Source organism: Nicotiana tabacum, chromosome 16, assembly GCF_000715075.1.
Source record: "Nicotiana tabacum cultivar K326 chromosome 16, ASM71507v2, whole genome shotgun sequence".
Taxonomy (NCBI): domain Eukaryota; kingdom Viridiplantae; phylum Streptophyta; class Magnoliopsida; order Solanales; family Solanaceae; genus Nicotiana; species Nicotiana tabacum.
The window spans coordinates 27,830,979-27,903,067 of NC_134095.1; the positions used below are offsets into that span (position 1 = coordinate 27,830,979).

Consider the following 72,089-nt stretch of genomic DNA (forward strand, 5'->3'; position numbering starts at 1 on the left):
CTTGGTCATGCTAGTCTAAATCAGCTCAACATATTAGTCTCCAAGGATTTGGTAACAGGGCTACCTAACATCAAGTTCAAGGAAGACAAAGTTTGTGAGGCCTGTGCAAGGGGGAAGCAGGTAAGATCATCCTTCAAAAGCAAGAAAATGGTAAGAACAACCAAGACGTTGGAACTGGTCCATATGGATCTCTGTGGTCCAATGAGAACCTTGAGCAGAGGTGGAAAGAAATATGTGATGGTACTTGTTGATGATTTTTCTAGATTTACCTGGGTACTATTTTTAACATCTAAAGATGAAATATTTGACATGTTTACTGCTTTTGTTAGAAAAACTCAGAAACAATTAAGTAATCAACTTGCATCTATTAGGTCTGATCATGGAACTGAATTTGAAAATGCTAAGTTAGCTGAATTTTGTGATGAGCATGGTATAGATCATAACTTCTCTGCCCCTAGGACTCCTCAAAAAATGGAGTAGTTGAAAGAAAGAACAAGACTCTTGAGGACATGGCTAGGACTATGCTTCTTTCTAGTAAACTGCCCCACATCTTCTGGACAGAGGCTGTAAACACTGCATGTTATATAGGGGTGTTAAACGGGCCGGGTCAACCCGGTTCCGGACCGGCCCAGCCTGGTTAAAATCGGAACCGGCCCGGACCGGTTAAAGGTGGCTGGGTTGGGCTGGGTTAGGGGGAATAGGCGGGTTGGTCCGTTTACCATTAAAATACCGGTTACCCGGACCGGTCCAACCCGTTAGGTGAACAGTACCCGTAAATCGGTTAACTGGCCCGGACCGGTTTAACGGTAAAAAAAAAATAATTTTTTTTTAATTTGGGCTAGATCTGACCGTTGGCAACGGTCCATTTCAGAAAATGGCCGTTGCCCAATGGGTGAATTGCACAAATAACCCAATTTTGGTTTTTTTTTTTAAAAAAATTAACCCCCTTTTCAAAATCTATAAATACCCCCCCCCTCTTCCTCATTTTTCACTCATCTCTCAATTCTCAATCTCAATTCTCATATTCTCTCATTCTTCAATCTTCATTCTTCACCTATTAAAGTGCAATCAACTAGTTGCCTATTTTTTTTTGGAATTTAATTTATCGTAGTACTTATTTTTTGAAGTTTGAAAAATTGAACTTCAAAATTGGAAGAATTGACGTTTCTTCGTGGTAACATTTGAGTTGCGGAATCATCAAGTGCTCAATTTATTGCCGAATTCGGTGCACTCCCTCCAACTCTTTCTCTTATTTACTATTTTACTTGCATATTTATTTGTTTTGTTGCTAGTAGTTAAATTTTTACAATATGTTTAATGCTGAAAAAAGAGTTTGTAACAAGGTTACTAATCGGGGAAATAAAAAAAGAGGTAGTACTTCAGGTTCAGCATCTGGTAGTAATTTAAATACATTTCCAAATATTCCTGAAACATTACCTGATAATAATATAGACTATGAACAATTGCAGGAAGATTTTGGTATAGATGATAATGAATTAGAAATGGAAGATGAGATACCACTTACACCTAGTAGTGTTGGAGCTGCTAGCAGGGGTGGTGGTCGTGTTGCTAGTAGTAGACCACCTGTGGCCCCGACTAGTAATCGTAGAAAAAGAAGTAAGGTTTGGAAATTCTTTGAGGAAATAGAAGGTACTGATAGAGTTAAATGTAAACTTTGTAATGATACTTTTAAACATAAGACTGGGGGTCAATTAGGGGGGACTGAGACACTTAGTAGACATATGAGAATTGAGCATCCTATAGAATGGGGATCTGATGGAGATGGAAATCAATCAACTCTAAACCCTACTACTGGTGGTCTTGTGAAATATGATAAAATGAAGGATCGTGAGGAGTTAGCAAAAATGATTGCTTTGGGTTGTCTACCTTTTTCTTTTACTTCTTCATCATATCTTATTATGTATATTCAAAGGATTTACAATCCTTTATTTAAAGGTATCCCTAGAAGTACTTGTAGAGCTGATATCTTTAGACTTCATGGACAATATCAAACAAACATACGTTATTTGTTTAGCCACCTTCCTTGTAGAGTTTCTCTAACTTCTGATATTGGCCATGCTGTTAATGGAAATGATTATTTGACAATTACATGTCATTGGATAGATGATAGTACTTGTATGCAAAAATGTATTATCGCTTTTAGATATGATGAAGATCAGAGTCATACTGCTACGTTTATAAGTAGTACTATTTGTGAAGTTGTTGAATTTTATAATCTCAAGCAAAAAGTATTGTGTATGTCTTTTGATAATGCTTCTAACAATAATGCCTCAATTTCAATATTAAAACTGCATTTGCAACCACCTCTTGATGAAATTTTTCATGTTAGGTGTGCATGTCATGTTTATAATTTAATTGTTAAAAGTGGCCTTGATTTATTTTCAACTGAGATTACTCACGTTAGAAGAGCAATTGGTGTTATTCAAGGAAATAATAGACAATCTAGAATAAATGAATTTAAGAATAAGTGTGTCCAGTATAACTTTAAACCCAGATTCACGCAAGACGAAATTGTTACTAGATGGAATTATACATATATATTTTTAAAATGTTGCTACAAATATAGATTCCCAATAACTGAAGTTGCTAATGCGCATTGTACTGATCCAAACCGTATGTTAATAACTACTACTTGGGAGGTCATTAATGATGTTGTTAAATTTTTACATAAATTTTATACAGCTACTGTTGAGTTTTCTGGAGCATATTACCCTATTGTTACTATGGCTTTAGTACATATAGCTGAAATTTCTTTTCTACTCTTTGAATTTAAGAAGAAAGAAAAATATAGGGATGTTGTTGAAAAAATGCAAGCAAAATTCAAAAAATATTTCTTTCCAATTCCTCTGATTTACTTAATTGGTGCCGTTTTAAATCCTTCTATTAAGATGTCTGATTGTCACCAATTAATGAATGCTTTATATACTTATATAGAGATTGGACCAACTGAAACCCCTGATTTATATACTTGTATGAACAAGCTAAATGAATATTTACAACAATTATACAATTATTATGCAAATGTAATTGATGATGCTACTCTTAATGTAGGCAATGTTAATCCCACTATGCATTGTACCACTTTTTCTACTGTGGATGATGAAGAAGGCCTTGATAGTTTTAATATTTTTTCTACATTTTCTAACACTCAAACCAGTAGCAGGAACATTGATGAACTTCAATTCTACTTGCAGAAGCAAAAAGAGCCTCGCACAAAGGAATTTTCACCGTTGGGATGGTGGCATGAGAATGGAAAGCAATTTCCTGTTCTTTTTGCTATGGCTCGGAACGTGCTGAATGTGCCAATTTCAACTGTTGCATCAGAGAGTGCATTTAGCCAAGCAAGACAACAACTTAGAGACACCCGTCACTCATTGGGAAACAATGCTTTGGAAGTTTTAGTATATTTCAGAGGGATTAGATCGGAACGAAGAAATCAAGGACGTGAAGATGTTGATAGCCCAGAAGACTAGGAACTTGGAGATATATTAACACATGGTAACTCCATCCGAATTTAACACTCCAGAAGAAGGTCACTCAGTTCATATTGATTATGAAGAACTTACTAAGGCAATGCAAAACCTTTGAATTTATTCTTTTTTGGTTAATTTACTTGTTAAATGTAAACCTTTCAATTTGTAAGTTTGAATTTTGAAATAAATGTAGCACTTGAAATTTATAAGTGCAATTTTTTTCCATCTTACTTGTATTCTTTATATTAATATAACTTACAATAGTTATACAAAATACAAAAAAAAAAATTAAAAAATACACTAAACCCGGCCCGACCCCCTCAACCCGTAACCCGTACGGTTCATTTACGCGGATGAACCCGAACCCGTTAAACCCGTTAAGAATCAACCCGGAATCAGCCCGGATCGTAACCCGCACGGGTCCAAAAAAAAGCGGCCCGACCCGGCCCGTTTAACACCTATAATGTTATATTATCAATAGATGCATGACTAGACCTCTTGTAGAGAAGACTCCCTATGAGTTACTGAAAGGGAGAAAACCAAATATATCCTATCTTAGGGCATTTGGATGCAAGTTCTTTGTGCACAATAATGGAAATGACTCCCTAGGTAAGTTTGATCTCAGAAGTGATGAGGGAGTATTCTTGGGATATTCTTCACATAGCAAAGCATACAAATTGTCCAATAAAAGAACTTTGTGTGTAGAAGAAAGTGTGCATGTAGTGTTTGATGAAACTAACATTCTGGTAAAGGATTTGACTGAAGTCTCAACACAAGTTAAAGTGGCACCAAAAGAAGGAATAGGTGATGGAACAGGTTCTTCCATCCAGGGCAACCTGACATGGGGAACTGATCAAAGAGGAATTGAAACTAATCCCCTAAAAGAACATGTTCATTACCTTGTTCCTCAGCAACAGAATATGGAAGAAACATCTAGCAGAAATCAGTTGGTTGTGAAAACTCACAAGTATCAAAGTTCTCATCCTATTGAGAACATAATCATTGATCCAACATCTGGAGTCAAAACTAGATCACAATTAAAGAATTTGTGTGCTTTTGATGCCTTCTTATCTCTTATTGAACCTAAAAATGTTGTTGAGGCTTTACAGGATGCAGATTGGGTGAATGCAATGAAAGATGAACTCAATCAGTTCGAGAGAAGTCAAGTTTGACATTTAGTTCCAAGATCCAAGGACAGGTCAGTTATTAGCACAAAATGGGTCTTCAGAAACAAACTTGATGAAGATGGAACAGTTACAAGAAACAAGGCAAGACTGGTAGTCCAAGGTTACAACCAAGAGGAGGGTATAGATTATGATGAGACTTTTTCTCCAGTTATAAGACTAGAAGCAATAAGACTCTTCATAGCCTTTGCAGCACACATGGAATTTACTCTCCATCAGATGGATGTCAAAAGTGCCTTCCTGAATGGCTACCTGAAAGAAGAAGTGTTTGTGAAACAACCTCCAGGGTTTGAGAGCAAGGAATGTCCTGAGCATGTGTACAAATTAGACAAGGCTCTCTATGGACTCAAGCAGGCTCCAAGAACATGGTATGAACAACTGTCTAAATTCCTGCTTGAACATGGCTACAAAAGAGGTAAAATTGACAGTACCCTATTCTTAAGGGAAAAAGGTAAGGATCTCCTTGTGGTACAAATATATGTTGATGACATAATCTTTGGGGCCACCACTGATAAACTAAGTAAGGAATCTGTCAAATTAATGGGGAGTGAGTTTGAAATAAGTATGATGGGTGAGCTTAACTTTTTCTTAGGCTTACAGATCAAACAAAGCCAAAATGGAACCATGATCCATCAGCAGAAGTATGCAAAAGAACTTATCAAAAAGTTTAAAATGGATGAATCAAAGGAAATAGACACCCCCATTGCAACTGCCACTAAATTTGACATAGATGAACCTGGTTCATCAGTTGATCAGAAGTTGTATATGGATATGATTGGTTCACTCTTGTATCTTACTACCAGCAGACCTGACATAGTTTTCAGTGTAGGGCTTTGTGCTCGCTTTCAGGATAATCCAAAAGAGTCTCACTTGACTGCTGCCAAGATGATACTAAGATATTTGAAAGGCACCACTGATCTGTGTCTTTGGTATCCTAAAGGTAGTAATTTCAATCTAGTAGGATATGTTGATGCTTATTATGCAGGTTTCCTTGTGGATAGGAAAAGCACCTTAGGTATGACTCACTTTCTTGGTTCATGTCTTATATCATGGGCTACTAAAAAGCAAAATTCAGTGGCCTTATCCATTGCTGAGGCTGAATATGTTGCTGCTGCCTCTTGTTGTGCTCAATTGCTATGGATCAAACAGCAGCTGGTAGATTTTGGCATTGAAGTTGATTGCATTCCTATATTCTTTGATAACTCTAGTGCTATAAGTATGACAAAGAACCATGTTCATCATAAGAGGAATAAGCACATAGATGTTAGACAACACTTCTTAAGAGATAACTATGAGAAAGGATTGATCTCCATAGAATTTTGTGCTACTGATAAACAAATTGTTGACATTTTCACTAAAGCACTGAGTATAGAAAACTTTGAGAGGAACATGTTGGAATTAGGGATGATTAAGATCACCTAATAGGTCCAGCTCAGAATGCACAATGAAAAAAATAAAAATAAAAAAATTGAAAAATGTAAAAAAAAAAGATTTTTGGCTAGGAATTTTGAACTTGTGTAAATATCCAGATTAATTCTTACTCAGCTTCATACTTTAATTAGTATACTCTTGTGACATGTGTTTATATGACTCACTGATCTCTTACAAAATTTTCTCTATTATGGCATTTGAGGTATGTTCAAGAGACTTCTAAATGAAGAACCTGGTTCATCAGTATAGGTCCTTATGATAGCTAAGGTATGTTTTCTATACTCTGCACAATTAAAAAGATTAATATTTAAATCATGAGCAGAAGTCCTATAATTGTTCAATTCCTAGAAAATTCTATCTGTTAGCTTTGAATCAGTTCCGTCTGCCTAGAACACTAAACCGAAAATTTTGCCTAAAATCTAGGGAAGATAAATCGATCATTCAAAATCTGGAATTCAGGTTGATTAGACCTCTAAATGACCATTGCTAAAAGTTGTCGTTACCTATTAAATGTGTATTTCTCTTTAAATACATATCATTTCTCCTGCCATCTTCATAATTCCAAACCGTCAAAAATTCTTCTTCACTTTCACTTGCCCTCTTCTCCAAAACTCTAATTCCTAAATTCTCTCAAGAAACCAACGATCATGACTAACCCATAAGATAATCCTGGAACTCCTCCTCCACCAACTCCCTCAAATTCATCTACACCTCCTCCACCCAGTACATCTCCAAAACCTAGACTGCGAAGGGAGAAAATGCTTGCTCGAAAGACTGTAGCGTCTGGGGCTCTGAGGAAGAAATTAAATGAGAAGTTGAAGGCAAGCCAGGACCAAAACTCCGACTCCAGCTCTGATTCTGAATCATATCAATCCGCTACTGAAGGGTAAGAACCTGGGTCTTCTGACTCTGAAAAGACTCAAGAATCTCAATCTAAGGTAATTTCTTCAGTGTTTAAAAATCTTGAAACTAGGTTTGTTCTGGTTGTGTCTATTAAGGATGTAGAATTTCCAGGGTTACGAAGGAGTGTAGGTAAAAAGAATTATAAAAAAGAAAAAGAGAAAGAGGGTGCATGTGGTGAAGAGAGGGGAAATGGGAAAGGAGTAGTGCCTGCTATCTGTGGGGTTGCACAAGAAAGGGTAGAAGAGAGTGGCATGAAGTCAGGGGGAAGTGGTTCTGGGGAAGCTGCTGAGGGGTTGGTTCATCTGAGCACACAGAGAGATGAACATGTTTCATCTACTGAAGAGACCCTAGCAGGCCTGCTGAAAAAGGTTGGGGAAATCTATGACCCAAAGAAATGCAGGACTCCCACAACAAAAGCCCCAAATGTTCCTAAGCCTTCCAAGAAAAGAAAGGCTTCATCCCCAACACCTACTGCCTCTTCATTTCCAAAGGGTAGAGCCACAAGAAGCAGGGTGAAACAGAGTGAAGCTGATCTACAAAGGGCTTTGGCTGAAAGCAAGAAAAAGAAAATGGATAAAGGAAAGGGAAAAATTGCAAAATCCTCAGAGGCTGTTGAGGAAGAGGAGATGGAACTGGTCCATCAAGAAAGGGGTACATCAGTGGAGGTTCCTACCCCCAGGCCCAAAAAGCCTAAGACTTCCTCCAAGAAGTCTTCCTCCGTGTCTAAGGCTGTTGAACCTACACTAGCTAAGAGGACAAGATCTGCAGTGAAAAACAAACGATCAAAAATTTCTAAAGATGATGACTGGAGTGGAGAAGAAGAAGAAGAAGAAAATGATTCTGAGAAGGAACAGGATAAGCTTGCCATGTTTGGCAAAAGAAATATTTTAAAGGGTAGACTGCTGAAAGACCTGGTGGGACCAGGAATGATGAGATTGGTGGATGCTTTAACTGCTCAGGGATGGAAGGACATGGTCATTCATATGGATGGTAGGCTAACCAGAAATGAGCTAATTGAATTTATGGCAAATGGTGCGGTTAAGGATGGCAATGTTAGTAGCCTGGTGAAAGGAGTTCAAGTGCAGTTTGATGCAAAGAAACTGGGAGAGATCCTGGACATACCCTCTGAAGGGTTTGATGACTATACAAGGCAAATGTGGCCCTGCCTGGACTCCCTCCCTACTGCTCTTGCAATCACCAGGAGGTTTTGTGATTTAGAAGATGTGAATGAAGCCAGGGTTGTGCAGAAAAGTGAAATGAGGCCTAATCACAAGGTCTTGTTTGAATTTGTCAACAAGTGTTTATTGCCCAGACAGGAGAGAAGGCACATTGCAAATTACATGGATCTAGTTCTTCTGGAGTGCCTAGAGAGAGGAAAGCAAATCAACTAGCATGCCTTCATTATCAAGCTGCTAGACAGGGTCATAAATGGCTCCAAGGCTCATGTTACTCCCTATGTCTTTATTCTAACCATAGTTCTGGACAAGCTCAATGTGCCTCTGAAGAAATGGGAAATGGCCTCGAGCAAGGATCACTTTAGCACCAATACTTTTCTTGCTTGTGACTATGCAGTCAATGCCATCCCAAATGAACCTGGTTCATCCCAGAAGGCACCCATCAACAGAAAAGTTAGGACTCTAGTTCAGGAATGTGCAGCCAAGGATGCTGAAATAGCTAGGCTCAAGGCTCGTGTGACTAAAGTGGAATTTGAGAGGGATGGTCTCAGAACTGAGCTTGCCAAAGAAAAGGAGAAGAATGATGGAATTCTTCACAACATGTTAAATCTTCTCCAAACCCAACCCTCTAGTTCCTCCAAGCCTTAGGACTCCTAGGTTTTGTCTCCTGAACTTGTTTAGTGCCTCAGTGAACCAGATTAGAAATTTTTCTATCTTTTGTTTTTGCTCATGGTTTGGATGTTTTTTTTTCTTTTTGTGGATTGTTGGTGGCAACATATCTCTGTCAATGATAACTACTGTTTTGCTCTTGTTCAATGATTAATCTGTCCTTGATAGTTTAAATATGTTTGCTTGATTATTGATGATTACACCATGATTGCACTTGCAGTTGCCCCAGTGGCCATGAGTACTTATTAAAATCTGGGAATCACACTTTGTATGCAACTTTTCGATGATTCCAAAAGGGGGAGGAGACATTGTGCTTTACATATTCTGAAATAAGTGATATTTATAACCTAATTAACCTGGTCCTTGATGATAAATGAATTTTCTAAGTTTAGTATTGATGGTTAAGCTGAGTTCTTATAGGTTCCAAATCAGTAAACAGAGTTTGTCATCATCAAAAAGGGGAAATTTGTTGGCCCAGGAATAGGTGAAGTTTTAAAGATTGAAAAAAGAACTTAGTCATGGACTAGGTCCATCTTGTAAAGCAACAGTCATGATCAACCTATACATGTGAGATGCATGTGAAGGAGATACGTCCTACTGATCAAGTAGCAATATCTTCTGAACTGATCGAAAAAGTTGCATATTGGATAAGGGGAGAAAGTCTCCTTATATGAAGAGAACACAATCTAGGATGAAGATAGTGTTAGAGTTTGAGATCATTATGAACTCTTCAACGATAGAAGAGCAGCAATTGAGTCCCAATCAAACTCTGATTACTAACCTATTAAATGTAAGTGTTATTCTCTTTTACAGGTAATGCACATACGCAGAAGTTAAACTAAATTGAGAGCAAAAGAGCAAGGCGATTTTGCAAGCAATTTATGTGTGATTTGAGTGTGCACTCCTGAAGCTACTTGAACAAGATAGAAGAACCAGTTCAATTATGTTTATCTTTTATTCTAGTTCAATTGTAGTAGGTGGTTTAAAATTGTACCTTTCAGCTTTCATAGAAGCAATTGTATTAGGTACCTAGAGTGTTCAAGTTATAGCTAACTTGAAGTTGTCGTAACAGTTGAGGCTGTGTGCCACAATGGGATTAGAGTTAATACTTAGGTTTACAAAGAGTACTTGTAAATACTGTTTTGGCTCAGTGATTTTAGTGGAAGTTTGGAAAAATCCTACTGAGTAGTAGGTCATGGTTTTTTCACCTTTTGAGCCAGGTGTTTTCCACGTAAAAATCTCTGTGTTCTTTATTTTCTATATTTATTATTCCGCAAACAGTAGTAGTTGGAACACCTAGAAGAACCAGGTTCTTCTATAGTTCAGTTAAGCAAAAATTGGGTACCACACAAATCACCCGCCCTCTTGTGTGGTATTGACGCTTAAAACATCATAATTAAACATTCCCAAGCATGCACTCATCAACCAGATGTCAAAAACTGCTGCGCCTCCATTTAAACAATTGAATAGTCTCTCAATACCTATATATCTTCAGTCTGGATGACACGACGTTGAGACAATGCTTGAGCATCCCTGACTCTTTCATAGTCCGTTTGTAGCATCACGAACCACTGGCACATAGCGGACACTGAGAGCGTAATATCATACACGAGTGGATGTAGAGGAACATAAGTTATATACTTCGAGCTGAATCAATATCGCACGATAAGGAATGAAAGAAGTGAGATTATCCTAATAGTTCTCTAGCCTCTCGAAGACAAGTACAGACGTCTCCGTACCAATCCGCAAGACTCTACTAAACCTGCTTATGACTCGTAGCACCTATGAACCTAGAGTTCTGATACCAACTTGTCACGACCCAAAATCCCTCTGAAAGAGTCGTGATGGCACCTACTCTCTAAACTGGGTAAGCCTAACATTAACTGAGATAACATTTATATTTGCTAACTTTAATTTAAATAACTCTTAACAAATTACAATTCCTAAAACTGGTGGTACAAGTCATAAGCCTTTCTAAGAGTAGTTATACAAAATAAATACATCACTGGTCCGAAAAAAAGGAACAAATGAAAATAAGTACAAGTGAAGGTGACTCTGAGGCCTGTGAACGCTGCAGCAGTTTTACCTTGAGTCTCCACCGCAACGACCCGCACAGCTACTACCGATCAAATACCTGGATCTATACATAAAAATATACAGAAGTGTAGTATGAACACACCACAGCGGTGCCCAGTAAGTATCAAGACTAACCTCGGTGGGGTAGTGACGAGGAATAGTCCAGACACCTACTGGTCGAATAAATTGAATAGGATATGATAATAAACTATCAACCTAAAGATGACAAAGTAATATCAACAACAGGGAAAGAACAAACTACAATAAGTAGAAACAATAAAGGGAAACACGGATGGAAAACGAAAGATAACCAAGTAAATTAACACCAACATAACTGGAACACAGACAAGTAAAAATGTACTCAATTAAGGAAGGGGATGTCAGCTCAATAAATCATATCATTTCTGATGCACAATTCTAGCCATCTCAAACTCGATGCCCCATATCATAACCTCAATTAGCACACCCGACACCTTGTGCCCACACATTTCTATCTCACTTTGCACAACAATGTTCTCATGTTATTCAGTATATAAGGTCCATAACCAAGGCAATTAAAATGTTCAAGGAGTCTCATTTACATAATAAAAGTAGAGTACCGCTTCTAAACCAATTAGGAATTCAACAAGAAAAGATGAAGTTATTTTTAGAAATTATTTGAATAAAGAAAATACCATTTTAAATTAAAAGACAACATCGAATAAATTATTACCTTTAATATAGGATTCAATAATTTAACTTAGTAGAAATTCCATTTTAAGTAAAATACAACCTCAGACAGTTTAATGGAATTTAATTGAGTAACTAATTGAATTGAAAAATGAAACAATTATTGAAATTTGAAGTATTGAAATATATATATAAATACGGCGAAGTATTGAAAATACTATGGGGTTCCATCACAAAGGATCACAACAGTAAAGGAATCTGAACAGTTAAAACACCTGAATTGTTAACAACGAATAAACACAAGGAAACAAAAAGTGCATGACATCACCTTTCGTGCTTTATCACTCTTCCTCACCATATACATAAATAGAAATGTGCATGGCATCACCCTTCTATCATAATATGGTACGGCATCACCCTTGTACATTAACTCTCATAATCATGGCACGACATCACCCTTTGTGCATTAACTCTCATAATCATGGCACGACAAAAAATCAACAAAAGTCATACAAAAAGTCAACCCCCTGGCCCGCACCTCCTGGCCCGCACCTCGGAACCTGACAAAATTTATAAAAATCGAACACCCATTCCGCTATGAGTTCACTCATACAAAAATTATCTAATTCCGATACCATTTGGTCATTCAAATCATCATTTGACATTTTTGAAAAACTTTACAAATTTTTCCCAAATTCCATCCCAAATCACAAATCAAATGATGAATTCAATGATAGATTCATGTATTTTAGCCAAATCCGAGTTAGAATCACTTACCCCGATAAATTTTTGAAAAACCTTCGAAAAATCGCCAAGATCCGAGCTCTCTAGGTAAAAATATAAAATAAAACCCTAAATCTCGTATTTATAGTGCACCTCACGAATTTTCATCACCGTTGACCGCAAAAAATCACCGCTTCAGCGTTCACCCCTCCGCGGTCGCGAAAAAGTAGCGTGGTCCGCGCTTCTGGTGGCTGCACAGAAAGGCCTTAGTATTTTGGCCATAACATTCTCTACAAATGTCTAAATTATGATTTCTTTATATTTATGGAAACTAGACACGAATATCTACAACTTTTGTTTTTGAATCATCCCAAAATTTCTTGTATATCAAAAGATATAGGCTTCCGAAGTCGAACCAACGAACCTGCAGATTCTTCATGACCGCGGCCGCGGACACATTTCCGCTGACTGCAAAAATTCCACTGCTGCAGCGAAATATCACTGCTGACAGCGGTCCTTTTGGCCGCTGGGGCAATGATCTACCATTGTCCGTGGCACCCCACGATCCGGAACAACTTTCGAGGGCCGAAAAGTCCGAACTCGCTCAAAACTCACCCCGAAACTCATCCGAGGCCCCCAGAACCTCAACCAAATGTGCTTTCAAGTCTTAAAATACCATACTAACTCAATCAAACTCTCGAATAACCTCAAACAATAACAAAAACATAAATCGCACATCAATTCAAGCTTAATGGACTTGAAACCCCATACTTCCACAATCGATGCCGAAACCAACCAAACCAAGTCCGATTGACCCCAAATTTTGCACACAGGTCACAAATGATATTTCGAACCTACTCCAACTCCTGAAATTGTATTTCGACTCCGATATCATAAAAGTCAACTCTCGGTTAACCCTCTCCATTTTTTCAAACTTTAACTTTTTCAACTTTCACCAAAATGCCTCAAATTACCCTACGGGCCTCCAAATCCAAATCCGAACCCATGCCCAAGTCCAAAATTACCATAAGAAGCTACTGACATCATCCAAAACTCATTCCGGAGTCGTTTACTCAAAAGTTAAATTTCGATCAAATTCTCTCCACTTAAGCTTCCAAAACTATATTCCTTCTTCCAATTCGACTCTGATTCATCCGGAAACTGAATCCAATCATGCACACAAGTTGATATACATAATGTGAAGCTTCTATTTACCTCAAACGGCCGAACCAGATGTAATTGTTCAAAACGACCACTCGGGTCGTTACAGTATCACAACTTGAAATTTTCTCATACTCTTCTCTACTTATAGCATTATAGAACAAGTTTGTGCCTTAGCATTAACTTGAACAACAACCATTTGCTCGTATGTGCATTCATTTATATCTTCAGGATCAACGGATGGTTGAGCTGCTGTTGGCGGTGGATAGTTCCCCTTTTTATGACACTCCATACTTTGACATCATAGGATTTTGCATAAATTTCCATGCGTACTTTTCAGTGGGAAAAATATTGTCTATTGAAGTATGGTGGCCTTAGTTGCGATGTCCCTTCTTGAAAGAGTGCTCCAATTGTTACTTGGTTTGACATGATCTTTTCTCACTAGCTGTTAAGCAAAAGATAAAAAATGTGAGATCTACTCTGATACCAATTGAAAGTACAAAGGGGGGAGGGGTGAATTGTCAATTTTTCTTTTTGTATTCTAAGTAGTTGACTAGTTTACCAATTAGTCGACTGAAGATAAGAACAGAATAAAAGTAAAATAGAAATAAAGTATAGGAATTAAAAACACCAAGATTTTTATACTGGTTCGGATTCAATGTGAATTATACATCCAGTCCCTTTGGGTTGCAAGAGTGCTCTCTTTCAGTATTTGAAGTTTCTCGATTACAAGAGAGTTGATGTAGCTTTACACCAACAGCTTAGTCACTATGTCACTTCTTTCTTCTTGAGAACTATAATGCTTGTTTGGAGTAGAACAAAAAGAGTGATAGTAGTTCGTTCAAATATATCTGCTTCAAGCCTGGTATAGATGTATATACACTTTGTGAGACCTTCTTGACTCTTGATTGACATGAATCTTGAGAGATTACAGACCCAAGGGAGTTGATCCTTGAAAGGAATTGTAATCTGATTCTTTCCAAGAATAAGGTAAAGTTTCTGTTGATTTTCCTTGACTTGTGGCCATGATAGACTTTTCTTCCGCGAAGCAGATCTTTCTGTTATTTGAGTAATCAAAGTTGGATCCCTTGATTCCGGGCTTTAACGGCTTGCCTTTGATAGAGGAATCTCCAGTGCAGAGCTTCGCAATCTCGTTTCCCTTTAATTTGGAACCTTCCTATAATATCCTCCGTCAATGTGCTATCAAATCATTGATTGATTTTTCTTTCGGATTTCCGCTACTTCTTCTTTTTTCATCTTTAATCATTGATACTTTTCCTTTCCTTTGCTTCTGGAGTTTCCATCATTCTCCTTCCTTAATTGCTTTCATTGACAGATCTTTTTCTTAACTTTTTTTAACTTCTTCCACACTTGAATGATAGAGCTTCTTGAGTCCTTTGTTTTGTCCCTCGTAATCTTGCACTATAGTAATATGTTATTTTTCATCGTTAAAACTTATATTTAACATCTATAATGCAAAGCCAAAAATAGCAATCATCTCCTTCCATTCGACGATTTTCTACGGATCATGCATTTGGAAATTGGAAGGTTAGAATTTGGGAAGTCCAAGAGGTATATGAGGTGAAGGACTCGGTTTTCGGACAAAGCCACCTCAAAGATTCGTTTTCCCTACTTTTTGTTTAGAACTTTTTGTCAAATGTTGTTACACCTTAAAATGATAAATTATTCGAAGTTGATGTGTTTATTTAAGCTTACGTATCCCTCATGCATAATTTTGCTCATTTAAATCCAGTGCTTATCAATTGCGCTTTGGGAGATACTAGACGAACATCCTGGTTAAATGGTTCTAAAATAAACCGAAAACAATTGTACTAATTTTTATAGACGATAACAAGAAGAGGGTCTTGAAGCAACGATAAAATTATTTTTGTTTGATCTATAAGTCACGAGTTCAATCTGTAAAAATAGTCACTAATACTTGCGTTAGAGTAGACTGTCTAAATCACCTCCTTAGGATATAGTTTTTTCCTAAATAGTGAATGAACGCAAAATATCTAACGTACCGCAGGAAGAATAAAAGACGCACGGCAAACGTAAAATTGACCACTAAAAAAGCAGATCATAAAGGCATAGGGGCTAAAAGCATAGCAAAGGGACTCTACACTGCTGCAATGATGAGGCGAAGTGCAAATGGGAATCTAACAGCAATGCCATATTGCAGAACCACCTCTTTGTTGTGTAGCAAAAAGGTGTAAAGGCAACGGCGAATATTGGTTTCAATTCCTACGCCATCGTTGGAGTTTGGACCATAAAGAAAAATGTGGCTGCTACCCTTTTCCTGAGTTACCATTATTAAAATATTTCCCTATTAGTTGTTTGTTAATGAATGATTTAATTAGTTGCCATTTTCGTTAATTAGGTACTGTTGCTATGATTGTGTTAAATTTTCTTTAATTTTGCTTACTTATTCATTTTTATCACAATTTAGTTCCGATCAAAAATTTCATAACTTTCAAATCTTTGACTTCTTTAGGAGATGGCTTTTCATCTTTGTACCTGAACTTCGTCTCAAAGATTTTTCTAAGAGTTTAAGTTTCATGTATTTATAGTTTAAACAATTAGGTTATTTTTTAGAGAAAAACAATTATAATCAATTTTTTTGATAAACATTAATTGGTGATAAAATAATAATAAATCTACTATCACATATTAAAGGTCATTATAGTGCAAAAAAATTTATATTAACGATGAATATAACTTAAATCCTTTTCTAAACATTAAACTAGGGGACAATGTTTAATTTTAAAGGTGGCAGTGACCCAAGTTTTTTTGTGTACGTTTATTACTACTGTCCACAATTTAAATGATATAGTACTACATGTAGTTAAAAAAGGCTTTTACATACACGTGTAAACTAAATTGTATATATTACGGAAAATATCAGTATAATAATGCTTCACACCACTAACTTTGAAAATCAGAATGAAGTGCTAGCTACTAGTAGGTGAATAGACGTTTTATTAAATAATCAATCACTTTGAGCAATGATAGATAAACATAATAATAGAAAGCTTAAAAAGCAAAAATTGTCAATAATGCACAACATTGTTTAATCTTGATTTAGAGTATAAAAAACTACGGGCTAGGCCTAAAGATTCATTCACAACGAGCAAAACCTGTTTGAAAAAATTTAATTCCTTTCATCCTGTTCACCTTCTTCTTTTTTCTCTTCCTTTTTCCGCGAGTAACTTTCATATTTTTTTCCTTTAATAATCACATTAACGGTTTTGGTTTGATTCGTCATCATTTTTAGAACAAGAGTTTGAAATTAACGTGTCACTTGTTTATGCCTAACTTAATGTTAATTGGTGCGCAATTTAGCAAATAAAATATAAAAATTTCGTAACGAGTAAAAATTGGGATAATCTGAGAATAAAATTTATCGAGCCTCTCATTTTAAAAAATTAACCCTATTCTGGTTTACCCCCCCCCCCCCCCCAAAAAAAAAATACCCCTACCCACAACTGTATCGTTATATTATCCAGAAAATTAAATAAATCCACTTAAATTATCCTTAGTTTTAAATTTTTAATGTTGCACGAGGGCATTTCTTTATCCATTTATATACTCTTCCATTTCCAGCCCCATAACTCTCAATTCCCTACATCAGGTGATGTGGTGCAGTGAATGAGGCTGCTCCTCCCTTAATTAGAGGTCTCGAGTTCGAGCCCTGAGTATGGAAAAATCCGTAGGGAGCGCTACCCCTCGAATGGGGCCTTACCCGGCGCGAATCCGGATATAGTCAGGCTCCAATGCAGGTATCGGCAGGGGTACACTTTATATATAAGGCAAATTTGTTTTTTACCTCTATATATTAAGTTTTGAACCCCTTAACATAATCCAAAAGTGTAATTTAGTGGTCAAGAGGGTTCAAAATCTACAAAAGGTCATGAGTTCAATTCTCGCTAGATACAAAATTATTTTTTTGAATCCCCTTCGTGAAGATCCTGCCTCCGCCACTGGGTACCAGACACCGGATGGGAAACCAAAAAAAAAAAATCTCAATTCCCTCTCCCGCTACCTAGCTGGCTAGCCATTATCACACAAATTAAGAAACAATCCTGTAATTTACATCATCGTAAATAGTCTAATTCTGTAATTTACAAGAGGGGGTGCTCTGATGGTAAGCAACCCCCACTTCCAACCGAGAGGTTGTGAGTTCGAGTCTCCCCAAGAGCAAGGTGGGAAGTTCTTGGAGGGAAGGATGTCGGGGGTCTATTTGGAAACGGTCTCTCTACCCTAAGGTAGGGGTAAGGTCTGCGTACACACTACCCTCCCCAGACCCCACTAAGTGGGATTATACGGGGTTGTTGTTGTTGTTGTAAATAATCTAATACTAGTATTAAAAAGGATCTGTGAGAAAGACTCCATTGCTGTAATTAATGATTAGTACTATTAAGATTTCAGTTCAAACTGGACCTAAGTTGCTCGGACACAAGTGCGTATGTCTAATACGGGTGCGGATCTAGAGGTCAGATCCAAGTATAAATTCTAAGGCTCGAAGATACGGATTCTAGTACGGATACGGGTATGGAGATCCGGCTAAAAAATAATTCAAAAAAATAAAAATATAAAAATATCTCTAAATTATGAGAAATTTTGAGGAATACTTACGTACAGCTTGTAAAGTGTGAATTTCTTTTTATTCTCAAGTTGTAGATAAGTAAATGATTGATTTCCTAGATAAGGCATGATATTTTCTTTCCTAGTTTTGGTTCTGATTTCGGGAATCAAATTGTATCTCGTCTCGAATTTTTTCACCTGTCGTGGTCAAAATACCCAAAATTATTTGACCAGATCCGGTACGAATCCTATACCCACACTCATATTAATATCGTATCGATACGGATACGACACCTAAACTGCCGTGTCAGAGCAACTTAGAAATGGACCCAAAAGTTCATCACCAACTAAACGGCAGTATGCACACATTTTAAAGAGAGTGAGGGACCTGCTGTCACAACTCATCAAAGGATTAGTTTCTAGAATTGAATAATACCGATCCTAATTAATTAGTTTAGTATACAGAATATTCTTTTCTTGATCTTTTACCCTGTAGAACCAAAGATTATGCAATAATATTATATCCTAATTATTTTTTAAGGTTGTATCTCATCTAAATTGGAGGTTTTCTGCAGAGAACAAAATGCAGAAGTATGGTCTGTAATGTAAAGACAAAGTAGCATCATCTTCGTTCGTTTGACGAATTTATGCAAATCCTCCTTTCGGTTTCAGTTTTGACTTTAGCGTCATTTCTTATGTTCCATAGCCCATAGGAGATTGGTTTCTAGCTTATTTGGTCAAAGCCTCTAAAATCAGCTTATTTTGAGAAGTATTTTGTGTCAAAGGTATTTTTTTCAAAAGTGTTTTTTCTCAAAAATATTTTTTTCAAAAGTATTTTTTGGTAAAAAACAGTTTGTGTTTGGTTAATTAATTTGAAAAATACTTCTGAGCAATTAGTGTTAATTTGGCTAAATTTTTAAAAAGTACTTCTAAGTGTATTTTTCTCAAAAGTGCTTTCAAAAAAGTACTTTTGGGGAGAAACTACTTTTTTTTTTGCTTCTCCAAAACTGCTTCTGCTTCTTCTCAAAAATATTTTTCTTTCTTCCAAAAGCTTGGCCAAACACTTCAACTTTAAAAAAAAAAGAAAAAGTACTTCTAGTGTTGGAGAAGCTTAGCCAAACAAACTATTCGTGAAATTGAATTCCCACTTCTAATGATCAATTGAGCTAAACGTAACTAGGGGTGTACATAGGTCGGGTTGATTCGGATTTTGCGATTATCAAACCAAACCAATTGTGTCGGGTTATTAAATCTAAAGATCAAACTAAACCAATAAAACTCGGGTTTTTCAATCTCGATTTTTTTCGGGTTTTGGGGTTATTCGGGTTTTTCGGGTTTTTTCCCAGTAAAAACTTCATAGAACAAAACATATAACTTATGCTCAAAATATTTCTTTAATCCTAGCAAGATACAACTATATAAAGTATTTTCCAAGAAAATAATACAAAATATGAGATGTGTCATGGCATTATCCTAAAACATTCAACAATAAAGATAATAAAATTATGTAATATAAATATTGCTAATTAAAAAACCATAAAAAAAATATACATAATCTAAAAGTATTAAGTCATGCTAAAGTAAGTAAACTAATAAGAGAGTATTAATTACATGACTAAACGCTACAGAAAAGATAAAAATATATTATGCATTTTTATCTAAATTATTGCAAAACAAAAAATAGATATTCAATACATTCCGTTCGTAATATTGACTATTGAATTGAATGTCTTTTGTTAGCATTGGTATTGATTTAATTTTGGTTTGGGCTTTTGTTAGTATTTTTTAATTTACTAATATTAATGGCTATAAAACTTATTGGAACAGTCAAAAGTTCTAAGTCCAACATTAAAATAATATCCTAAAAGATAAAATTATGAAATCTTTTAAGAAATATTTATAAATTACATCACAATAAATATATTTATATATTAAATATATCTAAAATTTCTATATATATAATGTCGGGTTGGTTTGGTTTCGGTTTGACTTTCTTTAGTTAAAACCAAACCAAACCAATTATGGCCGGGTTTTTTTTTCCAACACCAAACCAAATCAAATCAAACCATAATCGAGTTTTTTTTCTCGATTTGACTCGGATTATCAGGTTGGTGCGATTTATCGGTTTCCTTTGTACACTCCTAAACGTAACAATGATATTGAAAAAAGCTTTTTTACTTACTTGGGAACAAGAATACTACTTTATGAGGTTACCGAAATGATAATAATATTGTCAATAATAAGTAGAACTAGTTACTGAAAATTAAAGCATACAACGTGTTACGATATGATAAAGTATATTGATAGTGTACAAATTATTAACATATAGGACTTTTATTTTCATATATGAATTATTTCTAATGGATTTAGAATTCATTTAGATGACGTCAAATAATTTTTTGCTCACACTGTCTTTCCGCTAAAATATAATAAAAAATAGAGTATTTTTTGTTTAGTAATATTTTGTGACACTTAAACAAAAAAAAATTATTTTATTATAAAAATAATTTAATAATTTTAATGCAATAAAATAAAATTGAATTACTATCTGCATATTATTCCTTTGTAGTTGAGCCAGAAGGGAGGGTGAGAGAGGAAGAACTGAGGGAGAGAGAGAGAGAGTGGAAATAAGAATATACAAAGGTCAAACGCGATATTCGTCAAAATTGCACGTCAAGTTGTTGTCCGGTACACACTTTCATCTTGAAATTCTGAATTCGCTTTATACAAGACATAAATTTACAAACGTGTTACAAATGTTTCTATGGAAATTGTCTTTTCATAGATGCTAAAAGTAGGAGGGAAGAAAAGCTACCAGCATGAAATAAAGTTTTAATCAAGGGCACTCGAAAGTTATGTAGGTAAAACATAATGATCAAAAAGCAAAATTTATCTGTGACGTTAACGTGGTTTAATCTTTATTTTAGGGCACTAGATGTCACTTAGGTTGGATGCTTGTATGATTTACCTAATAATGTGCCTAACTTAATACTTTAAAAGAAGAAAAAATCCCTTACGTTCTATTCCTCTTTTATCATTTGGTTCTATCCGTTATATTTAATTTATTGGTATTGGTTCGACTTGGCATGCCTCTTAGAAAAATAATTTAAATATGCATACTGTATACTATTGTTTGAATAATTTAATAATGTAAATTAATTTGGATTTTAAATAAAGGAAATTATGATTTATTTTTTACTGAAAATAGTAAAATTAGAACATACATATGTTCTTTTCATTAATATAGGCGTGTCAAAATTTAGAAAGTGGACATTTTCTGTTTTCATTGATTGATTAAAATAAAAGAAGTAGGAAATGACAGCACCCAAAAGTTGTAAAGCATATATACCAAGCTCCAATATTAACCCATAATTAATTAAACAACCAATTGCACAATTACGACTCTGCCCCGAGATCATCTATTTTCCTGCTCACTATTCTCAATATATCCCGTAATTTTAACGTTCTACAAGGGCACTTTTTTTTCTTTCTATTTTCTACATTCCTACATTTTCAGCACCGCCCACTCTCCTCCCTCTCCCGCCACCTCGCCGCTCTGTCTCCCGATTCTCCAGTATCACACACATAAATATAAACTGAAACGCGTGTAACACACATCAATAAGTCGGCCTTTTGTTACTTGTACCATGCCGGAGATAGAAAGGCAGAGAACAAGGCATAACCGACATGCGGCGATTCGAGAACCAGCGAAAGCCAGAGTACCACTGAGACTCCTGCTTCGAGTAGCTTCAGTAGCCGGTGGAATTCAATTCGGCTGGGCACTACAATTATCACTCCTCACACCTTACGTGCAAGAGCTCGGAATACCGCATGCTTGGGCAAGCATAATATGGCTATGTGGACCGCTTTCAGGTTTACTGGTTCAGCCTTTAGTAGGTCATATGAGTGACAAGTGCACCAGTCGGTTCGGTCGCCGGCGTCCGTTTATTGTCGCCGGAGCAGTGTCGATCATGATAGCGGTGCTGATCATCGGTTTCTCCGCTGATATTGGCTGGCTTTTAGGTGATCGAGGTGACATAAAAGTGCGAGCTATAGCGGCGTTTATTGTAGGGTTTTGGCTTCTCGATGTTGCTAATAATATGACTCAAGGTCCTTGCAGAGCTCTTCTAGCTGATCTTACCAGTAAGCTTTTCAATTCAATTTTACAATTTAATATTTAAATATGTATGTTTATTGCTTGTGAATTACTCTGTTTTTCTGCTTATTTTTGATGCATTTGTTAAGTGCTTTCTAAGGAATATGAAGCTTAAAACATCTCCTTTAATTTTACTTTTTCTTTGAATAATGTATTTTTATAAAAGTAGCGTTTCCTCTGTTCATATGGAATAAATAGCTTTCTTCATGGTATGACTTTAAAAAATGGAAACGCGACAGATATTTTTTTTGAAGGCAAAGTTAAACGTATTAGGCACTCGTTTAGCTCAAATGGACAATGATGCCCCTGGGCCGAATGATGCGCGTGGGACCCACTGAATTCTGTTTCGTTCGGCTAAATGGCTGATGTACGCCTGTTGAATTGAGTAGTTAAGACATCGGGAATATAATTGCACTTTACTCTTCTGCATACGTATCTATATAAGTATATTATAATGTACTATAGAGTAGTATAATATTGTATCCTTCCCGATGAATTTCAGTGGTTTGATATTTGATATTGTATTTTGATGATTTTTTACCAGCTATAGAAGGGTAATTTAACTAGGCTATGGAATTGAATGGAAGATTATATGGACTAGCTTTTCCTTGTGATAAGTAATTAATTATATGGACTAGCTCTATCACCTGTCAAGAGCAGATCTAGATTTTTTTTTCAGCGGGAGCAAGCATTTTGAGAAGTACATCTCTTCCTTTTAATCCAAATGAGGACTATGTGTGCCACAAAAACCAACGCATGGATAAAAATCAAAATTGACTGGTCAATTAGTTTTTGTACTCCTAACAATGAAAAGACCTATGTTTTGTGACCATTTTGACAAATTTTCTCTGCTAAATTGCAATAGAGTACTTCATCCTTGAAAAAATAACATGAAATAAAAAGTAGTAGCAGTTTTCCACTTAAAAATGTCTAGATAATAATTTTAATTTTCTTAGTAAAATATCTTTCATTCTTGAGATATGAAGCTTGTGTTTTGAATTAGTAATTGTTTTTGCCATACTTATGGTACATGCTTAAAGGTAAATGTAAAACTTTGCATAACAACTTCCCAATTTCTTAAAACCCTATACTTCATGAATATTTTGTACATGTCAATAAGGTTTTAGAAAACCTCTCTAAATTTAGAAGCTTCAACATTGCACAAAATGATGAAAAATTTGAAGCCACACATGAGAACTTTTGATAAATCATTGCATAGTTTAACAGGGGCAAAGGTATAAGATCAAGTAAATAAGGTTAAATACTGTTGTTTAGCTAAGCGGAAGGTAAGGCTGAATACCATAGATCCGATGTGGTCCAGTCCTTTCCCGTGCCCCGCGCTTACAGAGAGTTTAGTGCACCATACTGCCCTTTTACTGATGTTTAGCTTAGCATGCTTGGGAAGGTCAGTGCAACTACTCCTGCTCAACATCACATGAATTTGCTCCTATCACCAACCCAAATTTGCTTAATTAGCTTTATCTGGAGATGCAATATTAGATACCATAATAGAATCAAATGCCATGGCAGTACAAGTCACACATATGATACTAAAAGAATTGGAAGAAGTAGCAAATAATTTACATTTGAAAACTATTGGATAAGCTAGTAATTCCTACGTCCTTGCGCACTTGCACTAGGCTTCTTTTTTGTGGTGTAGTTTGGGTTTTTCTTCATTGATAAAATATTGATGTCCTTATTACTCTAAAGTAGTTTCCTTCAAAAAGGAAGGGTTTGGCAGCAGCTCCTCCATCTTCAGCGGCTAACCACATGTGGATTCTGCTCTTGGTCTTGTTCTAACAAAAGTTAACGGCAAATTGAAGAGAGAGAGCAGAAGTCTTTTTGATAAGTAGAAGAAACTAAAAGTCGTACTGTAACTTCAGGTTTAGACATCTTTAGTCGATAAAGTTTGGAATTATGATACAATTAGTTGTAATATGAGGGACATATGCACCATTTTCTGAATTGTGGTGACGTGCAAGAGGGTACTGCATAAGCGTACAGTTTCCTGGTTCATCTTGAAAAAGCTTTTATAATTTGAAGAAAATATGGTATTGAGACTTTGTTCCTAAGAACTGATATAAGAAGAGAAAACTACCGACCAAGTATTCTCATATGCATTTTAAGGTCGATGGCATGATTGGATCATCACATCTTGAGAGTCTGCTGGAAATTAAATTAGAAAGTTTGAAAAGAAGCAAAAGAAATTATTCATATAAGAAAATCAAATTGCAAATTTACATATTTAGAACTTCTGAGGAAAGCAATTTTGGAACATTGTGATGAGCTCAATCTCCAAGTGAAAGCAAATTATGGTTAAAAGTAGAGATTGTGTGCTTGCTGAACTAGCTCCTCTCTCATCCTTCACCTTTTCCTTCAAGAAAAGAATAACGAAAAAGGAGAAATAAGGTCTGTTATCTTCCTTCAGGATTTTGTTGAAAGACGATTGCTCTCCAAAAAGAAGAAGCTCTGAAGCTGCAGCTTTATTCTTAAATCCCGTGTTAGTTTCCCACTTATTCTGAGAACGACTTTATTGATCTTTGCTTCCGTAGTTGAAAATAAGATGGTGTCATAGGGTCCGAAATCAATTTGTTATAATCACTCAAGCAGTACATATCCAATAGTCTACAGATACTGGCCTTTAGAGGTGCACTTATTCTTTTCCTTTTTCCATCGGGTTTTGTGAGAACTCCTGAAAAGCTCGGCTTGTTCTTGCATTTAAAATCCTTGCTTACATATGCATAAAAATGTGCTTAATTTAGTTAAAAATATTTTATAGCCTTTCGAAGGAGCTAGTAAAACCTCCTTCTACTTTGCATGATAGCATCATCATTGATGCTAACTAGAGTAACCAAAATTTTAAAATGAAATTGCATTTTATTGAATTTGGCCCCTAGCTACAACCATTTGGGATAAAATAACGCTAAAGTGTTGTAATGGAGCTAGCATATTTAATTTTGTAATCATTGCATCTGCTTGATGCCTTTCAATGAAGCAACTTACTTTATCAAAAAAAATAACACTAAAGTGTAAGAATGCCAAAATGGTGAAAATGGCGGCTTCGGTCTAGGTCTAACAATGCTTATGGGCTTTGCAATAGAGGGTCTCCACGGATGAATGAATGGAGAGATGGTGCTATTGCAGAGTTGATACAGGAGACCAAAAGAAAATGCTTGGCAGAGCTTAATTTTTCAGGGCGAGATGTATCAGTTTTACTAATTTGTACCGTAGACTCCATTGTCATTGCTTTGTGTATTTATATCAGGAAGTTGCCTTGAAGCTAGTGACATCTTATATGCTTTCTAACATGCAGTGAAGGATCATAGAAGAACTCGGGTAGCAAATGCATACTTTTCGTTATTTATGGCCATTGGTAACATCCTTGGCTTTGCAACTGGATCTTACAGCGGCTGGTACAAGATCTTCCCTTTCACCCTCAATTCTGCGTGCACCATCAACTGTGCCAATCTAAAGGCCGCTTTTATTCTCGACATTATTTTTATTGCAACAACTACATATATCAGCATATCGGCAGCGAATGAGCAGCCTCTAGATCCCAATCATTGCTCCTCTCATACTGGAGAAGAGATTTCCGAAACAAGCCATGGCCAAGAAGAAGCTTTTCTCTGGGAATTGTTTGGAACTTTCAAATATTTCCCAGGTATTGTTTGGGTGATCCTGCTTGTCACTGCCCTGACATGGATTGGCTGGTTTCCATTTCTGCTGTTCGATACTGACTGGTTTGGTCGAGAAATTTATGGCGGGGAACCAAATGATGGAAAGAATTACAGTGCTGGAGTCCGAATGGGTTCATTGGGTCTAATGTTGAATTCCGTGCTTCTTGGAGTAACTTCATTGCTCATGGAGAAGCTCTGTCGAAAATGGGGGGCTGGTTTCACATGGGGAGTTTCAAATGTTGTCATGTCTCTCTGCTTTATAGCAATGCTTATAATTACTGCAGTTAGGAGTAACATAGACATTGGCCAGGGTCTTCCTCCGGATGGCATAGTTATTGCTGCGCTAATAGTATTTGCTCTTCTTGGGATCCCACTAGCTGTAAGTTGCTTGATTTTCAAGTTGCAACTAGAAATTGTTTTGCACGACCACACAGGTTTATGTGTGGAACTAGTGAAATTAGAACACCTCTAAATCACACAATTTTTTTGTGTAGAATTACTGAAATTAGAACACCTCTTAATCACATAAAATTTTCTTTCTCCGATATTCTATTATGGACAACCAGCCTTTTATCTGTCTTTTTCTTTTCTACTTTTGAGATTTCATCACCAAGTCTAAGACTAGCTCTTTGACTTTGTTTATCTAAGAAAGATTCTAACAAAAAAGTTAGATGTACAAGTGAACTGTCCTTTTCAGATTTTGTTACTGTTGAAAAATGTACATAAGTATTCAGTTTGGCTGAGATATTCTTTTCATGTAATATGCCTGTCAAATGTAACATGATATGGAAGGAAATTGGAGCAAGGTTATTGTTTCTGAAGGCTTCAGTTTAAACACAAGTTTCATGTGGGCTTAGAAGAGAGCTTTATTTAGGTATATTATTGTATAATGCAAGCCATTTTCTGCAGATAACATACAGTGTTCCATATGCTCTGGTATCCTCAAGGATTGAAGCTCTTGGGCTAGGACAAGGTAGATTGAGTTATGTTTATTTTGATCATTATTCTGCAGGTCAAATAGAAAGTAGTGCTTCAATTGCTACTTCAACCTTGCAGGCTTGTCAATGGGCGTTCTGAACCTGGCAATTGTGTTCCCACAGGTATAAATTTGCTTCTCTTTCTATGGGTTTTTTGGAACAAGAACAATCCCCAAAAGGTGGTCCGACTAAATATCAAAGCCTTTATGTCGATGGATGCGTATCCACAAGTTCATTGTGTTGCGTCTTTTCAGTTTTATCTTGTAGCTGTTTTCTGTTTAGCCCTTCGTTTTGAGTTAAAAAGAAAATGAGGCAAGGAGCGGAATATCGCAATGATGGAAATTTATAGTATCATTCAAGTGAATATTGAACATTAGTATTCTCATAGGTGTTTCCATGAGGAATGTCCGTTGCACCTTTTGCAGCATGTATCTTATCATTTTCCTAAAGTTATATAGGCCAGTGAATGAAAGATTTTGTTATTGGTCACAGATCGTGGTTTCACTTGGAAGTGGACCATGGGATGAGCTATTTGGTGGTGGCAACTCACCAGCCTTTGTTGTAGCTGCACTTTCAGCATTTTCTGGTGGACTTGTAGCCATCTTGGCAATTCCTCGAACACGGGTTGAGAAGCCCAAGATCCTTCCATGAGGTATCTGCTGCTATTGTCTCTGTTTGAACTCCTTTATTATCTATTTGTCCACCGCATATAAATTATCTATGTCTGGTCTTCTGAATAAATAAGCTGTTTGAACCATCTTTTCCACTTAAGGACATTTTAGTAGGGCTCTAATTCATACTTGCTTCGCTCACTTCCTTTCCAATTTTGAACTAGAATAGAGGGTAAACAGAGCTTCTGCATTGTACTGCAAAATGAAGCCTCTACCTCTTCCTTGCTGTTAGTTTCTTCACTTTCTTGTAATTCTGTTTCTATAATCAGTCAAACATCCATGCAAAGAGTGACCCCCTCAATCTTTTGTACCATCTCTAGATTCATTATCTCGAACTCAGACTTCTTTTTTTCTTTCCTTCCAACATTTAACATATCTCTAAAAGCATAGGAAATGAACACAGGGGAGACTCTGAGTATCAGCTTCAAAAAGTTTTCATCCTTGGGATATCTTTGTCAGCACTTCACTCCTAATTTATTGTTCTTGTGCCGCTCACTGACACCAGTGGCTGACCAGGGTTTTCATTCAGGGGCTATCACAATATAAAAAAGTAAATATACGATAAAGTCAAGGGGATTCAACATGTAGTATATAATATATACATAAAAAAAAATTACCTATCTTTATGGCGTAATTTTCTGACGAAGGCGTGTCAATCTTGCTTCAAGGTGGCTCCGCCACTGACCGACACAGTGCAACACTTGTACAAAGATTCATCTATCCTTTTGATTGAGCATAGTTTGTGCTCAGTAATGCGCACCCTCAGCCACTTTGATTCAACCCTTTTAAAGCGAAGCATCACGGCTATGATGCATTTCGAATTACGTTTTAAGAATCTTAGCATATCTGATTTCCTTGTAATTATGCTTTAGATTAGGAAGAAATTACTCACAATAATGAGGATTTTATGCCTCTTATTGTGTATGTTTTTCGATCTTAAGAAATCTGCAAAGATCAAATCCCGAGAGCTTGAAGACATGAACAACAACAATAAACCCAGTGTAATCCCACAAGTGGGATCCGGGGAGGGTAAAGTGCACGCGGACCTTACCCCTACCTCGTGAATGATAAAGAGGGTGTTTCCGATAGACCCTCGGCCCAAGGACAAAAGAAAAAAAAGCAGTAATAATAGCAAGATAAGATGATAAGATAACCGAAACGTAAGAAACAAGAAGTAATAAAAATCTAAAAATCTATGAATAGGGAAACGAAAAATAATACTTATAATACTGATATGGTAAAAAGCTATGCCCGGTTACTCGAACCTTCTATCCTAATTCTTGATCTCCACATTCTACTTTTCAGGGTCATGTCCTCGGTAAGTTCAAGTTGCACTATGTCCTGCTTAATTATTTCTCCTCAATACTTCTTTGGCCTACCTCTACCTCTACTCAGGCCCACCATGGCCAACCTCTCACACCTTCACGCTGGGGCATTTGCGCCTTTCCTCTTCACATGCCCGTACATCTCAGCCTCACTTCCCGCATTTTGTCCACCACGGATACCACTCTCATCTTGTCACGAATATCTTCATTCTTAATCTTGTCTCTCCTGGTATGGCCACACATCCATCTCAGCGTCATCATTTCTGCTATTCGGTATCTTCTGGAAATGAGGATACTGAGATGGATGTATGAGCATACCAGAAGAGACAAGATTAAGAATGAAGATAAATAAAAAGAAGCTTCAGCGAACATTTTTTATTTCCTCAGGTTATGGAGATTGAATAGTGTTAAATATACATAAAATTCTCTTAGCACAAGTTCGAGCCCTGCGCTTGCTTTTAATAACTTGGGATTTTCTAATACCAGACTCCTAACAACCCCTAACAAATGTTGAACCTAATATATCCATGAGAATTAGGAGGAAAGAGCAGTCATGTTTGTAGTGTGCTTTTAAAGAGGAGAAATATTCGTGCCAGGGAATTGTAATGTTGACCTTTTTTTAGAAGCATTGAGGGGATCACGACAAATGTCAAGAACTACGTCCAACCAATATACAAATAGCAAAATCAAGTTGTTTTGTCATGAACATTTGAAAGAAAACGGGTCATTGCTGATACATGGTCCAAATCTTGACGGATAAAGGACCTTTCCTCCCCTTACCCTTCTCCACTTAAGTACCATGCTTCTCTCTGCACTAGGGTTCAAACCCATAACATGCGCCTAAGCCACCCATCACAAGTTGCTCTTACCAGTAGACCAATGCTCTGCGGGCAAAAACATAGTCTTACCTTAATTTCATAAGTCATACTTGGTTATTTCTTTTAACTTTCTAAGAACTCTCAATATCTCCCTATAACACACATACACACAAAAAAGAAAAAAAAAGAAAGAAACTCAATGGATATTAAGTAGCCAATACCAACTAGTTTCCCATTGAGGTATAATTAATTGACGAGTTATTACTAAGAAGTCAAGAACTACGCCAACACAAATTTGGTCAAAGAGAAAGCAAGGAAAATAAGTAAGGAATGTCAGTTAAAAACAATGACTTGCGACAGTTGACAAATCTTTTCTAAAAAAAAAAAAAAGAGAGAAAAGAGAAGAGGTCAGCATGAAAAGAAATTACAATTTTGAAGAGTGCTCTATAGTTATTAATCTCCTTTTTAGAATCCTTTTCTAACCAAGTCATTGAAGAAATACATTGGTGCATGTTTGCATAATAATAATAATAATAATAATAATAATAATAATAATAATAATAATAATAATAATAATAATATTTTCCTCATTTCACACATGCTTACAAAGTTGTGATCATAAAAGGCTTTTATCATTGAAAAGAAGCTACAAAGTCAAAGAGTAACTGGATTGATTAATATTTTTTTCTCCGCGTATAGCGGGAGCTTAGTGCACCTGGCTGCCATTTTCAACTGCAGCCACGTTATTGAAGAAATGCTTTGGAGCATCTTTGCATTAAAAAAAGGACTAACTTTTCCTCATGCAGTCTCTATGCACATGCTTACAAAATTGTGATCGGGAAAAAACTTTTATCATGTGCTTATTAACACTTGTTTTCATTCTAGAGGGACTTCTGAGTTTGTTTTTCCTACTGGACAATCATTAACTTTTTCTTGAGCTGTTGGGTCATAATATTTTGTACTTTGGGTAGGTTGTTGATGTCATGTTGAGAGATGAGATTGATGGTGCTGGTAATTCTCCAACATTGGCTGATGCAGGTACTTAATTTTTCTGTTGTGGCCATTTTGACTATTCCTCAATCCGAAGGCTGAAGAGTTCCTGGAGGTATATCCTTGTATCCTATTTTTTTGCATTTTTCCGATCAACCCACAATTTGTATTACCATTTTGTAAATATAGATCTTTCGCTCACGTGGTATTGATTCTAGCATTCAAGATAATGTATTCAAGATTGTTTTGTTCCATCATTTACTTAGTTGCTCAAATTGCTGTTGTGCAATTCCCTTTGGTGGTTCTCTACTTTCTAGATAAAGCAAATTTCAAATATCAGTACAACTGTTCAAGAAATGTTCAGTCTATAAAGTGTGTATTCTTTGTGCATTTCCATACATCTCCAAGTATAATTGTACTCTGCAAATAGGACTACCTTTTTTCAGCTGCAAATTTCCTCAAGGCTATAACAAAATTTGTCTCATCCATATTGCTGCCAGCCATTTAAATTTTTTGGTTTGACATGCAACAAAAACCTATAATTAGCCTAATGAAGAGGATGGCAGGTGCGCCAATAGTAATAAATATATTCTGGAGTTACAATCTCGAGTACACATAATGGCACCCTAAACTTTTGATTCCACGGACTGATGTTTCTGCCCAAATAACCTCTGGAAGGAAGAACCTATCCATGATGTCATAGTAAAATAACCTGGTTTAGATGCATGATGTCCAAGAAGATGGAAGATAAATACATGGAAAACTGCTGTGGAGCATTATCAGGACCATCTTTTTCGGTACCTCAAAACTACAAATGTACCCTCATGTCTCATTATATAAACGTCTTGCACCAACTATTATTTCCTAAGTGCTTAGAAAGTGGCGTATAAGAACTCAAAATCTTTTACTCATATGATAACAGAGAAAACTATTACTCAGCACCTACTCCCATGCTGAAGATTGTCCGGATATTACACAATGTTTCCTGCAAGCAATGGCCGAATAGGCAATTTGATAGCATATAAAACCCTCAAGTCCAACTTTTGTACGACCAGATCCTTACTGAAGCTTTTGTAGTGCGAAAGATTATTCACTAGCTGTGATGAGAACAAGTTTTGTGTTAGATGTTCCATCTTATTTTTGCACAAACAGAGCAGGACACTAGTTTGTGTCTGTCTGATAGGCTATTTGGAATCGAGGTTGTTCTTTTGTCAGCTAATCATGGTCATGAAACCGGTGTCCATAGCTAATAATCCTGAAAAGGAGGTGAAGTTGCAGCTAGGAACCCAGGATCAGCCATGAGTTAAGACTTTAACCAATAAGATATTTGTTTGTCATTAGACTTTATTTTTTTTACCAAAAATATCATTTAGCATGCAAGCTTACTTGCTTTAGTAATTTATCAAGGTGCCTCGGAATCTCATGCAATTTGTGCATGATACTGGTTAATTCATTTAATATATTGTAACCTTTACGTTATCATTATATATATATATGGAGGCTATCAGTTCCGGCAGATTGAGACCTCGATTAAGACGTGATCTTTCACTACTACTGTGATTTTTTGTGTGTATGTGAAGCTTGGTTGATAAAGAAAGGTTCCCTTTTCTAATATTCTCTTTTTCTTGTAGCTTTTTTTTTGGTGCCTGAGAATAAATTCCTTTTGTTATTGCATTATCAGTATCTATAAAAGCTTGGTTGGCTTTCATTGCCTCTCCATGTAATGCTGCCTACCGGTGCAGATGGAAACATTTAATAAAGGTGTTCCTTGGTACGATTCATTTAAACACCATTGGAATTTTAACTGTTGCTTAGCTGAAATGACAGAATGCAATGCATTAGTAGACGTATGATGTCTAGATCACATCACTGTCCTCTTAATGTGAAAGATATTGAACTTTAATCACACATTCATTGCAATTCCTTCTCAAAAAAATCCATTGTAATTCCTTTTCCACTGAAAGACCTGTAGATTGTGGTGGCAATCTGTGATGTGGGGGTAAGAGAAAGAATAGGAGAGAAGATACTGGAAATGAGAAAAGATTAGCTACCATCATTTTTTTTTTTTTGGAGAAGAAAAGTCGAGAATCTGAATTAGTGAATTTGTTCTGTAGTGTGCAGAGCTATCATCCTTGGAAAAATGTTGAACATATTTTAAAAGTGTGACATCTCTGGTGGAACGACATGACAATAGCAAAAATTCTTTTACTGTTATAAAAGGTGATTTCAACGTACTAAACTTGGCATATTATGATGCTTAAGATTTTCGCTGCTAAATGTTGTAGAAGAAGAATAAAAACTTGGTACAGATGAATTTACAGACGAGATGAACGAGCAACCGTACTTGTGAATCAGATCCAATTTTAGATTCCAACACACTGTCAATTGTTTCATTACGATCTGATGGCATCAGCCCATATGCATATTGCTGAAGTGTGGATCCCCACCTTCCATCTGCGGATATTAGCAAAAATCAGTAGCGTATTATTAAAGTAGAACAGCGGCAGAAAACAGGATAAAAACAGGGTATTCAAAAGTATGTTAGCTGACTGATAAGTTTATTTTAGTAGTAAACTTGCATTTTCTTGTGAGAGTACTGATGAGTGGAAGAGCCATTTCTGAATACTTACTGCAGATTTTTAATATACACTCAACTTTACGAAAAAAGAATTACTGAAGAATTTAACCGTAAAAACACACCTATATTTGGTACGTATTAATAGAAGGATTTACGATTTTGGGGTTTGGGGGGGGGGGGGGACGACTGCCCTGACATGATGATAAGGGTTTTTGACAGGAAATAATGTCCTTGCAAACTGAAATAAAGGGTCCAGTGAATTTTTTGACGTTAGCTCAGACTTAGAATTGTGGAAAATTTGTAGTAAATTTTTTGGTGGTGTTGTTATTTCAAGATGGGGTGAGTGGGGGACGAAGAAAGCTGCTGCTAACTCTGCCTGCTGCTAAAGGGCTTCTGTTCGTTTCTGTTTCTGTTCTGTATCTGTTTCTGTTGCTGTTGGTTTGCAGAATACAGAGACGCACAAACAGGGCATTAAGGCCCCCCACTTGGAGACACATTGATCCCTGTTGTGAAAATTGGATACAAAATTTAAATGGCTGGAAATCCAGCACGTACTTGGTTTTATTTTATTTCAAGATTTTGTTTCAGTGTTCCCCTTCTTCCATCTGCTGCTTCTCCATATGGCCATCTACTGCTACTGTCACACTTTCCACCCAATTTACCTTAGTGGTCCCTTTTTTTTATTTTTTTTTATAGCAATTTTGCATGATGCTTTGTCATACGACCACCACATTCCACCCAACGATCCCCATTTCTTTTTTCTACTTCCCACAAACTGTGAGCATTTAGGATAAGTTATTTAACTACAAGATCAAATATATGTAAGGGAAAAGATCCCTCGGATTTGACACTTTTGGCCACTTTAAAGAAAAACCCCACCAGTTTATTACTTCTTGTGTTCCTATCCAAATTCCTAACCTTCCCCAACCCCACCACCACCCCCACAATCACAAATCAAGTGAAGAGAAGTTGGGGGTGAAAATTGAAATAAGTTCCACTAAGAAATCTTGAGGTCCAGTTTTGTACTGTCTCAAACATACCAAACAAAGTTCCTAGACGCTTACATTCTCATTCTCACCGCTGGCACATTTAACCATTTCCTTAGCTTTAAACACGCACAATCTCATCTTCAACATAGACCATTAGACTGATCTCATCCACTTGAAAATTTGTGTATAAGTTGCTGATTGTTGAAGATTGAAGATGATCTTTTGAAGAAGAAAATAACTTTGAAGATTGGCTGTAGTCATTCACATTACCACATTGGATAAAAGAGAAATGAATAAGTTTGCTTTTAGGTCTTAAAAAGAAGAAATGCCCATACCAAATGGCCCACCAAAAAACCGACCATAACATCAGTGATTAGACTACAAAAGGGAGATCTATATTAAATTAAAATCATATGAAAAATGTCATATAAGGAATCGTTCAGTTTTTGCTCTTCCCACCACTTGAAGAGAAGGAAAATTCCGGCCACAAGTTTTCCGGTTTCTGCATAAGACGTGTTGTCTGCATAAGGCATTATTTTTTTACAGTGGTTTAAATATTATATATTCTTGGTATAAAGTGGAAAAAATAGTATATAAATTATATGTAAAGGCCAAGAAAAGATGGGACCTTCAAAACAGAATTTAGAAAACAGATGTGCACTATCAAAAAGTTGCAAGTAGCCAAAGGCTAAAACGGTGTTTTGGAGTAATGAAATCAGTTGCAGACAACATAAGTCATGCTCGATCCTCTGGTGCATCACATGGGCTGCGAGGAGAATGTAACATGCATGCAATTCTTTTGCCTTGGAACATGCCAACATTTCCTTAGCCACACTTCCTTTGTGGGAGAGCCAGGATTTAAAATTTATCAATTGAGATTTTAGTCCTTTTAAGTTATCAGATTATAAATTAATGATATGTACATATATATTCAAAGGATTTCTTAAAATGAATATATGTAACTAAAGTTACTAAGTTTGGCCGAATTTATAACCTGTATTCTAGCTAAGCCCTTGCTACCTCCTCTCTTCCAAGTTCCCCTACCCCCTACCTCAAACATATATATGTGTAATATGTATTTCCATTCCCTATATATACATCCGTATGTACATCCATAGGCATCAAGAATAAAGAAAAGTTATATGTGTTTTGTCATATCAAAACATCTAGAGCTAGAATTGAACAATTAATATTGGCGTTGTTTGTCAATGCATTCCTACCACTTGGCAAATAACAGAGATAATATTTTTATTCCCTTTCTTTTTCTTTAATTTCTTTTTCCTCTTTTGATGGGTGAGAAAGAAAAGAGGTTCTTTGGGGGAAGAAAAGGGTGGGGTTGGATAAGCGGCTAAGGACAGAAATCGAAACCTAACAAGAGTGTGTAATAAAAGCTTATCCAAGACTTAATTAAAAAAATGTGATTTAACTGGGTATAATCCCCAACAAGATTAATTGCCAATAGAGCATTGACACTTGAATAAACCATGCAGGTTTCTTCAAGCGCAACCGTTTGGACGGTGAAAAACTAATATATTCCCATTACCAAATTCTTTAATAGTTTCTAATGCATCTTTTTCTCATGGACTAAACTCTCCCTCCCTTAGGAATACTTATTACTTTTTACTTCTACTATACTAAGACAAGATGGAAAAAGCTCGCGTTCATGGCTTTATGAAATGGACAAGGCCCTACCTTTTCATTAGGTAGAATCCACACGTCCATTCCATCTCATTTAAGTAAGAAAAAGAATCAAATATAGAATTTTTTTTGTACATATAAGAGAAAAAAGAAGTAGAATGACAAGAATAAGATAGATAGACCCCCCCCCCCCCCTCTTCTCAATAAAACTCACTCACAAAATAGCCGCTTTTTATTGGGAAATTTTCGCACCCTCAAATATTGACACGTCTTTTTGAAGCCATTGTATAGTCCAATTCTTGCATGTATATGTACTCTCATCTTGGTTTGCACCCTTACTTGCATTCAAAGCTCTAAAACAACAAAAACACATCTCACTAAATTAAAGCTCCAACAAAAGGTTTCTCTTTATATTTGTTTATTTCTCTTTCTTTTTTCTCCCACAAAAACTTATTATTATTATCAATACTATTACATCTTCAAGCTTACCATCTCTTCACAGAAAAGAAGAAAGAAAACTAGCTGCTAGATAGATAGATAAGAAAACTATGTGCAACCCAAAGACAGATTCCCCATCCTCCTTTGTCTCCACAGAAAAAGCTCATTTCGTCAACTCTCATAAACCAATGGATTTTCAAGCTGATGATGAAGAACTACTTCATAGGTGGCCAACCCCAACTGAGGTAAAAAGAACCAACACCTTTTCCCCTCCCCCAAATACCAAGGCGGAGCTACATTAGCTCATCAGTTTAATCCTCTTTATCGAAAAATTACACATAATTTTTTTAAAAAAAAATCTATGCATAAAGAAGCTTTTAGTGTATTTTTTGAATTCCCTTACTGACTGGAGTAAAGAGCTACTCCAGTCGTAACACTTTAGCATTTTTTGAATTCTCTTAGTAAAAATCTTTGCCTCCGCCCAGCACAACAACTATACTTATATATGCACGTGAAGTTTCTTTCTTGGCTATAAAACTAACTCTCTCCTTACTTTTGCTTTGGTTAAAAATCAGGCTTTTGAAGAAATCAAAGAAATAGGGAAAATTTCAGGACCAACAGCACTCACAGGGTTGGTACTATATTCAAGATCCATGATCTCAATGCTTTTTCTTGGATATCTAGGGGAACTTGAACTTGCTGGAGGCTCTCTTTCTATAGGCTTTGCTAATATCACTGGCTACTCTGTAATCTCTGGCTTGGCTATGGGAATGGAACCAATTTGTGGACAAGCTTATGGAGCAAAACAAATGAAACTTTTAGGCATAACTCTTCAAAGAACAGTACTTCTCCTTCTTTCAACTTCAATTCCTATCTCTTTCATGTGGTTAAACATGAAAAGAATCCTTTTATGGTGTGGCCAAGATGAAGATATTTCATCTATGGCCCACACTTTCATTGTCTTTGCAATTCCTGACCTTTTCTTTCTTTCTTTGCTTCATCCCCTGAGAATTTACCTAAGAACACAAAATATTACATTACCTTTAACTTATTGTTCTGCTATCTCAGTTCTTCTTCATGTCCCACTCAACTTCCTTCTCGTGCGATATTTTAATTTGGGCATCGCTGGAGTTGCTTTAGCAATGGTTTGGACAAATTTAAACCTTTTCCTTTTGCTCTGCTCATTTATTTACTTTTCGGGTGTATATAAAGATTCTTGGGTGGTTCCTAGCATGGATTGTGTACGTGGGTGGTCATCTTTATTAGGTTTAGCAATTCCCACGTGTGTATCCGTTTGTCTTGAATGGTGGTGGTATGAATTCATGATAATGTTATGTGGACTTTTGGCAAATCCTAAAGCTACCATTGCTTCTATGGGAATTCTCATTCAAACAACTTCTTTAGTATACGTCTTCCCATCTGCCTTAAGTCTTGGTGTTTCGACTAGGGTTGGGAACCAGCTCGGTGCCAACCGGCCCGCTCGAGCCCGAATTTCAATGATAGTGTCACTTTTTTGTGCTATAGGATTGGGTTTGGGAGCAATGTTGTTTACAACTTTGATGAGACATAAATGGGGTCTTTTTTTCACAAAAGATGTAGAAATTCTTAAGTTAACATCCATTGCATTGCCTATAGTAGGGCTTTGTGAGTTAGGAAATTGTCCACAAACTACAGGTTGTGGGGTTTTAAGAGGAAGTGCAAGGCCAACAATTGGAGCTAATATTAATTTGGGTTCATTTTATTTAGTTGGAATGCCAGTAGCTTTTATTCTTGGATTTATATTAAAAATGGGATTTGCTGGACTATGGCTTGGCTTGCTTGCAGCACAGGCTTCATGTGCAACTCTTATGCTTTGTGTGCTGTTCAAAACTGATTGGAAAGTTCAAGTAGAAAGATCAAAACAGCTAACACAATCTTCTTCAACTGCTGCCTCATTACCAGTGACAATGCCTTTGGATTTGGACAAGAAGAATAAGAAGAAGGCTAATAATAATCTTGATGAGATTTTGTGCACTAAAGAGGAAGATGATTTGCTGAAATCTACAGACACAGACCCTCTCATACCTTCTACTACTATTACTACTACTTAATTTATCCAGTTTATTGTGCATTGATTGGATTAACTCCATTTTCTTTTTACTTTTCCTTTTCTTTTTTGGTCCCTCCATATACCCTTTGGTGGGTTGATGTGAAAAATTGTTCGTTGGGATTTCATATACTAATTGTTAACATTTGAAAAGAGTGTATTGATCAGGATAAACCTACTAGTTATATATTCTCTTGCTGTTTTTTTTTTCTTTTTCATCATGCTCCTTGTAATAATAATATGGAATATAGAGACATAGTACATGTATCATCTTAGAAGTTTATTCCCAATTTCCTTGTTTTTCCAACTTTAATTCTCATCTAAAATAGCCCTACTCAAAAATTCCTTTAATTTCAAGATTGTGAATAAAAAGTGCATTTTAGTGTCAAAGTAGAAAATTCTCTCTATTATACATATACATCAACAGAGTAAAGATTTTTTTTACAGTACTATAATTAAGTAAATTTTAACCTGTGATAATAGGTTACTTATCGTCTTTATCAAATTACTGATTAATGCTGATTCTGTAAATAAAATTTAACTCTTGTACATGTTGGCATTGATCGAATTAAAGGGGAGAGAGAACAAAGGAAAAAGTGCTGTCGGTTGTTTGAAGGTGTGGGAGCAAGGATATATCCACCTAACAAGCTTTCTAATTGTTCCATGCCATATAAGGGCACACATTGACTACCTAAAATGGAAAAGTTTAAGCATATCACCATATACTATACTATACTACATTACTTAAACATCAAACTTCAACTCAACGCAAACAAACTAGTATTATTTTCTTACTTACTTTTTCTCTTTTTTGACAGGTTTTTCGCACTTCTTTTTCTTTATATATTAAGTATACAGTCTGCTTTTTGTTTTTCTTTTGAGGGTTGAGGGTTTCTTCATTTTCTTATAGGTTGCTTTACAACGCATCCTTACTTCAAAAGTCACTCTTGCATTCGTGAGTACTACACCTTTCTTGTGTTCTCTCTCTCCCCCCCCCCCCCTCTCTCTCTTCTTGTTTAATTTCTAGAATGTTAAGTAGGGTAAAGTAGAACAACACAACCAAGAATACTTTCCAAAATTGTGATTATCATGAGAAACTTTTTTTGACTTTTCTGATTCCATCATTCTATAATATTGTATGCTCCATCTCAATCCTTTTGACTTTTCTGCCTATTTTTTTTAAATATCATCAGAATCTTTTACAACATTTCATAATTATTCTGATCTTTTTCAAAAAGTACACCATCAATTTTAACAACAACAATAATACTAATATGTTGAGTATTATTAGTAAACAATTCTAATGATCCAGTTAATCAAGAGCAGTTTTGGCGTAACTGGTAAAATTGTTGTCATGTGACCAGGAGATCACAGGTTCGAGCCGTGGAAACAGCCTCTTGCAGAAATGCAGGGTAAAACTGCGTACGATAGACCCTTATGGTTCGGCTCTTCCCCGGACCCCACGTATCGCATGAGCTTGGCGTACGAAGAGGAGTCTTAGCGTAACTGGTAAAGTTGTTGTCATGTGACCAGGAGGTCACGGGTTCGAGCCGTGAAAACAGCCTTTTGCAGAAATACAGGGTAAGACTGCGTACGATATACCCTTATGGTTCGGCTCTTCCCCGGACCCCGTATATCGCAGGAGCTTAGTGCACCAGACTGCTTTTTTTTCTTTCTTATAATGATTCAGCTAGTTAAATGTGCCTAATAATAAGATTTTTGTTGCATGAGATATACTACAAAGAAGTGTGTAACATGAGGAGAGAAAGAGAGAATTTTGGTGCATGTATGTATCCAAACAAGTTAAGAAGGGAGTGATAATTTTTGGTAGTAGAGTGGAGAAGTGTAAGAGGGAGGGGGCCCTGTTTCTAACTGAAGAAACAAAATCCAGCTATTATTGCCTCTGTCTACTTCTCAGATGACAAAACTTTGTGCAGTGCCTCTGCATAGCAGTTTCCAGCCTCTTCCCCACCATCTTAGTGTCCATTTCTTCTTACAAAAAATTGCACCCACCACTAACCAACACAAATCCACTAGCTCCACCAAAGGAGTAGTTCTACTTGAAAAGATTTTTATTGAACAACAAAGGAGCTAGGCTTACTAATGTTGATTTTAAGTGTCCATTTCATGGTCATACACGTTAGGGATTTAGGGCAGGTTAATTATGTGAATTCAGCTTAATCTATATATTATCCTCTGGTCTCTTTTGATTAGAGTAGGGTTTGCAAAAGAGTAGAGCGTAACGCCCTGCTTTAGTCACAAGTTTGTTTCTATTGGTTTTTTTAAAGATGAGGCAGCAAAAATATTAAAACTATTGATTGAAAATATCTCTACTTTTTTATTAAAAATAGAGGGCTTTAAATAGCCAACTCGAGAACATAATCTGCAGAAAAATCTGCGAAAATTTTAAAAATTCTAAAATATCTCAACAAACCTAAAAAATCTAACAGAAATTTAAATTTTAAAAGTAGATTTATCCTAAAACTAAGCTAACTTATTATGCTAAAAAAAATAGCAAATCATCAGCAGTTTATATATAGTCGCATAGTCAACAATGTTGAGACTTCTAGCAAAAAAAACTTTGATTGGGAGGGCGATCCTCCGAGTGAAATTACTATACCCAAAACCGACACAGATAAATAGATAAAGCATACTAAAGCGCCTGAGAGAACCATATCAAAGGAACTTGGAAGGATAACCCTATAACTTGAAGAAGGGGTTTGATTAAAAAACGGAACTATGTATAAATTACACTCATTTTCAATCCGGTGACTGTAGATTCTTAGTTCGCAAATCAATGAGAGCGAAATGAAAAACAAGGAAGCGAGCGGAGAGAAGAATTACTTAACTAAACTATCAGAAGTTTTAATTCTTCATATATATATATATTTTTGGGTGAATCTAAGACGTGTGAAACTCCTAATCACGCAAAGTACCCAATTATCTAGATATTTTTAAAATCACATTTGCTTCATATTTTTGCTAAAAAAAAGAAAGAAAGATAAAAGCTTATAATGTAATGCACAGTGGTGTTTGGAGCCATACCTATCATATGACTGTTCCCTTATCCCCTTTATTTATGTGGAAAATGATAACGACAATATCATAGTATTAGTCCCACAGTTTTAAGTAGAGCAAAGAATTATATTGCTGGAATATGTGGTACAGCAAGGACTTTGCATCAGCTTGCTCATATATGTCAGAGACTTGCCCTAAATTAGGTCAATTTTTCAGCAGTTCGATTCTTGTCCTCTTTGCATCATCTATTATCTCCTATTTCTAAATGTGTCCCCTCCAAATCAGTAGCTAAATTCTGTATTATATGTGAAATTTTTTCTAACAAATACTCTTATGTTGTGAATTCAAAATTATAAAATGTCCAACAAGTTTAGTGTTAAGAGTCGAACCCATTAAATTTAAATTCTACATCCTTATCTGCTTCAAAATAAATGTTTCTTTTAAGGACTAGATAGCTCGCTCAATTTTATTTCAGTAGTAAATCTTCTATTTAGGAATTAATTAATTTGGTAAGTTCTATGTTTTTGGTTTAGCTATGCAGATAGTATTGTTTACGGTTCTAGTTGAAAATTGGTAGAATATTGTTCCATCATTGAAGGGTATCCTAGCTAGTGCATGAACATAAATAACTAAAAGGGAACCATAACAGAAGTCTCAGAGATTTGATACTGTTCTTTGGAAGATTTGCTGTTGCTGTTTGTCTTTATCAATTTTAATACAGTAATAGCTTGAATATATATATATATATATATATATATATATATATATATATATATATATATAGTTATAAAAACTTTAATATACTAATTAAATACTCTCCCGTTTCATTTTATATGATCGATGCCACATATTTGATTGGATAGAGCTTAAATTATTGCTTTGATTTATATGTATTAATTAGTAATGATGGAGCAAAACAATTAATAGCTAAACATCAAACTCTAAGAGTAGAACAAGTGAAAAATATTTATTCTTGAAAATTGTAAAAGAAATACAGCAATAAAATGACATCAATTAATTTTATGAAACACTCGAAAATAAAAATAGATGCATAAATTATGTATTAGGATATTGTGTCAATCTTGAATATTTTTCTTTTAATACTTTGTTTCATCAGCAAACTTTTCAAAATTTGATATTAGATAAAGTGTAATCTGAACATATCAAGAGGTTTTCTATGCATAAATTTTGGATCACTCTTCCTGTTACCACTAAGTGAAGCATCCAGGGGTTGATTAATCACCAAAAAACAAAAAATGAATCTATTTTGGGTACTCATTTGTACGTAGTTAAAAATTAGAACTGTTTTGCTAGCAGTAACTCTTTGAATTCAGTTCTACCAAAGTTTCCGTCTTAGCTTTTAACATATTCGCAAATATCGCCATTTCACATTTGTCTCCTCTAATAAATGAATGATTCCTGCTTTTCTTTCCCCTCTCCTTGGCCTCATCACCACTTCATTATTGCTTTCACCTTACAAATATAAATATGGAATTTCTAGCTATTTCCTTTTTCCTGAAAAGTCTTCACAACTGATTTCATAAATAAGTATTACTATGTATTTGAATAGAATTGTCGAAACTGGTACTCAAAAACATTTTCCTTTTTACTATTAAAGTGATTAATAGCGTGTTTGGCCATGCTTCTCCAAAGTCAAAAGTGCTTTCTTTTTTATATAAAAGAAAGTATTTTTTTTTTCAAAGTTGAAGTGTTTGGCCAAAAAAGTGCTTTTCTTTTTCAAAGTTGAAGTGTTTGGCCAAGCTTTTAAAAGAAAAAAAAGTGCTTTTGAGGAGAAGCAGAAAAAGTAGCTTATCTCTATAAGCACTTTTTTTAGAAACACTTTTGAAAAAAAATAAAGTTACAAGCAGTTTGGCCAAACACTAATTGCTGCTCAAAAATGCTTTTCAAATTAATTAGTCAAATACAAACTGCTTCTCAGATCACCGAAAAAGTACTTTTGAAAAAAAATATTTTTCAAAATAAGTCGATTTTTACAGCTTGACCAAACAAGCTATAAAATACCCTTAAAATTATTAACATAAAATATACTAAATTGACAAGTGTTATTTCATGGAAAAGGACCGAATGATGTAAATAAAATGGAGATGGAGCAAGGATTTTATTTTGGGAAAGATATTTCAAGGATTTAAAAAATACTAAAATATACTAGTAAAAATCTTGGTAAAATTTTACAAAACTTATGATTTTTTGTTGTTGTTGGTTTTGGCTTATAAATACTTAAAATACAAGTACTTTTGATTTTATATCAAGTGCATAAATAAATTAAGAAGTAATCATATTATAAACCATTCAAACACTCCATTTCCTATTAGAATTATTATATACATAAAAGGCTCCGTGACCACTTATTAGCGTCGCTTACTGTGTAGCCGATCATTTCTGGTAATAATCGAATAAAATTAAAATAAATTAAAACAGTATATATGAAAATAATACTCCACTGGGCTAACTCAATGCATAATGTTAGGATATATTAATTTGATGATTGTTGTTGACTGAAGTTAAAGGAACAAGTTGATAAGTTAACTATAGTTAGAAGTTTAACTGTAGACTGTAGTTAGAAGTAAGTTAGTTAGCACAATGTTAGAAGGTAGTTATACTGTAGTGCTCTATAAATACACAGTACACGCATGTACATACGACGGTTATTTTTTATTTTCTTCTCAATAATAGATTCAGTTTCCCTCATTCTTTGGGTGTTGCCTTCTCTTGCATGTCTCCTTCCTCGAGTTCAACCTTCAGATCCATGGTTGTTAACATGGTATTAGAGCTACCGGAGTAGATCGAAGGTAGTTCTCGAGCTAGTTCTTACTCTCATTACCTCAATTCAACAAATTTGTGGTAAATTGTCCAATTGTAACGTGAATCTGAAAGACTAGGGTTTGCTCTTGAGAAGCAGCGGAAAATGACAGTTGGAGAAGAAATGTTAACTGAGACTTCATTTTCGGCAACTACAACCTCTGGTAGTGTTAATTATGCCACCGGCACAACTATGTTTCCATCAATTGACCACAATCACCCACTCTTTCTTAAACTAACAGACACTCCAGGTAATACTCTGATTTATCTCCAACTCACTGGTTCAGATAACTATGCATTATGGAGTAGGTTTATAAGGATTGGTCTACTAGGAAAAAGCAAGTTAGATTTTGTAGATGGTTGAACTTGAGCTTCATGATCAATGGGAGAAAGTTAATATTGTAGTTCTCTCATGAATAATGAATGCAGCAAGGCCAGGTTTACTTAGTAGTGTAGTCTAAGCTTCTAATACTCACAAGGTTTGGGAGGACTTAAAAGAGAGATTCGATAAGGTAAATGGATCTAGGGTCCTATTCCTACATAGAGAGATTCAAACCCTCACTCAAGGTACTATGTCTATTGCTGACTACTTCTCTAAATTGAGAGATTTCTGGGATGAATTTGATGCATTAATGCCCTGCCCTGGCTGTCCATGTCCTGAGTCTAGAAAATATGCCCAACACTTTGAGTATCATAGGCTACTTCAGTTTCTGATGGGATTGAATGAGTCCTAATCACAATCAAAGAGCCATATCATGATAATGTCTCCAATTCCTAGAATTAACAAAGCCTACTCTCTACTGATTGATCAAGAGAGTCAAAGGAGTCTGGTTAATTTTACTCAAACCACTCAAACTACTGAAGGCACAAAATGAGCTGCATTCTATGATAATAAGGGTCCAGTAAATGCAGGTGAAAACTTCAAGTTTAGGAAGAATCATCAGTGTGAATGTTGTCATTATAAGGGTCACTGATGGTAGGATAAAATACGAGTTTTTGGATACTTTGCACCTATTATTTGACTACACTTTAATCATGTTTGAGCTAAAATACAAAGAATCATAATCATTACGTATTTTCTGTTGTGTAGGATGCGATTCCGACATAAGACCTGTTTTTGGAGCTAAATTCAATAAAAAGAGAACTTTGAAGTCTGAGTAAAAGTTTGAGAGTTAAGTCGGGATCGAGCCCGAGATCAAGGACGGAATACGTATTTGAAAAATGTAAGGAAAAGGATCAAGGCAAAAAGGTATTCTATCATGGCATACATTGTGACGTGAGCCACTAGGTAAATTGCTAAAGTTCTCATCAGAGAAAAGAAACAAAGCTTCTGAAGTGGTGCTTAGCACCACGTGCACCATTTGGTGTCAACAAGGAGACAACCAAACTGGCTTTAGGCGTGAAAAATCAAGGCATCAGAACTTCTCCATTAATGCTACGCACAACGCGTCGCCTAATGCGGCACACTTGTGCAATTTTTCGCCCAGTTAATCCTGTTTCGGCTCAGAGACGCTATTTTAGTCCAGGTCCATACATACTCGGTATAAATACACTATAAACATGTTTTTTAAAGGGGTATTTGACCTATGAGAGTTTTGGAGAGCTATCACGTCTTGAAGACATAAGATTTCATCAATTCTCTTGCCAACAATCGGTGCAATACGAGAGTTTGTATCGTAAAGTTGTCTTTAATTTTTTTTGCATTCTTAAACTTGTTTATGATGAGTTTTTCCATATCTACGGAATATTTCTTCCCTGGGATTTTGACGGATATGGTATTTTGAGTGTTGTTTGTAGATTTAACTCTAGTTTAATTGTTTGAATACATTTATGGAGCATTGAATTGATTGCAAAATTGTTTACAGGTTTATTTAATCGAAAGAGGAATATTTTGGTGATTATCTTTGCATTATTTGGTTTGGTTTAATTTAGTGATTCTTCTAAGTAATAGAGAGAGCTTCTTGAATTATTAATTAAGCCAATTTAGGAGAATATTCGAGAGACGTTTTCCTAAAGACTAGTCCATTAACGTGTTCTTGCATATCTTCACATTGCTTCTTATTAGTTTATTTTGTAGAGTTTAGATTTAATCAAGAGAGGAATATTGACCTTACATTTAAGCTAGTTATCGAGTGAATTTGTGAGAATCATTAGAACATTAGAATGAATTTAAATAGAGTTAACTCCCGAATAACTATCTTACACCTATCATGTCATGGCCCTTATTTCCCATATTGTTTACAAACTATTTTAGTTAAACTCTCACTCTCTGTGATTAATTTCAATTAGTCGTAATCTTAAGATAGTAGTTAATTATAGTTAGTAATTATCTCAAATCAAGTGTTGATTATCTTGAATATTGTTTAATCCAGAAATTACTTGAATATTATTTAAATCTAATCCTTATGGACACGATAATTAAACTATACTATCTTTTGTTAGTGAGCATTAATTTCGTATTGTGTTTTGCGCTCGTCAATTTTTGGCACCGTTGTCGGGGGATTGACAATCAATGGTGTTCAAAATAGTTTTGTGCTAATTCGAGAATTAGTTTTTTACAACAACAACAACAACAACAACAACAACAACAACAACAACAACAACAACAACAACAACAACAACAACAACAACTCAGTATAATCCCACTTAGTGGGGTTTGGGGAGGTAGTGTGTACGCAGACCTTACCCCTACCCTAGGGTAGAGAGACTATTTCCAAATAGACCCTCGGCATCCTTCCCTCCAAGAACTTCCCACCTTGCTCTTGGGGAGACTCGAACTCACAACCTCTCGAGAATTAGTTTTTTATCTTATAATTTTTTATTAGTTAACTTCTCTTCAATATTTTTTTGTAGCACCTGACAAGTGCTAGGACGAAATCTTGAAGAATATTCTTGATATTGAACTCTAATTGATGTGACGATGGAACATAACCAGTCTAATAAAACGGTTGCAGAGTTAACAGCTGAACATTATCACAAGTCTGCTATTTATTTTAAATGTAGGGAAAATCATCTATGGGTTGATTGTCAAGCATGTAAGTATTCCTCCAATAATTCATCTTTTGAAGAGTCTCACTCTATTTCTACACCGTACAGGTATAAATCTTCATATGGGCACAATTTTAACTCTAGGTGGAACAAATACTCTGATTAAGAACGGAACGAAAAAAAAGTGAGAAACCACCTCAAGAGAAGAATGCTAGTTTAGAAGAGCTTGTGTACAAATTCATGAATAGTGTTGAAGAGAGATTTATACAAAATGATGAAGCCATTAAGAACCTAACAACACAAGTTGGTCAAATATTAAGTATACTTTCAGAAAACTCATTGTGTTGTGATGGTGAATATATGGAGAAGATACCCTGTGAGAATGACCCTACCTTAGAAGATGAGCATCCACAAAGAGAACTTGCCACTCTGCAAGAACACTCTGATTTAATTGAGATGACTGAAGATGAGGCTTTGGTTGATTGTGGAGCAACAAAAGAAGAGTTCAAACCCCCATCCACCTTTTCACCTTTACAACCTTTAGTAAAAGAGAATAAGAAACAAATGGTCTTGAACATACTAGAGAAATATTCACATGACCTTTCTTCTTTGTTTTCTTATTCTAACATTGATCATGTGGATTTTATTTTTGGGGATTTACAAGAAGATGCATGGAGTGATACTATACAAGAGTGCATGAACAAATTGAGGACTATCCTGCAAGAATAATTTACCGCTCAAAATAAGACCAAGAAAAAAGAGCGGGTCTTACAAATATCCTCGGATGAATTTGGCCTCATGAGCTCCATAAAGAATCCCAAAGAGCATAAACGAGAAATGAATTCAGAATTAGGGGTTGAGTTCATAAGTTCTCAAAAACGAAAAAAATTCAGGGGAGTTTTCTTTATGTTGGCCCGAACAGGTGAAGTTTTGAAGATTGACAAAAGAACTCAGACATGGACCAGGTCCATCTTGTGAAGCACAGTCACGATCAATCTGTACATGTGAGATGCACATGAAGGAGATAAATCTAACTAATCAAGAAGCAATATCTCCTGATCTGATCGAAAAGGTTGCATATTGGATAAGGAGAGAAAGACTCCTTACATCAAGAGAACACAGTTTAGGATGAAGATAGTGTTAGAGTTTGAGATCATCATGAACTCTTCTACGATAGAAAAGTAGAAGTTGAATCCCAATCAAACTCCGATTACTACCCTATCAAATATCAGTGTTGTTCTCTTTTACAGGCAATGCACATAAGCAGAAGTTAAACTTAAATTGAGAGCAAAAGAGCAAGGCGATTTTGCAAGCAATTTATGTGTGATTTGAGTGTGCAATCCTGAAACTACTTGAACGAGATAGAAGAACCAGTTCCATGTGTATATCTTTTATTCTAGTTCAATTGTAGTAGGTGATTTTACATTGTACCTTTCAGCTTTCATAGAAGCAATTGTATTAGGTACCTAGAGTGTTCAAGTTAGAGTTAACTTGAAGTTGTTGCAACAGTTGAGGCTGTGTGCCATAACAGGATTAGAGTTAATCCTTAGGTTTACAAGGAGTTTTTGTAAATGATATTTTGGCTCAGTGATTTTAGTGAAAGTTTGGGAAAATCCTACTGAGTAGTAGGTCGTGGTTTTTTTACCTTTTGAGTTAGGTGTTTTTCACGTAAAAATCTCTGTGTTCTTTATTTTTAGTATTTATTATTCCGCAAACAGTAGTAGTTGGAACACCTAGAAGAACCAGGTTCTTTTATAGTTCAGTTAAGCAAAAATTAGGTACCACACAAATCATCCCCCCTTCTCTTGTGTGGTATTGACGTTTAAAACATCAATTTGTATCAGAGCGGGTTATCCTTGAAGAGGTTAACACCTTAGGAAAAAATCAAGATGAGTGCACCACCTGGAAACTGGGAAGGGCAATCCACTGCTAGGCCTCCACTCTTTAATGGCCAGTACTATTCTTGGTGGAAGAACAGGATGAGAGATCATATCATAGGAGAAGACTATGAACTCTGGGACATAGTCACTGATGGTCCCTTGGCGACTACAAAGAAGAATGCTGAAGGAGTGGACGTGCCAAAGACAAGAGCTGACTGCATTGCTGAAGACTTGAAGAAATGGGAGAAGAATGTCAAGACCAAGAAATGACTTGTGTATGGACTGAGTCCAAACGAGTACAGCAGGATTCAAAGCTGTACCACTGCCAAGGAGATATGGGACACTTTACAAGTGGCTCATGAAGGGACTCCTCAAGTAAAGAGATCAAGAGGAACACTGATATATTCTCAATATGAGAATTTCACTATGAAGGAAGGAGAAACTATCCAGGAGATGTACACAAGGTTCACAACACTAACCAATGAACTTAAATCTCTTGGGAGAATTATTCTTGAAGAAGACGAGGTTGAGAAAATCTTGACAAGGGTCTTACCAGTGACCTGGGAAAGCAAAATCACTGCTATTCAGGAATAAAAAAACATTGCTACTCTCAAGCTGGATGAACTGATTGGAAACCTCACTGCCTATGAACTGAGAAGGTAAACCATAAAAATGGATGCACCCAAGAAGGAAAGGAGTCTGGCTGTCAGAATAGCCAAAGGTGCAAATTTGGATGATGATGAAATGGCCATGATCACAAGGAATTTCAAAAACTACCTAATGAGAGGAAAGGGTTCTTCAAGAGATACAACCTTCAACAAACCAAGGGCTCCTGAGAAATAGACCAACGAGGGTTACTACAAATGTGGTAAGACTGATCATATGATCAAAAACTATCCTCAGTGGAAAATTGAATGGAAGAAGGAAAGGGCTGAACGAAGGAGCAGGAAGAAGGAACAGGTTCAACCCAAAAGGAACAAAGGATCAACAAAGGCTATGGTTGCTGCTTGGGGAGAAACATCAGATGAGGATTCAGAAGATGAAGCTGGAGATGAACAAGCACTTATGGCCATCGGAGAATCAGATGATGAACAAGAGGCAAGTGTCCTTCATCTCAAAGACAAGATTAAATTTCTGTCCAAAGAAAGGTTGTCTGAACTATTGCTAAACTTCATCGATGAGTCTGAGATAATTAACAATGAGAAGGAAGAGCTGTCTAGGGAGTGTGTGATCTTAAAAGGCAAGTGCAAAAATCTAGAATCTAGGGCTAATGAGAGTGACAGTAAAAATGTTGAGTTGAAGAACCAGGTTCTTGAACTTGACACTAGTGTCCTAGAACTTAAGTCTGAAAATTTAAAACTAAAATTAGGAACAGGTAAGAAGAAAGCTGATCACACTCATCTCACCTTAGAACAAAACTTAGGAAAAATGAAGGATGAGTTGTACAGGAAAGATGAGTAGATAAAAGTCTTAAAAGAAGACCTAGGGACGGTAAATCATGAACTAGACAGAACTTGCAAATGGAATAAGGCTTCTGATGCAGTTTCCTAGCTACAAGAACATCACAGTAGTAACAAGAGAGGACTTGGCTATGGGGCTAAAGTACCTAAGTGGGACCCTAAAAACAATTACCTCACTCTTCGTGAAAACAAAATTTGCACACACTGTGTCAAGATTGGTCATTACAAAAATAAATGTAATTCAAAAGAAAGGCCAGTCAAAAGAACAAAGCCTTTGTACAAGAGAAAAATAGGCTGCCTGGGTGGGCTAAAAGGAATTTGATTTACCCCTTTGACTATAGAAAGGGACTTTGACTAGTTTGGGTTCCTAAGACTAACTCCTGATTTCTTTTTACAGGTCCAAGTGAAGGGAAGTAGCCAAATATGGTACATGGATAGTGGCTGCTCAAAACATATGACTGGAAGTAAGAACCAGTTCCTTTCACTTGAGGACTTAAAAGGAGGTAATGTCTCCTTTGGAAATGGGAAAAAAGGTGAGATCATTGGGATTGAAAGGTAGGTAAGACAGACTCACACTCCATTGAGAATGTCTACTTGATAGATGGCTTGAAATATAGCCTAATCAGTATATCACAACTGTGTGACAGAGGTAATCTTGTAGCACTTACCTCTACCAAATGCTTTGTGATTAACCTTACCACTGACAAGATTGTTTTGTAGGGAAAAAGAGTTAACAATATTTACATTGTATATTTGTCTACTCTTTTAGAAAATGAACTCACTTGCTTGAGTGTGGTGGACAATGATCCCCTACTGTGGCACAAAAGACTTGGTCATGCAAGTCTGAATCAACTCAATAAGTTAGTCTCCAAGGACTTAGTGATTGGGCTACCTAACATCAAGTTCAAGAAAGACAAAGTTTGTGAGGCCTTTGCAAGGAGGAAGCATGTAAGATCATCCTTTAAAAGCAAGAAAAAGGTAAGCACAACTAGGACGTTGGAACTGGTTCATATGGATCTCTGTTTTCCAATGAGAACATTGAGCAGAGGTGGTAAGAAATATGTGATGGTACTTGTTGATGATTATTCTAGGTTTACCTGGGTACTATTCTTAACATCTAAAGATGAAGCATTTGACATGTTTACTGCTTTTGTTAGAAAGACTCAGAAACAACTAGGTAATCAACTTGCATCCATTAGGTCTGATCATGGAACTGAATTTGAAAATGCTAAGTTTGCTAAATTTTGTGATGAGCATGGTATAGATCATAACTTCTCTGCCTCTAAGAATCCTCAACAAAATAGAGTAGTTGAAAGAAAGAACAAGACTCTTGAAGACATGGCTAGGACTATGCTTCTTTCTAGTAAACTGCCCCACAACTTTTGGTAAAAGGCTGTAAACACTACATGTTATATCATCAATAGATGCATGACTAGACCTCTTGTAGAGAAGACTCCCTATGAGTTACTTAAAGGGAGAAAACCAAATATATCCCATCTTAGGGCATTTGAATGAAAGTGCTTTGTGTACAATAATGGAAAGGACTCCCTAGGTAAGTTTGATCCCAGAAGTGATGAGGGGGTATTTTTGGGATATTCTTCACATAGCAAAGCATATAAAGTGTTCAATAAAAGAACTTTGTGTGTAGAAGAAAGTGTGCATGTAGTGTTTGATGAAACTAACATTCTTTCTGAGAGACAGAAACACGAAGATGAAGCTATTGGGCTGGTAAAAGACCTGAGTGAAGTCTCAGCTCAAGCTAAAGTGGCACCAAAAGAAGGAACAGGTGATGAAACAGATTCTTCCATCCAGGGCAACCTGATAGGGGGAACTGATCAAAGAGGAACTGAAACCAATCCCCTAAAGGAACATGTTCATGACCCAGTTCCTCAGCAACAAAACATGGCAGAAACATCAAGCAGAAATCAGTTGGTTGTGAGACCTCACAAGTATCAAAGTTCTCATCCTATTGAGAACATAATTACTCATCCAACCTCTGGAGTCAAAACTAGATCATAATTAAAGAATCTGTGTGCTTTTGATGCTTTCCTATATGTTATTGAACCTAAAAATATTGTTGAGGCTTTGCAGGATGCAGATTGGGTAAATGCAATGCAAGATGAACTCAATCAATTCAAGATAAGTCAAGTTTGGCATCTAGTTCCAAGACCTAAGGACAGATCAATAATTGGCACAAAATGGGTCTTCAGAAACAAACTTGATGAAGATGGAACAGTTACAAGAAACAAGGCAAGACTGGCGGTCCAAGGTTACAGCCAAGAGGAGGGTATAGATTATGATGAGACTTTTGCTCCAGTTGCAAGATTAGAGGCAATAAGACTCCTCATAGCCTTTGCAACACACATGGAATTCACTCTTCATCAGATGGATGTCAAAAGTTCCTTCCTAAATGGCTACCTAAAAGAAGAAGTGTTTGTTAAACAACCGCCAGGGTTTGAGAGCAAGGAATGTCCTGAGTATGTGTATAAATTAGATAAGGCTCTCTATGGACTCAAGTAGGCCCCTAGAGCATGGTATAAACGATTGTCCAAAATTCCTACTTGAACATGGCTACAAAAGAGGTAAAATTGACAGTACTCTATTCTTGAGGGAAAAAGGTAAGGACCTTCTTGTGGTACAAATATATATTGATGACATAATTTTTGGGGCCACCACTGACAAACTAAGTAAGGACTTTGACAAATTAATAGGGAGTTAATTTGAAATGAGTATGATGGGTGAGCTTAACTTTTTCTTAGGCTTACAGATCAAACAAAGCCCAAATGGAACCATGATCCATCAGCAGAAATATGCAAAAGAGCTGATTAAAAAGTTGAAAATGGATGAATCAAAGGAAATAGACACCCCCATTGCAACTGCCACTAAATTAGACATAGATGAACCTGGTTCATCTGTTGATCAGAAGTTGTATAGGGGTATGATTGGTTCACTTTTGTATCTTACTACCAGCAAACCTAACTTAGTTTTCAGTGTAGGGCTTTGTGCTCCCTTTCAGGCTAATCCAAAAGAATCTCACTTGACTGCTGTCAAGAGGATACTGAGATATTTGAAAGGCACAACTGATCTGTGTCTTTGGTACCCTAAAGGTAGTAATTTCAATCTAGTAGGGTATGTTAATGCTGATTATGCAGGTTTCCTTGTGGATAGGAAAAGCACCTCAGGTATGACTCATTTTCTTGGTTTATGTCTTGTATCATGGGCCACTAAAAAGCAAAATTCAGTGGCCTTATCCACTGCTGAGGCTGAATATGTTGATGTTGCCTCTTGTTGTGCTCAATTGCTATGGATCAAACATCAGCTGGTAGATTTTGGCATTGAAATTGGTTGAATTCCTATATTCTGTGATAATACTAGTGCTATAAGTATGACAAAGAACCTTGTTTATCATAAGAGAACTAAGCAAATAGATGTTAGACACCAGTTCTTAAGACATAACTATGAGAAAGGATTGATCTCCATAGAATTCTGTGCTACTGATAAACAAATTGCTGACATCTTCACTAAAGCACTGAGTAGAGAAAACTTTGAGAGGAACATGTTAGAATTAGGGATGATTAAGATCACCTAAGAGGTCCAGCTCAGAATGTACAATGAAAAAAATGAAAAAAAAAATGATTTTTTGCTAGTAACTCTGAACTTGTGCAAATATCTAGATTAATTTTTACTCAGCTTCATACTTTAATTAGTATACTCCTATGACATGTGTTAATATGACTCACTGATCTCTTACAAAATTTTCTCTATTATGGTAAATTGAGGCATGTTCAAGAGAATTCTAAATGAAGAACCTGGTTCATCAGTATGGGTTCATCTGAAAGCTAATGTATGTTTTCTATACTCTGCACAATTAGAAATATAAATATTTAAATCATGAGCAGAAGTCCTACAATTGTTCAATTCATTAGAAAATTCTATCTGTTAGCTTTGAACCAGTTCCGTCTGCCTAGAACTCTAAACCACAAAAATTGCCTAAAATCTAGGGAAGTTAAACCGATCATTCAAACATGAAATTTCAGGTTGATTAGACCTCTAATTGACCACTGCTAAAGCTGCCATTACCCATTAAATATGTATTTCTCTTTAAATACACATCATTCCTTCTGCCATCTCCATAATTCCAAGCCGTCAAAAATCCCTCTTCACTTTCACTTGCCCTCTTCTCCAAAATTCTAACTCACAAATTCTCTCAAGAAACCAACAATCATGATCAACCCACAAGAAAATCCTGGAACTCCTCCACCACCCACCGTCCACTTAGTACAGCTCGCAAACTCAGGCTGAAAAGGGTGAAAATGCTTTCTCGAAAAACAGTCACGTCTGGGGCTCTCAGGAAGAAATTAAGTGAGAAATTAAAGGCAAGCCAGGCCCAAAACTCTGACTCCAACTCTGATTCTGAATCATATAAATCCACTAGTGAGGGGGAAGGACCTGGGTCTTCTGACTCTGAAAAGACTCAAGAATCTTTTTCTAATGTAAGTTCTTCTGTGTCTGAAAATCTAGAAACTAGGTTTGTTCTGGTTGGGCCTGTTAAGGATGTAGAATTGCCTGAGTTACGAAGAAGTGAAGGTAAAAAGAATTCTGAAAAGGAAAAAGAGAGAGAGGGTGCATGTGGTGAAGAGAGGGTAAATGGGAAAAGAGTGGTTGATAATTCACCCACTGCTATTTTGCCTGTGCCTTCTATCTTTGGGGTTGAACAAGAAAGGGTAGAAGAGAGTGGTAAGAAGTCAGGGGGAAGTGGTTCTGGTGAAGCTGCTGAGGGGCTGGTTAATTTGAGCACACAGGGAGATGAACCTGGTTCATCTACTGAAGAGACCCTAGTAGACCTGTTAAAAATGGTTGGGGCAAGCTATGACCCAAAGAAACGAAGAAATCCCACACGAAATGCCTCTAGTGTTCCTAAACCCTCTAATAAAAGAAAGGCTTTATCCCCAACAACTACTGAATTTTCAATGTCAAAGGGTAGAGCTACAAGAATCAGGGTGAAATAGAGTAAGAGTGATCTCCAAAAGGCTCTAGCTGAGAGTAAGAAGAAAAAGCTAGCTAAAGGAAAAGGAAAGGTTACAGAGTCCTTAGAGGTTGTGGAGGTGGAGGAGATGGAATATGTCCATCAGGAGGAAGTTCAACCAGTGGTGGTTTAGACCTCCAAGCCCAAAAAGCCCAAGACTTCTTCCAAGAAGTCTTCCTCTGTGTTTGAGGCTGTTGAACCGTCATTAATCAAGAGGACAAGGTCTGCAGTGAAAAGTAAACAAGTGAAAATTTCTGAAGATGAGGAATGGAGTGGAGAAGAAGTAGAAGATGATTCTGATGGTGAACAAGACAAGCTTGCCATATTTGGCAAAAGAAAGATTTTGAAGGGTGGACTGCTGAAAGACCTGGTGGAGCCAGGAATGATGAGACTGGTGGAAGGAAATGGTCCTTCAGATGGATGGTAGGCTAGCCAGGAATGAGGTAATTGAGTTTATGGAAAATACAGGGGTTAAAGAAGGCAAGGTTAGCAGCTTGGTGAAAGGAGTTCAAGTGTCCTTTGATGCAGAAAAACTAGGAGAGATCCTTGATATACCCTCTGAAGGGTTTGATGACTATACTAGGCAAAGGTGGCCTTGTCTGGACTCCCTTCCTACCTCCCTTGAAATTACCAGGAGGTTTTGTGATGCTGAGGATGTGAATGAATCCAGGACTGTTCAGAAAAGTGAAATGAGGCCTCAACACAAGGTTTTGTTTGAATTTGTCAATAAGTGTCTATTTCCTAGACAGGAGAGAAGTCATATCGCCAATTATATGGACCTGGTTCTTATGGAGTGCCTGGAAAGTGGAAGGCAAATTAATTGGCATGCTTTCATCATCAAGCTGCTGAACAGGGCCATCAATGGCTCCAAGGCTCATGCTACCCCCTATGGCTTTATTTTAACTACGATTCTGGATAGGTGCAATGTGCCTCTGAAGAAATAGGAAATGGCTTCAAGCAAGGATCATTTTGGCATTAACACTCTGATTTCCTGTGACTACTTAGTCAGTGCCATCCCAAATGAACTCGGTTCGTCCAAGAAGACTCCTATCAACAGCAAAGTCAGGGCCCTAATTCAGGAATGTGAATCCAAGGATATTGAGATAGCTAGGCTCAAGGCTCGTGTGACAGAGGTGGAATCTGAGAGGGATGCTCTCAAAACTGAGCTTACCAAAGAAAAGGAGAAGAATGATGGAATTCTTCATAATAGGCTGAATCTTCTCCAAGCCCAAAACCAACCCTCTAGCTCCCCCAAGCCTTAGAAATCCTAGCTTTTGTCTCCTGAACCTGTCCATCACCTTCAGTGACCCAGATTGGGATTTTCTATCTTTTAGCTCATGTTTTAAATGTTTTTTGCTTTCTGGTTGTAGATTTTGGTAGCAACATATCTCTATCAATGATATCTACTATTTTTTGCTCATGTTCAATGTTAATCTTCCCTTGATAGTTTAAATATGTTTTCTTGATTACTGATGATTAAACCATGATTGCACTTACAGTTGCCCCAGTGGCCATGAGTACTTATTAAAATCTGGGACTCACACTTTGTATGCAACTTTTCGATGATGCCAAAAGGGGGAAGAGATATAGTGCTTTACACATTCTGAATAAGTGATATTTATAACCTAATTAACCTGGTCCTTGATGATAAGTGGATTTTCTAAACTTTGTATTAATGGTTAAGCTGAGTTATTATATGATCCAAGTAAGTAAAAAGCACAGAGTTTGTCATCATCAAAAAATGGGAATTTGTTGGCCCAAGAACAAGTGAAGTTTTGAAGATTGACAAAAGAACTCAGACATGGACCAGGTCTATCTTGTGAAACACAGTCATGATCAACCCGTACATGTGAGATGCACATGAAGGAGACAAATCTAACTGATCAAGAAGCAATATATCGTGATCTGATCGAAAAGGTTGCATATTGGATAAGGAGAGAAAGACTCCTTACATGAAGAGAACACAGTTTAGGATGAAGATAGTGTTAGTGTTTGAGATCATCATGAACTCTTCTACGATAGAAAAGTAGCAATTGAATCCCAGTCAAACTCTAATTACTAACCTATTAAATGTCAGTGTTGTTCTCTTTTACAGGCAATGCACATAAGCAGAAGTTAAACTTAAATTGAGAGCAATCGAACAAGATGATTTTGCTAGCAATTTATGTGTGATTTGAGTGTGCAATCCTGAAGCTACTTGAACGAGATAGAAGAACCAATTCCATGTGTCTATCTTTTATTCTAGTTCAATTGTAGTAGGTGATTTTACATTGTACCTTTCATCTTTCATAGAAGCAATTGTATTAGGTACCTAGAGTGTTCAAGTTAGAGTTAACTTGAAGTTGTCACAACAATTGAGGCTGTGTGCTACAACGGGATTAGAGTTAATCCTTAGATTTACAAAGAGTTTTTGAAAATGTTGTTTTGGCTTAGTGATTTTAGTGAAAGTTTTGAAAAATCCTACTAAGTAGTAGGTCATGGTTTTTTCACCCTTTGAGCCAGGTGTTTTCCACGTAAAAATCTCTGTGTTCTTTATTTCAGTATTTATTATTCCGCAAACAGTAGTAGTTGGAACACCTAGAAGAACCAGGTTTTTCTATAGTTCAGTTAAGCAAAAATTAGGTACCACACAAATTACTCCCCCTCTTGTGTGGTATTGACGCTTAAAACATCACTTTGCCTCTTGCTCTTTCTTTGTGTGTCATAGGGACATGCCACAATTTAAAGTGTGGGGTGGGGGATGTAAATATGTATATATTTGATTGTGTTTTTCTTTTCGTTAGTATTAGTTGGAAAAAAATTGAATTTTTCCAACGATGAATTTCCTCGACTATCTTCTTGAGGGATTAAAGTCGAATAAAAATATAAAAAAAATTAAAAAATTCTAATAATCCAAAAATATGTCTTTTATTTTTTATTTTTTTCTTAAGTAGTGTAACAATTTCCTCTTGGTTTTTCTTTGTATCGCGGTTCTTTTCCAAGGATTGTTACTTGAACCGGGTGTAGTTAGTTTTTTGTTTAATAGGAATAAAGAATCTTGAATCATGGTGCTAATTTGAAGCAATTTTTCCTGACTTTATTGTGCCTTGAGAGCGGTGAGTGCCTTAGTTGTGAAGTTTAGGCTCAACTCTTGGCTCATGGATAAGTACTTTAATTTGTTTGATCTCGTCTTTATTTAACTGATTTGACGAGAGAGTCGGGATAGATCCGGTCCTAAGTGAGTTATGTTCCAAATATATGTTGAGATTTTTGTTGATATTTTGTGCATGTTAGTTGATGTCTAGAACTTGCCACGTGTGTTTGCAAAGCAAAATAACAGTCTTGTTCAGTCTAGGATGTGATATTGACTTTTCTTTGTTAGGCCAGATATATGTTTTACCCACCTAATTGTGTGTCTCCTAGTTAGCCATTTGAGCTTGTTATCCTATTTTCTTTGGCAACCACACTACAAGCCTGATCTCTTTTTATTTGAATTAACTATCTATTTGAACCTTTTACCTCTCTTGAGCACGTAAATTGTTATGAGCTTGTTAAAAGTTAAGTGGAGGTATGGTTGCATTTTCGAGTGGAACTGAGAAAAAATAGAAAAAGGTGCAGTGTTTGAAAATCTGTGAGAGCTACCTGTAAGGAATTGAAAGAAAGAAAAATGAAGTTGCTTGAGGATAAAAAAAAACCAGACTTTGAAAAGGAAAAAAAGAGTTATGTATGTATTAGAAAGAAGAAAATTTTGATTCCTTGCTAGTGGTAGTCCTCATCATGTTTGTGCTTAAAGAAATTGGAAGTTTGATGTTACTATGTTGTGAAGGTTGGGGTTTGGTTCAATGCAAGTGTGCGGTTTAGATTGTAAAATTGTATATATTAAAGTGCTTAAGAAGGTGTAGTCACTAATATCAATATCTATCCTACGTGTCCCGCAGCCTACATTACCACCAATTAAAGTCTTACTTGATCTTTGACTGAATGAACTCAAATTAGTAGAGTATTACACTACAAGCAAGCCTATGGTACGTCTTCCGTGGCACATGAATTTTAGTTTTGAGAGTGAGCAAATTCTTTCTATCTTGAGTTCCTAAGTATTCTTGAATTTATTGTGTGTAGAACACTCTCTATTATTTATGTGAGGGCACATGACTTGCAAAGGAAATGTAATGTCTTTATCTTCTGTGTTAGAGTAAGTGAGCGGGCTTGAAAAATAATTGGGGCTTTTCAGTTGAGTCTTGAGGTTAGGATGTTATGGCATGGTACTTTGTATTTTATCTTGGCATGATGAGTTAGGGGAGTTACATGAAAAGGTCGTTCATATTTGAAGTGTAGTTTGTATTGCTCGAGGACAAGCAATGGTTTTAACTGTGGGGTGATAATGGTAGGCTAAAAATATGCGTTTTTGGATACTTTGCTCCTATTATTTGACTACACTGTAATCATAACTAAAATATGAAGAATCATACTCATTAAGTGTTTTTTGTTGTGTAGAATGTGATTCCGACATAAGACATATTTTTCGAGCTAAACTCAATAAAAAGAGAACTTTGAAGTCTGAGTAAAAGTTTGAGAGTTAAGCCGGGACCGAGCCCGAAATTAAGGACCGAATACGTATTTGAAAAATGTAAGAAAAAGGATCAAGGCAGAAAGGTATCCAATCATGGAATGCATTTTGACGTGAGCCACAAGGTAAATTGCTAAAGTTCTCATCAATAAAAAGAAACAAAGCTTCTGAAGTGGTGCTTAGCACCACGTGCACTATGTGGTGTCAATGAGGAGACAACAAAATTGGATTTAGGCGTGAAAAATTAAGGCATCAGAACTTCTCCATTAATGCGATGCATGGCGCGTTGCCTAGTGCGGCGGTTGTGCAATTTTTCGCCCAGTTAATCCTCTTTCGGCTCAGAGAGGCTATTTTAGTCCAGGTCCACTCATACACAATATATATACACTATAAACATGATTTTTGAAGGGGGATTCGGCCTAGGAGAGTTTTGGAGAGCTACCACGGCTTGAAGACACAAGATTTCATATTCTCTTGCCAACAATCGGCGCAATACGGGAGTTTATTTCGTAAAGTTGTCTTTGATATTTTCTATGTTCTTAAGTTTATTTGTGATGACTTTATCCATATCTATTGAGTAGTTCTTCCCTAGGGTTTTGATGGATATGGTGTTTCGAGTGTTGTTTATAGATTTTACTCTAGTTTAATTGTTTGAATATGTTTATGGAGCTTTGAATTGATTGCAAAATTATTCACCGGTTTATTTAATCGAAAGAGGAATATTTTGTTGATTATCTTTGTGTTATTTGGTTTGGTTTAATTTAATGATTCATCTAAGTAATGCAGAGAGCTTCTTGAATTATTGATTAAACCAAGTTAGAAGAATATTCGAGAGACGTTTTCCTAAAGATGAGTCCATTAACGTGTTCTTGCATATCTTCACAGTGCTTCATATTAGTTTACTTTGTGAAGTTTAGATTTAATTGAGAGAGAAATCTTAAATTTATATTTAATCTAATTATCGAGTGAATTTGTGACAATCATTAGTACATTAGAAGTGAATTTAAATAGAGTTAAATCCGGAATAACTATCTTACCCCTATTATGTCATGACCCTTATTTCTCATATTGTTTACACCATTTTAGTTCAACTCTCACTCTTTTTAATCAATTCAATTAGTCGTAATCTTAATTTAGTAGTTAATTATAGTTAGTAATTACCTCAAATCAAGTGTTGATCATCTTGAATAGTGTTTAAGCTAGAAATTACTTGAATATTGTTTAAAATCAATCCATGTGGAGACTGTAATTAAACTATACTCTCTTTAACTAGTGAGCATTAATTTCGTGTTGTGTTTTGCGCTTGTCAGTCACACAAAGGAGAATTGCTACAAACTTCATGGCTATCCATTAGATTTAAAGGAAAGAAAAAAGGTCACAATACTGGTTTGTATGCAAACAATGTGAGTAGTCCAATGTTTGCAAATACAACAGAAGTAGGTACTCAACAAGCTTCTTATGAAACTCAACTAGGGACATTTACACATCAACCAGCTGTGTTCCAGCATGCTCACATGCCTCTGTTTACACAAATTACTCCCAATAATGCTCCTGTTGTTCCTTTCTTCACCAAAGAGTAGCACCAACAAATTCTTTAGATGCTGTCCAAAAGGAATGAAGAGGGGCCAGAATCATCTACCAAGATAGCTACAGGAGGTACTCTTATCACTATAATGTCCAATTATCTCAAGCATAATTGGATTATAGACACAGGAGCCTCAAATCACATGACCTCAAAACTTGATGCTCCTACATCTTGTCAAGCAATCCCCAGCTCAGAGAGATGCACTGTTCAATTACCTACTGGAAATATAGTATGTGTATCACATAAAGGAGCCTCCTCAGTACTTAGAAATAATACTATCTCTAATGTGCTATACATTCCATACTTTAGATACAACTTGCTCTCAGTGTCTTAACTCACCAAAGAACTTCAATGCATATTTGCATTCTTCCCACTTCTATATTTTTCAAGATCTCTACAGTGGTGAGGTGAAGGGGATTGGAAAGGAAAAGCATGGTTTGTACATACTTCAAGGAGGATCATCATAGTACTCTGCAGCAACACTAAAAAATAAGTGTGCTCACACAACCAACTTACTTGACTGTGGATTAGTATGGCATAGGAGATTAGGACATACTCCTATTAGTGTAATAAGGAAGTTAGATGCTCTTAGTACCTTAAAGAAGGAACTCATCACTGCCATGTATGCCCAATTGCTAAATAGTCTATATTGCCATTTCCCTTAAGTATATCAGTATCACAATCAGCATTTGAATTAGTTCATTGTGATATCTAGGGACCATATAAAGTGTCTTCTCATAGTGGTATGAGGTACTTTTTCACAGTAGTTGATGACTATACCAAATACACTTGGATTGTTTTGCTCAACTTCATGTCAGAAGTTATAATCATACTAAGAGATTTTCTAACTCAAATACAGAACATTTTTTCAGCTTCAATAAAAGTCTTAAGGACTGATAATAGTAGTAAGTTTTTCAGTGATGAGTTTAAAGAGTTGCTATCCAATCTTGGTATCTTTCATCAAAGCACATGTGTCTACACCCCTCAACAAAATGGAGTTGTTGAAGCACAGAACTATTTTAGACATGTCCAGGTCTGTGAGGTTCCAGTTGTTGTTCCTCTAAGGTTTTGGGGTGAATGTTTCACCACTGTAGTCTACCTACTCAATAGGCTGCCTTTTAGAGTACTTGGGTATAAGTCACCATTCAAGCTTCTTTATTTGCATCCTCCCTCACTATAACACTTAAAGGTCTTTGGTTGTCTGTGTTACGCCGTATGTCCCAGAATTTTGGATAAATTCTCACCAAGAGCCATCCCTGCTGTCTTCTTAGGCTATTCTTCCTCATAAAAGGGTTATGTTCTGTATGACTTGAACTATAAATCTCTATTTGTTAACAGAAATGTTGTTTTCTGGAGGACATCTTTCCTTTCAAACATATGTCATCTCCTGGTAGCACTATCTTTCCTGTACTAGATCTGCTCTCACCAACTAGTGCAGATCCCAGATTGTCTTCCACAGATTCTTATTTTGGTAATGAGGTCCATCCATATGAGGCTGACATTACATTTGAGGGGGAGTCTCCTCTTTCTCATGTTTCTGCTCCTCACAACATACCTGACTATTCCATAAGTCCTACAAATCCTACAGATGATCTCACAGATTATACAACAATTGTTGATGCTAATGCTGATGCTCAATTTAATTCTACAGAGGCTACTTATGTTGCAGCGCCTGCTACATAGTTGATCCACTTGGTGTTGTATCTGATCAAGTCAGAAGATCCTCCAGGCCCAGTAAGCCTCCTTTATGGATGCAAGATTATGTGGTCAAGTCAAAAGCTAAAGGTGTTCTTATCCTATCTCAGTATAAATGAGTTATTCTCACATTACTCCCTCATACAGTGAGGTCATATCAGCTTATTCAACCTGTTATGAGCCTCAGTCCTTCAGTGAGGTATCTACTGATCCTCATAGGGTAGAAGTTATGAAGCTGAAGATTGCAGCCTTGGAGGAAAACAAGACCTGGAGCATAGTTGATCTTCCCCCTAGCAAGACACCACTGGGGTGCAAATAGATCTTCAAAAGTCAAGTACAAGGCCTCAAGAGAGGTTGAAAGGTACAAGGTCATACTTGTATCCAAAAGCCACATTCAAAAGGAAGGGCTAGACTACAATGAAACTTTCTCTCCAATTTCTAAAATGGTTACAGTTAGGTCCATTGTAGCCTTTGCTTCCTCACAGCAGTGGATGATTTACCAGATGGATGTTCACAATGCATTCCTTAATGGTGAATTGGTTGAAGGTTTGTACATGCATATTCCATAGGGGTTTGCCAGATAGGGGGGAGACTAAGAAGGTCTGCAAACTTTATAAGTTTTTATATGGTCTTAAACAAGCAACAATGTAGTGGAATATGAAGTTAACAGAGGTACTCGTGCATATGGGATTTAAACAGTCACTATGATTATTTATTATTCATCAGAGAAACTAACAATGACACAGTTATCATTCTTGTATATGTAGATGACCTGTTGATCACATGAACAATGATAAGCTACTATGTGACACTAGAATACAGTAGCATAAGAAGTTCAAGATGAAGGATTTAAGATAGTTGAAATTTTTTCTAGGGATTGAATTTGCTAGATCAAAGAAAGGAATTCTTATGTGTCAAAGAAAGTATGCACTAGCATTGATATCTGAAGCAGGCTTGAGTGGTGTATAGGGTAAAATATGATATGGTACATGGTCATCTAAAGGAAAGACACGTGAAATCCAAGACGGGGATGTCCGAAGACCGAACACAGTTATTCCGCTTGTCACTAGAAGGGATAACGTTCATAAATGTGTATTAAATGCTTGCGCCGGGTAACATTTAATAAAGAATATTCTGCAACATTAAGGATGACGACCCGTTACAAAGAATTTAACATTTATGTTCGTCGTTACATCTTTATCAACGACCCTCATAATTGACATTAAAGGAGGGCACGATCTTAAGACCTCTTTCCCTGGACACAGCTATAAATAGTGAGTCTAGTTATCATTGTAAAGGACACAAATTTTCTGGCTAACTTACGCTACGTTCTATACAAAGCTTAATACAATTTTACTTTCTTGCTTTTAATCTCATCATTGTTGTGCCCAAAAACTTTATTCCCAGAACTCACATTTCTGCCATTTCATCTACATTCTGAGGCTAAGTATTGTATAATTCTTCGATTATTTTATAATTTCAGGATCAAATTAGTTCACTTATCCAAAAACCATGTATAAATTCAACTGTACCATTTTACGAGTAAACAGTTGGTGCCCACCATGGGGCCTAGATAGCCATGTAATTAAATTGATCCTTATCTTTTTCACTAACATGCTTTGCTTATTTTGTCTTAGAAGAAACCATAAGAAATGGCAGATAAAACCGTTAATAATATGCACAACCCTGAGATTCGAGGAGATCTGCCTCACTTCGAGGGCTCAATCAGCGATACTTATAATTAGGGGAATGATGCCACACAGGTGCATGATAGGCAGTATCCTCGACAGGTTCGGGAGGAAACTCTCGATGATGCTGATGAGGAGCATGTCATTGACGCAGTACGTATCTTACAAGAGCAACATGCAATCATCCTAGGCCATCTCATACGGCAACACAAGGGTATGACGAAGTTGAAGCAGGCACTGTCGGGCGCTTCCAATAATGCAAACTGATGAGATCCAATTCTTCCCGGTGTCCCACGAATCAAAATACATAGAGGGTCGACAAAAACATTCCCATGGATGAAGTTGGCTCCGATGAAGTTGGGAGGAGCGGATCCGTTCTCAATAACGAGAAGGATCCTTTCAAGAACGAACTTTTACGGTGTATGAAAGAAGTAAATTTCCCCATGGACCAAATCTTGAGCGCACCACCAGTATTGAACGGCCCAAATTGAAAGAAGTATACTCAGTTGCTGTACAAACTGAGTGTGGCACCAGAGTAAATCTTGAAATGATTCAAAATGCCTGAAGTGCCAAAATATGATGGAACTTCAGACCCTCATGAGCATATTACCACTTACATGATGGCGGTAAATTGAATATGTGTTGCTAAAGAAATTTGGAGAAACTCTCATGGGGGGTGGGGAGGAGAAGGGGCTGTGACATGGTATTCATTACTACCCGAGCATTCCATAGATTCCTTAGAGATGCTCGTGGATTCTTTCATCAAGGCCCATGCCGGGGCCAGAAAAGTACAAGTCCTGAAGGCTAATATATTCAGGTTTGTGCAGGGAGATTCTGAGTTACTATGACAATTCGTCACCCACTTCCAAAAGGAAAGAATGTTGCTTCCGAGTGTCCCGGATGAACGGGACGCTTCCCGGAAGCTAAAGGAGAGCTTGCTTGAATTTTGAGCAACGACTTGGGTAGATGTCCACAACTGGTATAGTCAAAGATAAGAATCGAAGATAATCAAGTTGGCTTTCCATCGTCAACCAAAGTACGGTAGAAGAATAAAGAAAAATCAAAAGATGACTACGACGTAGATTGACGATCTTCGAGGGGCCGGTTTTTGCCATACGAATGAACCGAAGGTCGTGGTAGAGGCTCCCGGATAGCAGACAGGTTCACCATTGACAGAAGGACCGATTGTGGGCGAAATAATCGATCGCTACAGGATAAGGAAACATCAGGGTCTCAGGATCCTTCTTACCCTAAGTTATTAGAATACAACTTCAACGTCAGTACAGTGGAATTGGTGTTAGTGATGAGAAACACAAATAGGCACGGTTCCCAAGATCAATGAGATCCAATTCCAGTCAGAGGGATCCTAACTTATGATGTGAATACCATGGGACAAGTGGCCACCAGACATGGGACAGCTGACACCTCCGGGAAGAAGTGGCAATATTGTTAAAGAATGGCCACCTCGGAGAATTTCTAAGTGATCGAGCTAAGAACAACTATTGTCGTAACAGAGAAAACACGAAACCCTCAAAAGCAGGAGAAGGACCCCCATGCCAAATGATCAATATGATCTTCAAAGGGAAAGAGATTAATGGGGTCACCTTTTCGGCAGCAAAGAAGACGAAAGTATCGATAACTCATAGTAAAAGGCTCTGGGAAGATGATATCACTTTCATGGAGGAGGACGCAGACGGATTGTTGTTACCGCATAATGATGCACTGGTAATTTCTTCAAATGCGTTAAACTTTAAAATTAAACATGTTTTAGTGGATCTAGGAAGTTCGGCTAATATCATAAAACGGAGAGTGTTGGAGCAAGTTAACCTAACCGGAAGCATTATTCCGTCCACAAAGCACCTCGCTGGTTTCAATCTCGCAAGTATGATGACCCGGGGGAGATTTTGTTGTTCACGAACGCTCAAGGAGTAATAAAAATGACTCTCTTTGAAGTAGTAGATGGTGACATGGGATATAATATCATACTGGGAAGACCATGGATGCACGAGATTAAGGTTTCACCCTCAACATATCACCAATTTTTGAAGCTTCCAATGCCCGAAGGAATCAAGCAGATAAGGGGTGATCAACCAGCCGCAAGGGAGATGAATGCAATTTTGGTTTCTAGTAGCAAAGGGAAGGAACTTGCGGCATAGCAATTACATGAACCGACACCTACTCTCGAGCTAGAAGAAGTTAGCCGGGGAGAAGAGTCGTTGGAAAACTATCAGGTGCTGAGATATTTCCAAGTTCCAGAAGAGATGGACGCAACAAAGTCCGTGGCAGATGAACCGGAGCGAGTTGCATTGTTCGAAGAATTCCTAGAAAGGAAATTCCATTTGGGAACGAGGATGCACCTGGACCTCAGGTTTGGTTTTATTGAATTTCTTAAATTTAATGTCGATTGTTTTGCATGGTCACACGAGGATATGATAGGTATCCAGATGGAGGTAGCAGTGCACAAGTTAAGCTTGGATCCTAACGTACCTCCGGAAAGACAAAAGAAGCGTCATATTGCGAAACCATGAATAAATTCGTCAAAGAAGAGGTAACTTGCTTGCTTAATATCGGTTCGATCCGAGAGGTAAAGTATCCAGACTAGTTGGCTAACATAGTGATAGTTCCCTTTGCTCCCAAATGCACACGCAAGTATACATTGTCGACAAGTAATATAAGATTGTAAATCCAGATATCGTACCCACAGGGACTTGTGATTAACTATCAACTAAATTAAACCCAAACAATTAATCTATTCAAGTGAATTCTAAAGTATGAATATTTAACTAAAGATAATCTAGAGTACTAAACAACGAAACAAAGGAAACAAATTGGCAAACTTAGACACGAATTCAATCGGAGAAAATATTCTAGAGCTATTGGTTGGCTAACAATCTCGTTGAGTTTTCTACCTAAACTGTCTAATTAATTTATCTAGTTTATTGATTGACGGGGTTAATATTGCTCGTAGCCTTCTCCCGAAGTACAACTTGTCTATTCAAGCTAACCTAACGTCTATATTCCTTTGGAATAAGGATTAACAAGAACACATTTATAATTCCCATATAATAACCAAGCAAGACGATTAGGTGTATTCCTATCCTAACGCAAATCTTCCCTCCCTCCCCCCCAGAGTTAAGATCTTGCTCTACTCAATCTTATATGCAATCTAGAATTCCCTCTCCTGAGTTTAATCCTAGATTCGTAGATAGTATTTAATTGGTGATCAACCAATCAAATAATTATGCACAACATTGAATAAATAAACCAATATTATAAAATAATAACAACAATTCAAGCTTCAAACCACAATGTTTATGTAGCACCCCACAACTCTAGAACTAATAAACTATGAAATTAAAAGAAGAAAGGAGAAGAAAAACTAGTTAGAAGCCTCCTCCAAGCATGGTGTATGTTCCCCCACGTCAATCCCCTTCAAAGCATGTTATCTCCCCTCAAAATCAGGTTTAGGACTCTTGATATACAAGTTAGGACCGTGTAGGGCCGAAATAACATTGTCTCGGACGAAATAGGAAAACCCCCCGCCTCCAACGTCCAGGCCAGCGCCTCACGCTGGTCGTGGCGCTCAAGGCAGTGAGCGTTTTGCAAATTTTTCGTTCCAATCTTTGGTTTTCTTTTGACTTTGATTTCCTTGTTTATTTGTCTTCCAATCTTTGTCTTCCTTGTTCCAATATTTGCTCCAAATCTCTTTATCTTCACACCGTTTTATTCCTACACAGTTAAAATATAGTATTAAGCACACAGTAATATAATTAATATTCAAAAGATGATTAAAAGTTCTATAATGTGAGGCAATAATGGTTAAATGTTTGTATTTTTGGCTGAACATCAGTTCCTAAGAAGAACAATAAATTCCGTATGTGTGTAGATTATAACGATCTTAATAAGGCGGCCCAAAAGACTCGTTCCCACTTCCAAATATCGATCAAATAATTGATTCCACGGCCGGCCACGAGTTAGTGAATTTCCTCGATGTTTATTCCAGGTATAACCAAATCAAGATGAACCCAGAAGATCAGGAAAAGACTTCGTTTGTAATGAATTTCTGTGCATATTGTTATAATGTGTTGCCCTTCGGGTTGAAGAATGCCGGAGCCACTTATCAACGGCTCGTGAACAAGATGTTTGAAAACCAACTAGGAAAAACTATGGAAGTTTATATAGACGATATGCTCATTAAGTCTTTGAATGCAGGTGACCACCTCAAACATCTGTAAGAAACTTTCGACATCCTGAGGAAGCATAACATGAAACTTAATCCCGAGAAGTGCATGTTCGGGGTTAGTTCTGGCATGTTTCTGGGTTTCTGGTCTCACAAAGGGGAATTGAGGTAAACCCCGATAAAATCAAGGCCATAGAAGACATCCTAGATTAACAATTGAGCATAAAGGAAGTCCAAAAGCTCACAGGAAGGTTGGCAACTTTGAGTAGGTTTATTTCCCGGTCGTCAGAAAAATGTCATCGTTTCTTCGCATTACTCAAAAATAAAATTGATTTCGAATGGACATCAGAGTGCCAACAAGCTTTGATTTGAAAAGGTACTTATCAAGTCCTCCATTGCTCTCGAAACTGAAATAAGGCAAAACATTGTTGGTCTATCTCGCGATCTCGGAAGTTGCGGTAAGTGTGGTTTTAGTCTGTGAGGAAAAAGGTACGCAATCTCCCATTTATTATGTTAGCAAAATTTTAATAGAAGCAGAAACTCGCTACCCACATTTGGAAAAAGTTGGCCTTAGCTCTCATAGTTGTCGCTCGAAAGCTGAGGCCCTACTTGCAATGCCAGCCGATAGATGTGGTGACTACTTTTCCTTTGCAGAACATCATCCATAAGACTGATCTCTCGACATATTGGCCAAATGGACCGTCAAAATGAGTGAGTTTGACATTGAATACAAACCAAGGACTGCAATTAATTCACAAGTCTTGGCTGACTTCGAGCCGATTTTAGTCCGAGACTGCTACCTCTGGCAACCAAGGAGGCAGCAATGGTGTTGGAATCGACATTGGGACTTTGGACCTTATTTATAGACGGTAGGGCTGTTCAAAACTGAACTGAAACCGTTAACCGAACCAAATCGATAATTTATTGGCTTATTGGTATCAGATTATCGAGGCAATGGATGGTGAACGGATTGAAATTTTATAATTAATGGCTTAACGGTTTGGGGGGAATTACTCAGTTTTCCTATAGATCTTGAAGTACCAAGAACTCCTAACTCGATGTTCATTCCAATTAATAACATTCCCACCATAATTTTCAATTCTATCCAGCTCATCAGTTATGTTAGGATGCATACAGGAAGTCAGTCAACAAAACCACCCATAAAAAATCCATTTCAATATTATACAAAAAAAATTCTATCTTTTTTAGCCGATAAATCGCCGATACCAATCCGCTCGTTATCTTATTGGATGGCTAGCGAATTACTACATTTATAATTTGATAAGCGATAAGCTGAACCATTACCGATACCAATCCACTCGTTATCTTATTGGATGGCTAGTGAATTACTACATTTATAATCTGATAATCGATAAGCCGAACCATTAAGTATAATTATCCGCCTGATCCGCCCGATAAGTACTCCTAATGGACGGAGCTTCCAACGTGAAAAGGTCCATACTTGGAATAGGCTTAATCACGCCTTCGAGAAAAACTTTGAGGCAAGCCATCAGAACGATCCATTTAACTAACAATTAGGCAGAGTATGAAGCTTTGATTGCAGGAGTTGAATTGGCTCGGGGACTTGACTCCTAGGTCATCGTAATCAAATGTGACTCACAGTTGGTGGTAAATCAAGTCTACGTGATCTTTGACACTAAAAAAGAACGCATACAACAATATGTGATGAAGGTCCATGCTCTATTGGAGCAATTTAGGAGTGGTCAATTACTTATATCCCAAGAGAGGATAACGAAGAAACAGACGCTTGCCAAATTTAGGATCATCAATAGAAAAAAAGGGAACAGTGTCCAGGGCGGTAGTACAACTGGCAAACTCAGTTCTGGATACAGTGGATACAGATGGTTACTACAAGGTAAATTCGACTAGTTTGGTCTGGAACTGGAGAAATGAAATAATCGACTATCTCGAGCACGGGAAGTCGCCCAAAGACCCCAAAGCATCACGGGCTACGCGCTCGGTGCTTAGGAACATACAGCTTCAAGAGAGGCCAGTTATATAGAAAATCTTTCCAAGGCCCACTGGCCCGGTGGTTAGGAACATCTGAGGCTAACTACGTCAAGAGAGAGGTCCATGAAAGGATATGCGGCAACCTCTCGGCCGCAGATTCCTTGGTGTTGAAGTTGATACGGGCAGGATATTACTGGCCCCGCATGGAACAGGACGCCAAAGACTTCGTACAAAAATGTAATAAGTGCCAGCATTACGCACCATTAATTCATCAACCAGTAGAACCCTTACATTCGGTTCTATCCCCGTGGCTGTTCATGAAATGGGGGATAGACATCGTCGGGCCGCTGCTACCGGCATAGGAGAAACTCCCTTTTCTCTTGTGTACGGTGCAGAATCTCTAATCCCGGTGGAAGTAGGGGAACCTACTTTGAGGTATTTCCAAGCAAATGAAGAATCAAACAACGAAGCAATATTGATGAACTTGGAGTTGCCTGAGGGATGCAGAGACTTGGCGTGTGTAAGAATGGAGGCTCAAAAGTAGAGAATGGAGCGATATTATAGTGAAAGAGCTAACCTCCGTTATATCAAAGTAGGAGATTTGGTTCTAATGAAACTAACTCAAAATACCTAGGATCTCAACACGGGGAAGCTGGGACTAATATAGGAAGGTCCCTACCGGATTTCAGCTATCACGGGGAAAGGTTCATACGAGTTGGAGAACCAGAGTGGAGGTAAGTTGCCTAGCAACTAAAACGTGGCACATCTCAAAAGATTTTATTGCTGATGAATATTATCTGAGCGGAAAGTATGCGTTGCA

General features: G+C 36.7%; 2 protein-coding genes across 4 annotated transcripts; both read left to right on the forward strand.

Annotated features, from left to right (window-relative positions):
* Nucleotides 1-21,439: 21,439 nt before the first annotated feature.
* On the forward strand, nt 21,440-30,990 carry LOC107798597 (sucrose transport protein SUC4). 3 transcript variants are annotated; one of them, XM_016621608.2, is made up of 6 exons: nt 21,442-22,212; nt 25,539-26,281; nt 26,812-26,875; nt 26,959-27,002; nt 27,372-27,531; nt 30,732-30,990. In XM_016621608.2, the coding sequence occupies exons 1-5, from the start codon at nt 21,717-21,719 to the stop codon at nt 27,528-27,530; spliced, it is 1,506 nt and encodes a 501-aa protein (XP_016477094.1). In that variant the 5' UTR covers nt 21,442-21,716; the 3' UTR covers nt 27,531; nt 30,732-30,990. The 3 variants fall into 3 exon arrangements, with proteins under 3 accessions (XP_016477095.1, XP_016477094.1, XP_016477093.1); XM_016621607.2 differs by having other exon boundaries at nt 21,443-22,212; nt 30,665-30,990; XM_016621609.2 differs by lacking the exons at nt 26,812-26,875; nt 27,372-27,531; nt 30,732-30,990 and having other exon boundaries at nt 21,440-22,212; nt 26,915-27,002.
* A 5,096-nt stretch (nt 30,991-36,086) lies between these two features.
* Nucleotides 36,087-38,695, forward strand: LOC107798596 (protein DETOXIFICATION 48-like). Its single transcript, XM_016621606.2, has 2 exons — nt 36,087-36,571; nt 36,902-38,695. Exons 1-2 carry the CDS (start codon nt 36,437-36,439, stop codon nt 38,414-38,416), a joined length of 1,650 nt encoding a protein of 549 aa, XP_016477092.1. The 5' UTR covers nt 36,087-36,436; the 3' UTR covers nt 38,417-38,695.
* Nucleotides 38,696-72,089: the final 33,394 nt, after the last annotated feature.

Bases quoted from the DNA above. Each gene is read 5' to 3' on its own strand.
- LOC107798597 (XM_016621608.2), top strand. From the start codon at position 21,717: ATGCCGGAGATAGAAAGGCAGAGAACAAGGCATAACCGACATGCGGCG. The intron at 22,213-25,538 runs GTAAGCTTTTCA...TCTAACATGCAG, and splicing joins TCTTCTAGCTGATCTTACCA to TGAAGGATCATAGAAGAACT. The intron at 26,282-26,811 runs GTAAGTTGCTTG...CATTTTCTGCAG, and splicing joins TTCTTGGGATCCCACTAGCT to ATAACATACAGTGTTCCATA.
- LOC107798596 (XM_016621606.2), top strand. From the start codon at position 36,437: ATGTGCAACCCAAAGACAGATTCCCCATCCTCCTTTGTCTCCACAGAA. The intron at 36,572-36,901 runs GTAAAAAGAACC...GTTAAAAATCAG, and splicing joins GGTGGCCAACCCCAACTGAG to GCTTTTGAAGAAATCAAAGA.